The following is a 60948-nucleotide window of genomic DNA, read 5'->3' on the forward strand; positions in this document are numbered from 1 at the left end:
TTCTGTGGTTTGCTGTTATATGTCTGCGGTTTTTAGTTCTGTTTTAGTTCTGTTTTTTCTTGCTGCGATAAGCATTGTCAGCACAACCCCCTTGTCCCAAGGACCTTTGTCCCTGGGCTAGCCTTTGCTCTACTTAGGCCATCTGCAGTAACTCTGCTTGACTATGTCCTCTCTCAGCTAACCAAGTTTGAACAATACTCTCCACACGAGGTAAGGTGTCGTCTCCTGCTAACACAGAACACTCTGCTGCTAGGTTTTGCTAGTGCCAAAACACGCCTTGCGTGTGCACTTCTCAGTCAAACTCGCTGTACCATACGAGAATGCCCTGCTCCTTGTAAGCGTACCGTGCACTCTGTAAATTCTGCCATAGGGACGAGCTCTGCAGTGTACAGAACGCTAAGGAGAAAGCATGCACAGCACACAGTAGTTCTCACTTGGCACTACACTTAGAACTGAGTTCTCTGCATCACGGCTATGTACCACAGAAGACTGCTTGGCGAATGGCTATGTAGTAGCAAAGCAAGCTGACGTTGATCCTTCTTCATGCCTCTAGTCACTGACAAGCGATCTGCTGCCAAGTGCACTCTCCAGTGCTCTGCAGCCTCGTTCTTCGCGCTATGGATCCTGCGGCGATATCTCTCTAGGCGAGGTAAGGTGTCGTCTCCTGCTAACACAGAACACTCTGCTGCTAGGTTTTGCTAGTGCCAAAACACGCCTGGCGTGTGCACTTTTCTGTCAAAGTCTCTGTACCATAGGAGAATGCCCTGCTCCTTGTAAGCGTACCGTGCACTCTGTAAATTCTGCCATAGGGACGAGCACTGCAGTGTACAGAACGCTAAGGAGAAAGCATGCACAGCACACAGTAGTTCTCACTTGGCACTACACTTAGAACTGAGTTCTCTGCATCACGGTTATGTACCACAGAAGACTGCTTGGCGAATGGCTATGTAGCAGCAAAGCAAGCTGACGTTGATCCTACTTCATGCCTCTAGTCACTGACAAGCGATCTGCTGCCAAGTGCACTCTCCAGTGCTCTGCACCCTCATTCTTCGCGCCATGGATCCTACGGCGATATCTCTCTAGGCGAGGTAAGGTGTCGTCTCCTGCTAACACAGAACACTCTGCTGCTAGGTTTTGCTAGTGCCAAAACACGCCTGGCGTGTGCACTTTTCTGTCAAACTCGCTGTACCATAGGAGAATGCCCTGCTCCTTGTAAGCGTACCGTGCACTCTGTAAATTCTGCAATAGGGACGAGCACTGTAGTGTACAGAACGCTAAGGAGAAAGCATGCACAGCACATAGTAGTTCTCACTTGGCACTACACTTAGAACTGAGTTCTCTGCATCACGGCTATGTACCACAGAAGACTGCTTGGCGAATGGCTATGTAGTAGCAAAGCAAGGTGACGTTGATCCTGCTTCATGCCTCTAGTCACTGACAAGCGATCTGCTGCCAAGTGCACTCTCCAGTGCTCTGCAGATTTCTTCTTCGCGCTATGTGTCTTGCGGCGAGATCTCCCTAGGCGAGGTAAGGTGTCGTCTCCTGCTAACACAGAACACTCTGCTGCTAGGTTTTGCTAGTGCCAAAACACGCCTGGCGTGTGCACTTCTCAGTCAAATTCGCTGTACCATAGGAGAATGCCCTGCTCCTTGTAAGCGTACCGTACACTCTGTCAATTCTGCCATAGGGATGAGTACTGCAGTGTACAGAACTCTAAGGAGAAAGCATGCACAGCACACAGTAGTTCTCACTTGGCACTACACTTAGAACTGAGTTCTCTGCATCACGGCTATGTACCAGAGAAGACTGCTTGGCGAATGGCTATGTAGTACCAAAGCAAGCTGACGTTGATCCTGCTTCATGCCTCTAGTCACTGACAAGCGATCTGCTGCCAAGTGCACTCTCCAGTGCTCTGCAGCCTCGTTCTTCGCGCTATGGATCCTGCGGCGATATCTCTCTAGGCGAGGTAAGGTGTCGTCTCCTGCTAACACAGAACACTCTGCTGCTAGGTTTTGCTAGTGCCAAAACACGCCTGGCGTGTGCACTTTTCTGTCAAAGTCTCTGTACCATAGGAGAATGCCCTGCTCCTTGTAAGCGTACCGTGCACTCTGTAAATTCTGCCATAGGGACGAGCACTGCAGTGTACAGAACGCTAAGGAGAAAGCATGCACAGCACACAGTAGTTCTCACTTGGCACTACACTTAGAACTGAGTTCTCTGCATCACGGCTATGTACCACAGAAGACTGCTTGGCGAATGGCTATGTAGCAGCAAAGCAAGCTGACGTTGATCCTACTTCATGCCTCTAGTCACTGACAAGCGATCTGCTGCCAAGTGCACTCTCCAGTGCTCTGCAGCACCTCCTTCTTCGCGCCATGGATCCTACGGCGATATCTCTCTAGGCGAGGTAAGGTGTCGTCTCCTGCTAACACAGAACACTCTGCTGCTAGGTTTTGCTAGTGCCAAAACACGCCTGGCGTGTGCACTTCTCAGTCAAACTCGCTGTACCATAGGAGAATGCCCTGCTCCTTGGAAGCGTACCGTGCACTCTGTCAATTCTGCCATAGGGACGAGCACTGCAGTGTACAGAACGCTAAGGAGAAAGCATGCACAGCACACAGTAGTTCTCACTTGGCACTACACTTAGAACTGAGTTCTCTGCATCACGGTTATGTACCACAGAAGATTGCTTGGCGAATGCCTATGTAGCAGCAAAGCAAGGAGACCTTGATCCTGCTTCATGCCTCTAGTCACTGACAAGCGATCTGCTGCCAAGTGCACTCTCCAGTGCTCTGCAGATTTCTTCTTCGCGCTATGTGTCCGCCGGCGAGATCTCTCTAGGCGAGGTAAGGTGTCGTCTCCTGCTAACACAGAACACTCTGCTGCTAGGTTTTGCTAGTGCCAAAACACGCCTGGCGTGTGCACTTTTCTGTCAAAATCTCTGTACCATACGAGAATGCCCTGCTCCTTGGAAGCGTACCGTGCACTCTGTCAATTCTGCCATAGGGACGAGCACTGTAGTGTACAGAATGCTAAGGAGAAAGCATGCACAGCACACAGTAGTTCTCACTTTGAACCACACTTAGAACTGAGTTCTCTGCATCACGGCTATGTACCACAGAAGACTGCTTGGCGAATGGCTATGTAGTAGCAAAGCAAGGAGACCTTGATCCTGCTTCATGTCTCTAGTCACTGACAAGCGATCTGCTGCCAACTGCACTCTCCAGTGCTCTGCAGATTCCTTCTTCGCGCTATGTGTCCGGAGGCGATATCTCTCTAGGCGAGGTAAGGTGTCGTCTCCTGCTAACACAGAACACTCTGCTGCTAGGTTTTGCTAGTGCCAAAACACGCCTGGCGTGTGCACTTTTCTGTCAAACTCGCTGTACCATAGGAGAATGCCCTGCTCCTTGTAAGCGTACCGTGCACTCTGTAAATTCTGCCATAGGGATGAGTACTTCAGTGTACAGAACGCTGAGGAGAAAGCATGCACAGCACACAGTAGTTCTCACTTGGCACTACACTTAGAACTGAGTTCTCTGCATCACGTCTATGTACCACAGAAGACTGCTTGGCGAATGGCTATGTAGTAGCAAAGCAAGCTGACGTTGATCCTGCTTCATGCCTCTAGTCACTGACAAGCCATCTGCTGCCAAGTGCACTCTCCAGTACTCTGCAGATTCCTTCTTCGCGCAATGTGTCTTGCGGCGAGATCTCTCTAGGCGAGGTTGTCGGTGAAAGTGAGATAGCGGACACCAGGTGGTTATCAGCAAGACTCCAAGACTTCCTTTATTGATAAAACAGTTCTGCTTTTATACACTTCTTAATTAGCTTCATACATATTACAAAAGCCAAGCTCATTATTGGTTATCTTCATCTTGCATAAGTTAGTTTTTGCAATATTCTGTTTTTAACTACTTCTATATTTCTGTGGTTTGCTGTTATATGTCTGCGGTTTTTAGTTCTGTTTTAGTTCTGTTTTTTCTTGCTGCGATAAGCATTGTCAGCACAACCCCCTTGTCCCAAGGACCTTTGTCCCTGGGCTAGCCTTTGCTCTACTTAGGCCATCTGCAGTAACTCTGCTTGACTATGTCCTCTCTCAGCTAACCAAGTTTGAACAATACTCTCCACACGAGGTAAGGTGTCGTCTCCTGCTAACACAGAACACTCTGCTGCTAGGTTTTGCTAGTGCCAAAACACGCCTTGCGTGTGCACTTCTCAGTCAAACTCGCTGTACCATACGAGAATGCCCTGCTCCTTGTAAGCGTACCGTGCACTCTGTAAATTCTGCCATAGGGACGAGCTCTGCAGTGTACAGAACGCTAAGGAGAAAGCATGCACAGCACACAGTAGTTCTCACTTGGCACTACACTTAGAACTGAGTTCTCTGCATCACGGCTATGTACCACAGAAGACTGCTTGGCGAATGGCTATGTAGTAGCAAAGCAAGGAGACCTTGATCCTGCTTCATGTCTCTAGTCACTGACAAGCGATCTGCTGCCAAGTGCTCTCTCCAGTGCTCTGCACCCTCCTTCTTCGCGCTATGGATCCTGCGACGATATCTCTCTAGGCGAGGAAAAGTGTCGTCTCCTGCTAACACAGAACACTCTGCTGCTAGGTTTTGCTAGTGCCAAAACATGCCTTGCGTGTGCACTTTTCTGTCAAACTCGCTGTACCATAGGAGAATGCCCTGCTCCTTGGAAGCGTACAGTGCACTATGTAAATTCTGCCATAGGGACGAGCACTGCAGTGTACAGAACGCTAAGGAGAAAGCATGCACAGCACACAGTAGTTCTCACTTGGCACTACACTTAGAACTGAGTTCTCTGCATCACGGCTATGTACCACAGAAGACTGCTTGGCGAATGGCTATGTAGTAGCAAAGCAAGGTGACGTTGTTCCTGCTTCATGCCTCTAGTCACTGACAAGCCATCTGCTACCAAGTGCATTCTCCAGTGCTCTGCAGATTCCTTCTTCGCGCAATGTGTCTTGCGGCGAGATCTCTCTAGGCGAGGTAAGGTGTTGTCGCCTGCTAACACAGAACACTCTGCTGCTAGGTTTTGCTAGTGCCAAAACACGCCTTGCGTGTGCACTTCTCAGTCAAACTCGCTGTACCATAGGAGAATGCCCTGCTCCTTGGAAGCGTACCGTGCACTCTGTCAATTCTGCCATAGGGACGAGCCTGCAGTGTACAGAACTCTAAGGAGAAAGCATGCACAGCACACAGTAGTTCTCACTTTGCACTACACTTAGAACTGAGTTCTCTGCATCACGGTTATGTACCACAGAAGACTGCTTGGCGAATGGCTATGTAGCAAAGCAAGCTGACGTTGATCCTGCTTCATGCCTCTAGTCACTGACAAGCCATCTGCTGCCAAGTGCACTCTCCACTGCTCTGCAGCCTCGTTCTTCGCGCTATGGATCCTGCGGCGATATCTCTCTAGGCGAGGTAAGGTGTCGTCTCCTGCTAACACAGAACACTCTGCTGCTAGGTTTTGCTAGTGCCAAAACACGCCTTGCGTGTGCACTTTTCTGTCAAAGTCTCTGTACCATAGGAGAATGCCCTGCTCCTTGTAAGCGTACCGTGCACTCTGTAAATTCTGCCATAGGGACGAGCACTGCAGTGTACAGAACGGTAAGGAGAAAGCATGCACAGCACACAGTAGTTCTCACTTGGCACTACACTTAGAACTGAGTTCTCTGCATCACGGCTATGTACCACAGAACACTGCTTGGCGAATCGGTATGTAGTAGCAAAGCAAGCTGACGTTGATCCTTCTTCATGCCTCTAGTCACTGACAAGCGATCTGCTGCCAAGTGCACTCTCCAGTGCTCTGCACCCTCATTCTTCGCGCTATTGATCCTACGGCGATATCTCTCTAGGCGAGGTAAGGTGTCGTCTCCTGCTAACACAGAACACTCTGCTGCTAGGTTTTGCTAGTGCCAAAACACGCCTGGCGTGTGCACTTTTCTGTCAAAGTCTCTGTACCATAGGAGAATGCCCTGCTCCTTGTAAGCGTACCGTGCACTCTGTAAATTCTCCCATAGGGATGAGTACTTCAGTGTACAGAACGCTAAGGAGAAAGCATGCACAGCACACAGTAGTTCTCACTTTGCACTACACTTAGAACTGAGTTCTCTGCATCACGGCTATGTACCACAGAAGACTGCTTGGCGAATCGCTATGTAGTAGCAAAGCAAGCTGACGTTGATCCTGCTTCATGCCTCTAGTCACTGACAAGCGATCTGCTGCCAAGTGCACTCTCCAGTGCTCTGCAGATTTCTTCTTCGCGCTATGTGACCGGCGGCGAGATCTCTCTAGGCGAGGTAAGGTGTCGTCTCCTGCTAAAACAGAACACTCTGCTGCTAGGTTTTGCTAGTGCCAAAACACGCCTGGCGTGTGCACTTTTCTGTCAAACTCGCTGTACCATAGGAGAATGCCCTGCTCCTTGTAAGCGTACAGTGCACTCTGTCAATTCTGCCATAGGGACGAGCACTGCAGTGTACAGAACGCTAAGGAGAAAGCATGCACAGCACACAGTAGTTCTCACTTTGCACTACACTTAGAACTGAGTTCTCTGCATCACGGCTATGTACCACAGAAGACTGCTTGGCGAATGGCTATGTAGTAGGAAAGCAAGCTGACGTTGATCCTTCTTCATGCCTCTAGTCACTGACAAGCGATCTGCTGCCAAGTGCACTCTCCAGTGCTCTGCAGCCTCGTTCTTCGCGCTATGGATCCTGCGGCGATATCTTTCTAGGCGAGGTAAGGTGTCGTCTCCTGCTAACACAGAACACTCTGCTGCTAGGTTTTGCTAGTGCCAAAACACGCCTGGCGTGTGCACTTTTCTGTCAAAGTCTCTGTACCATAGGAGAATGCCCTGCTCCTTGTAAGCGTACAGTGCACTCTGTCAATTCTGCCATAGGGACGAGCACTGCAGTGTACAGAACGCTAAGGAGAAAGCATGCACAGCACACAGTAGTTCTCACTTTGCACTACACTTAGAACTGAGTTCTCTGCATCACGGCTATGTACCAGAGAAGACTGCTTGGCGAATGGCTATGTAGTAGCAAAGCAAGCTGACGTTGATCCTTCTTCATGCCTCTAGTCACTGACAAGCGATCTGCTGCCAAGTGCATTCTCCAGTGCTCTGCAGATTCCTTCGCGCTATGTGTCCGGAGGCGAGATCTCTCTAGGCGAGGTAAGGTGTCGTCTCCTGCTAACACAGAACACTCTGCTGCTAGGTTTTGCTAGTGCCAAACACGCCTGGCGTGTGCACTTTTCTGTCAAACTCGCTGTACCATACGAGAATGCCCTGCTCTTTGGAAGCGTACCGTGCACTCCGTACATTCTGCCATAGGGATGAGTACTTCAGTGTACAGAACGCTAAGGAGAAAGCATGCACAGCACACAGTAGTTCTCACTTGGCACTACACTTAGAACTGAGTTCTCTGCATCAGGGCTATGTACCGCAGAAGGCTGCTTGGCGAATGCCTATGTAGTAGCAAAGCAAGGAGACCTTGATCCTGCTTCATGTCTCTAGTCACTGACAAGCCATCTGCTGCCAAGTGCACTCTCCAGTGCTCTGCAGATTCCTTCTTCGCGCTATGTGTCTTGCGGCGAGATCTCTCTAGGCGAGGTAAGGTGTCGTCTCCTGCTAACACAGAACACTCTGCTGCTAGGTTTTGCTAGTGCCAAAACACGCCTGGCGTGTGCACTTTTCTGTCAAACTCGCTGTACCATAGGAGAATGCCCTGCTCCTTGTAAGCGTACCGTGCATTCTGTAAATTCTGCAATAGGGACGAGCACTGCAGTGTACAGAACGCTAAGGAGAAAGCATGCACAGCACACAGTAGTTCTCACTTGGCACTACACTTAGAACTGAGTTCTCTGCATCACGGCTATGTACCACAGAAGACTGCTTGGCGAATGGCTATGTAGTAGCAAAGCAAGCTGACGTTGATCCTGCTTCATGCCTCTAGTCACTGACAAGCGATCTGCTGCCAAGTGCACTCTCCAGTGCTCTGCACCCTCCTTCTTCGCGCCATGGATCCTACGGCGAGATCTCTCTAGGCGAGATAAGGTGTCGTCTCCTGCTAACACAGAACACTCTGCTGCTAGGTTTTGCTAGTGCCAAAACACGCCTGGCGTGTGCACTTTTCTGTCAAAATCTCTGTACCATAGGAGAATGCCCTGCTCCTTGGAAGCGTACCGTGCACTCTGTCAATTCTGCCATAGGGACGAGCACTGTAGTGTACAGAACGCTAAGGAGAAAGCATGCACAGCACACAGTAGTTCTCACTTTGAACCACACTTAGAACTGAGTTCTCTGCATCACGGCTATGTACCGCAGAAGACTGCTTGACGAATGGCTATGTAGTAGCAAAGCAAGCTGACGTTGATCCTGCTTCATGCCTCTAGTCACTGACAAGCCATCTGCTGCCAAGTGCACTCTCCAGTGCTCTGCAGATTCCTTCTTCGCGCTATGTGTCCGGAGGCGAGATCTCTCTAGGCGAGGTAAGGTGTCGTCTCCTGCTAACACAGAACACTCTGCTGCTAGGTTTTGCTAGTGCCAAAACACGCCTGGCGTGTGCACTTTTCTGTCAAACTCGCTGTACCATAGGAGAATGCCCTGCTCCTTGGAAGCGTACCGTGCACTCTGTAAATTCTGCCATAGGGATGAGTACTTCAGTGTACAGAACGCTGAGGAGAAAGCATGCACAGCACACAGTAGTTCTCACTTGGCACTACACTTAGAACTGAGTTCTCTGCATCACGGCTATGTACCACAGAAGACTGCTTGGCGAATGGCTATGTAGTAGCAAAGCAAGCTGACGTTGATCCTGCTTCATGCCTCTAGTCACTGACAAGCCATCTGCTGCCAAGTGCACTCTCCAGTACTCTGCAGATTCCTTCTTCGCGCAATGTGTCTTGCGGCGAGATCTGTCTAGGCGAGGTAAGGTGTCGTCTCCTGCTAACACAGAACACTCTGCTGCTAGGTTTTGCTAGTGCCAAAACACGCCTTGCGTGTGCACTTCTCAGTCAAACTCGCTGTACCATACGAGAATGCCCTGCTCCTTGTAAGCGTACCGTGCACTCTGTAAATTCTGCCATAGGGACGAGCTCTGCAGTGTACAGAACGCTAAGGAGAAAGCATGCACAGCACACAGTAGTTCTCACTTGGCACTACACTTAGAACTGAGTTCTCTGCATCACGGCTATGTACCGCAGAAGACTGCTTGGCGAATGGCTATGTAGTAGCAAAGCAAGGGACCTTGATCCTGCTTCATGTCTCTAGTCACTGACAAGCGATCTGCTGCCAAGTGCACCCTCCAGTGCTCTGCAGATTCCCTCTTCGCGCTATGGATCCTGCGGCGATATCTCTCTAGGCGAGGTAAGGTGTCGTCTCCTGCTAACACAGAACACTCTGCTGCTAGGTTTTGCTAGTCCCAAAACATGCCTTGCGTGTGCACTTTTCTGTCAAAGTCTCTGTACCATAGGAGAATGCCCTGCTCCTTGTAAGCGTACCGTGCACTCAGTACATTCTGCCATAGGGACGAGCACTGCAGTGTACAGAACGCTAAGGAGAAAGCATGCACAGCACACAGTAGTTCTCACTTGGCACTACACTAAGAACTGAGTTCTCTGCATCACGGCTATGTACCACAGAAGACTGCTTGGCGAATGGCTATGTAGTAGCAAAGCCACCTGACTTTGATCCTGCTTCATGCCTCTAGTCACTGACAAGCGATCTGCTGCCAAGTGCACTCTCCAGTGCTCTGCAGATTTCTTCTCGCGCTATGTGTCTTGCGGCGAGATCTCTCTAGGCGAGGTAAGGTGTCGTCTCCTGCTAACACAGAACACTCTGCTGCTAGGTTTTGCTAGTGCCAAAACACGCCTGGCGTGTGCACTTTTCTGTCAAACTCGCTGTACCATAGGAGAATGCCCTGCTCCTTGGAAGCGTACAGTGCACTATGTAAATTCTGCCATAGGGACGAGCACTGCAGTGTACAGAACGCTAAGGAGAAAGCATGCACAGCACACAGTAGTTCTCACTTGGCACTACACTTAGAACTGAGTTCTCTGCATCACGGCTATGTACCACAGAAGACTGCTTGGCGAATGGCTATGTAGTAGCAAAGCAAGGTGACGTTGATCCTGCTTCATGCCTCTAGTCACTGACAAGCCATCTGCTGCCAAGTGCATTCTCCAGTGCTCTGCAGATTCCTTCTTCGCGCAATGTGTCTTGCGGCGAGATCTCTCTAGGCGAGGTAAGGTGTTGTCGCCTGCTAACACAGAACACTCTGCTGCTAGGTTTTGCTAGTGCCAAAACACGCCTGGCGTGTGCACTTCTCAGTCAAACTCGCTGTACCATAGGAGAATGCCCTGCTCCTTGGAAGCGTACCGTGCACTCTGTAAATTCTGCCATAGGGACGAGCACTGCAGTGTACAGAACGCTAAGGAGAAAGCATGCACAGCACACAGTAGTTCTCACTTTGCACTACACTTAGAACTGAGTTCTCTGCATCACGGCTATGTACCAGAGAAGACTGCTTGGCGAATGGCTATGTAGTACCAAAGCAAGCTGACGTTGATCCTACTTCATGCCTCTAGTCACTGACAAGCCATCTGCTGCCAAGTGCACTCTCCAGTGCTCTGCAGATTCCTTCTTCGCGCTATGTGTCTTGCGGCGAGATCTCTCTAGGCGAGGTAAGGTGTCGTCTCCTGCTAACACAGAACACTCTGCTGCTAGGTTTTGCTAGTGCCAAAACACGCCTGGCGTGTGCACTTCTCAGTCAAACTCGCTGTACCATAGGAGAATGCCCTGCTCCTTGTAAGCGTACCGTGCACTCTGTAAATTCTGCCATAGGGACGAGCACTGCAGTGTACAGAACGCTAAGGAGAAAGCATGCACAGCACACAGTAGTTCTCACTTTGCACTACACTTAGAACTGAGTTCTCTGCATCACGGCTATGTACCGCAGAAGACTGCTTGGCGAATGGCTATGTAGTAGCAAAGCAAGGAGACCTTGATCCTGCTTCATGCCTCTAGTCACTGACAAGCGATCTGCTGCCAAGTGCACTCTCCAGTGCTCTGCACCCTCATTCTTCGCGCTATGGATCCTACGGCGATATCTCTCTAGGCGAGGTAAGGTGTCGTCTCCTGCTAACACAGAACACTCTGCTGCTAGGTTTTGCTAGTGCCAAAACATGCCTTGCGTGTGCACTTTTCTGTCAAAGTCTCTGTACCGTAGGAGAATGCCCTGCTCCTTGTAAGCGTACCGTGCACTCAGTACATTCTGCCATAGGGACGAGCACTGCAGTGTACAGAACGCTAAGGAGAAAGCATGCACAGCACACAGTAGTTCTCACTTGGCACTACACTTAGAACTGAGTTCTCTGCATCACGGCTATGTACCACAGAAGACTGCTTGGCGAATGGCTATGTAGTAGCAAAGCAAGCTGACGTTGATCCTGCTTCATGCCTCTAGTCACTGACAAGCGATCTGCTGCCAAGTGCACTCTCCAGTGCTCTGCAGATTTCTTCTTCGCGCTATGTGACCGGCGGCGAGATCTCTCTAGGCGAGGTAAGGTGTCGTCTCCTGCTAACACAGAACACTCTGCTGCTAGGTTTTGCTAGTGCCAAAACACGCCTGGCGTGTGCACTTTTCTGTCAAACTCGCTGTACCATAGGAGAATGCCCTGCTCCTTGGAAGCGTACAGTGCACTCTGTAAATTCTGCCATAGGGACGAGCACTGCAGTGTACAGAACGCTAAGGAGAAAGCATGCACAGCACACAGTAGTTCTCACTTGGCACTACACTTAGAACTGAGTTCTCTGCATCACGGTTATGTACCACAGAAGACTGCTTGGCGAATGGCTATGTAGTAGCAAAGCAAGGAGACCTTGATCCTGCTTCATGCCTCTAGTCACTGACGAGCCGTCTGCTAACAAGTGCACTCTCCAGTGCTCTGCACCCTCATTCTTCGCGCCATGGATCCTACGGCGATATCTCTCTAGGCGAGGTAAGGTGTCGTCTCCTGCTAACACAGAACACTCTGCTGCTAGGTTTTGCTAGTGCCAAAACACGCCTGGCGTGTGCACTTTTCTGTCAAAGTCTCTGTACCATAGGAGAATGCCCTGCTCCTTGTAAGCGTACCGTGCACTCTGTAAATTCTGCATAGGGACGAGCACTGCAGTGTACAGAACGCTAAGGAGAAACATGCACAGCACACAGTAGTTCTCACTTTGCACTACACTTAGAACTGAGTTCTCTGCATCACGGCTATGTACCGCAGAAGACTGCTTGGCGAATGGCTATGTAGTAGCAAAGCAAGCTGACGTTGATCCTGCTTCATGCCTCTAGTCACTGACAAGCGATCTGCTGCCAAGTGCACTCTCCAGTGCTCTGCAGATTCCTTCTTCGCGCTATGGATCCTGCGGCGAGATCTCTCTAGGCGAGGTAAGGTGTCGTCTCCTGCTAACACAGAACACTCTGCTGCTAGGTTTTGCTAGTGCCAAAACACGCCTGGCGTGTGCACTTCTCAGTCAAACTCGCTGTACCATAGGAGAATGCCTTGCTCCTTGGAAGCGTACCATCCACTCAGTACATTCTGCCATAGGGACGAGCACTGCAGTGTACAGAACGCTAAGGAGAAAGCATGCACAGCACACAGTAGTTCTCACTTGGCACTACACTTAGAACTGAGTTCTCTGCATCACGGCTATGTACCACAGAAGACTGCTTGGCGAATGGCTATGTAGTAGCTATGCAAGCTGACGTTGATCTTGCTTCATGCCTCTAGTCACTGACAAGCCATCTGCTGCCAAGTGCACTCTCCAGTGCTCTGCAGATTCCTTCTTCGCGCTATGGATCCTGCGGCGAGATCTCTCTAGGCGAGGTAAGGTGTCGTCTCCTGCTAACACAGAACACTCTGCTGCTAGGTTTTGCTACTGCCAAAACATGCCTGGTGTGTGCACTTTTCTGTGAAACTCTGTCCTGGGTTGGTGTTTTGAGTGACTCCTCACCTTGCCCCCCTTGGCCATGAAGCTGTCTGCTCCTGGAGGAGGGGCCGCCTGGGCTCGGCTCTGTGGACTGGCCTTGGTTTTTTTCTCTTCTTGAGGTGGCTCGCTTGGCTCTGGCTGCTGCTGCTTGTGGCTCTTGCTGCTGTGGTAGTAGTTCGTTGCCTGGTTTGTTAGTTAGCTGTTTTTTTCCTGATTTTTTGGCTTTATATTGCTTGAATTATTTGTTTTAGCTCGCTGTTGTTTAAGGCTTGCTGGCTGTTTTTCTTTCCTTTCTCTCCCTCTCCCTCTCCCTTCCCCCCCGCCCTCACCTCCCGAGGATCAGCACCAGCTCGCTCCGGAGGAACCCTGCGGCCTGCCTCTGGACACCGGCCAGAGAAGCATCTCGTCCTTCTAGTGAAGATCGAATCGTCCACGTCTCTCTTTCTCTCTCGGTGAAAATTTTTTTTGTCATCTGGATCTGTGCTGGGAAGTGTTTCCCTTGTATGTGTCAATAAATAGGTTTTTTCCACTTTTCCCCCTGAGTGAAATATTTTTTCTTAAGTCCAGTGGGATAAAGAATGGGGGGTTTATTCCCTGGGGAGCTCTTCTGGGGGTTTTGTCCCCTAAGTTTGTCCAAACTAGGACAAACTCTCTGTACCATAGGAGAATGCCCTGCTCCTTGGAAGCGTACCGTGCACTCTGTCAATTCTGCATAGGGACGAGCACTGCAGTGTACAGAACGCTAAGGAGAAAGCATGCACAGCACACAGTAGTTCTCACTTTGTACTACACTTAGAACTGAGTTCTCTGCATCACGGTTATGTACCACAGAAGACTGCTTGACGGATAGGCATGTAGTAGCAAAGCAAGGTCATGCAGGTACTGCTTCATGCCTCTAGTCACTGACAAGCCATCTGCTGCCAAATGCACTCTCCAGTGCTCTGCAGATTCCTTCTTCGCGCTATGGATCCTGCGGCGAGATCTCTCTAGGCGAGGTAAGGTGTGGTCTCCTGCTAACACAGAACACTCTGCTGCTAGGTTTTGCTAGTGCCAAAACATGCCTGGCGTGTGCACTTTTCTGTCAAAGTCTCTGTACCAGACGAGAATGCCCTGCTCCTTGTAAGCGTACCATGCACTCTGTCAATTCTGCAATAGGGACGAGCACTGTAGTGTACAGAACGCTAAGGAGAAAGCATGCACAGCACACAGTAGTTCTCACTTGGCACTACACTTAGAACTGAGTTCTCTGCATCACGGCTATGTACCACAGAAGGCTGCTTGACGAATGGGTATGTAGTAGCAAAGCAAGCTGACGTTGATCCTTCTTCATGCCTCTAGTCACTGACAAGCGATCTGCTGCCAAGTGCACTCTCCAGTGCTCTGCAGCCTCCTTCTTCGCGCAATGTGTCCTGCGGCGAGATCTCTCTAGGCGAGGTAAGGTGTGGTCTCCTGCTAACACAGAACACTCTGCTGCTAGGTTTTGCTAGTGCCAAAACATGCCTGGCGTGTGCACTTTTCTGTCAAAGTCTCTGTACCATAGGAGAATGCCCTGCTCCTTGGAAGCGTACCGTGCACTCTGTCAATTCTGCATAGGGACGAGCACTGTAGTGTACAGAACGCTGAGGAGAAAGCATGCACAGCACACTTTTCAGTAAAAGTAACTGTTGAGAGGGTCCTGCTCTAAGCCTTGGAAGATAATTGTGATTTCCAAATATTTATTTCTGTAAAACAAAGTCTATAAAGAAATGCTCCTGCATCTTCCACTGGCATGCAGAACTGCTGGACTTGACCAGATAATTGATACCAGCACCAGGCTGCTGCTGAGAGATAATAGGAACTAGGAGGAAAGGAAAATAGAAAAGAAGTAGGCAGTACTAGTGGCGTTCGGGGGAGTTGTGTGGCCACGTCACATCACACACTGTGAGTAATAAATAAAAATGTCCTGTGGGAAAGTAGCACATTGCAACTGCTACAGTCACCTGCATAATAGCAACTTCCTTCTTTACTTCTAGTTTTCTTTCTGTGTTACAGATTTACTGTTGGTGTTGGCATCTTCACCTTCAAACTCTTCTTGAGTTGAAGAAATTATAGTTCTTAAAATCCTTAAATTTAATCTTCAGTTGCAATTCCTGTAAGGCACCATCAGGATCAGATTAGTAATGTGCTCCATTTGTCCATTCAAATAACCTAGGAAAAACCAGCTGGTCTCTGACTTTCTCTTGCACCTATCTAGACTTAAACTCCAGCCACCTAGGGAATCCTGAGTATAAATATTTCTAAACACAAATGGATATGCTAATTACTTAATATTACATTCAGCAGGAAGGCAGCATGAGAGCTGCAGCACTGGCTGTACACTGGAGTTATGAACTACATCACCCTGTCTTGGGATTGAGTTCTGAACCTATGGGACAAGACAATAAATCTAAATCCATTTCCTTGTCACCTGAATGTAACCTGTTTTTTCATGGAAGCAGCAGACTATTGCCAGGCCAGCCATCTATACAATGCAGCTCATTGTCACAGGCAGCCTCAAACATCCTTTCACATAACGAATTAAATCAGAAGCTCAAGCTGATCTCCTGGGCAAGGCACCCACCAGGACAGCAGCAAAAGTCCACCTCTATGGGCAAAGGCCGTCATGCACCATGGGGAACTGATCTACCAGGGGGAGTAAAGTGAGACACTCACAGGACAAGCAGTCTGCAGTCACATCACAGGAAACCCACCAGCCAAAAAAACAGTTTTCTCTGTAGTTCTGTCACCTACACAAAGCATCAGAGCAAAGCTAAACCACTAATGACTTGTCTTGCCAAGTAATCTGAAGTTGGTGTATTTCACATAAGTCAATGTCCTATCTCATTCAATTTGCAAACTGATCTAATGACAGAAACACTTATTTTTACCTTTTTTTTCTTCCATATTCATTACAAACACGTATTTTCCTACTATGGATATATCCTTCTCCCAGTTGTTCAGGATCATATGCTGCTTATCAGCCATGTGGTGGATTCTCATGTCCAGAATTCAGCAGCAAACCAAAAATCACCCACTACGCTGCAACCCTAGGAGAAAGACTCCCTAGGAATCTACAGCCCTAGAAGGAAGTAAAGCCACAGAGAGGCAGCAGGCACAGCTGCTCTCTGAACAGGAAACATCAGTGTTATTCCAGAGGAAATGCTTACTAAGGGTGAAACAATAAATTTATGCTCATATACTGTACAGGAGACCTTGCAGCTACTTTTAGAGGAGTTCTTCTCTGCTCCTTTGGCTGGCAGACAAAAACCACAACTCAAAGAGGAAAGTTTCAAATGAGAAACAAGTGTTCTTCACAACTGTGCCCTGGCCAGAGGGAGACAAAAGAGTGGACACTAGATAGAATGCTCTTATCCCTAGCAACTGGAGTCTTGCACTTCCTTTTGCAATAAGAACATAATTAATTCAAGGATGGAATCCATTGTTGAATCAGCTGAAAAAAAAAAATCCCCAGGTACCACCAAAGAAAACCCCAAATCCAGAAGGAAAGTGGCATCTACAGCACCAGACCCTAAGGATCTCCTGTCTTAAAGATATCTTTTGCTTCCCAGCTCAAAAAGCCCCAGTATACTTAAATACACCATATGCTGGAAACCTGACACAGGCTCTTTTGTTAATGCTCTAATTGTGGGCAAACCTGGCATTCACAAAGAATCTTACATATATACATTATGGGTGTGTTCTGGAAATGATTGATATTTACTAAAGACAATTGAGCACCATGGAGAAGAATATGCCCCCACATATCTGAGTCTATATGAATCACTCATTTTGATATGTTTTTTTTTTTAAATGTCAAGATTTCCAAAGCAGGTGGCAGTTCTGAGGGAGATGGGGGTGTTCCAGGAAGGATATTGAAATCTCCAACTGTTTCCACAGGTGTTGCCAAACCGAAGTAAATAAAAGACAGTCACCAATCATTTTAACACTTTAGCTGATCACGTTTATCCCACTGCACCAGGTGCTCCACAAAAGGGCATTTTTAAGTGTAGTTTTCTGTGCAAGGCCAGCCCAGATCCAATTAACACCTCTGTCTTACAGGAAGTGTGGTTTATCATCACCCTCAGCTTCATGCACTGGGCTGGAGCCTGTACAGCTCCTCACTGTGTTGCCCGATGCCCCAAAAAGAACACAAACTAACAGAGTTAGTTTATGTGGTGCTTTATTCAGGGCCCGGGGAACCTGCGGACTAGCGTCCAAAGTCAGGATCCCACAGTTCCCTTTTTTGTCAGGTTTTTATACCTTTTTACAAAGTAGTCTACGTGCAGAGGTACACATTCTTCAAGACAATACAGACACATAAATCTTGTAGATATCATTCCTAAAAGTTATAAATTCTGCATGTTTGTCTATTCAAAACTATAGGCTACCCCCCTTTAACCCCCCTTGCATGTTTTCCCATCACCAGAACCCTTTATTTATTATTGTACTTTAGCCTTATCTTTAAAGTTTCTAAATGTTCTTATATGCTCTGCTAAATCCTTTAATTGTTGTTTTCACAGTCCCCAGCTCTTTCCCAGGGCTGGTTCCCAGGGCCTGTCCGAGAACTACAGTTTTCTAAGCCTTAGCATGACTACTACTATATCTACATTAGTCCTTTTTCTCATTATTTCGGTATCAACTCCCCCCTTTTGAGCATTCTTCAGATTTTCTGCAAGGATGCTCAATTCTTCAAGTTATGGTTTCTAAGTAGGATGGTGAGTCTTCTTTTCGAGTTGGCAGGATTACTTCTTTCCGGGTCAGTGCTCTCATAACACGTCGAGTATGAGTTCCTTCTCTGGCAATCATTCCTAAAAGACATCTATACATAATCATGCATACTACAATAATCAATACAATCATTATTACATATTGTACAATTGATGATATCCAACCAGAGACTTGGATTCCTAGGGAGCTAAACAGTGCTCCTACCCAGTTGTGTTCAGCTTCCTCCTGGACTTCATGCACTTTTGTTTCAATTTGTTCTAATTGACTTATGTCTTTTTCTACTTCTTCTGTGACATTTGGGATATGTACGCAGCAATGGTCAACCTTTCCTTGGAGGTACCCACAGACTCCATGTTCTTTTAATAAAAGCAAATCTAATGCCATTCTATTTTGGATTGTCATTCTTGTCGTTGCCTGCAACTGTAAGTTTAGATCCCTAAATCCTTTCTTTGTAACTGCGGCTAGCCTCTCAGTTTGCCTAATAATTTGTACAGCATCTCCCGGTTTCTATATGTAGAAATTGGTGCAAACAAGGATTCCAGTACCCATCCAAATTTAACTCCTGGTGAGGGTTCATGCCATTCATCTTCATCTCCCAGTCCTAGTTCTTCTGCTACTTCATTTGTTTCTCTCTTTGTTCGTGACTGCATCTCTTTCTGTGTTAATTTAGACTGTTTCCAAAAAGGACATAATGTGGGAACCCCTAAGGTAATTTGCATTACAGGCCCGTCTAACGGTAAATGTGTTGTCCATTGTCCATGTCCCATAATCCATACTAAATTTCCTGGACTCCTGATAGTGGTATCCTTACAGCTCAAAGTTTTACCCTTCTGGTCCTGCGTGAAAGCTTTTTCTGGAATTGTATGGTTAAGTTTTCTACACTCACAACCCCATTTTATAAGCATTCTGACCGGTGCCAAACTAATTTGATTCTCTGGAGTGTCACAGGTGAGAATTTGGGTGCAGTTCCAATTTCCTTTTGTGGCGCTCAAAGTTTTTGTAGAAGTGCTGGTTTGAGATACTTCTGTGTAAGTGGCATTTCTGCTTCCTGTCCATTGGACACACCAATTAACTTGTCCAATGTAACTATAATGTTCTAATATGCTGGGGCCCCATACCGTTTGTCCCACAAGGATTTCTGCCGGGACGAGTTCTGGCATATCATTTCATAATAGCTTCATTTTTAGGTATTCTTTTCTTTTGCCAATGTGGTATAAAACATTCCCACTTAGCAGCATCTTCAGGTTTTACTTTTCCCCCTGCCACTAATTGAATTCCCCAATCCCTAATTTGTCCTAACCTCCCATGGCTAATTAGACAGTCCTTATAGGTTAATAATCTTAAAGTTTCAACCTTTTCCCATATTTCTTCAATTTCGATTTTATTTCGTAATTTTAATTCACAACTTCCATTCTCACCTCTTTTTATTAGGGGTAGATTTCCTACCGGAATCACTCCCCAAGGGATTGGTTCCCCTGCAGCTTGTGGCAGAGGTAAACATGCCGTTATTTTTGATACGTTTTGTATTTGTCCAAAATCTCGAATTAACCCTACTACTAAGTTTTGTTGTTCCTGGTTTCTCTGTAATGCCAAGCTTGTATCCCTCAATCCATCCCACATATTTACCCGTGCACTGACTGGTATTACCTGCACCGAGTACCCCCTTCGGGTTTTATTCTCTTTTAGAATACCTACATTTATGTCCCCATAATCAAAGCTTTCTCTAATCCACACAATGCATGAGAATTGTCCTACCTGATCAGCTTGCATATGAGATATTGTCAATGTGGTGTTACCTCTCTGCTGTTCCATATCCCAAAGTGTCACGATTCCTTCTGTAAATACCTCGTCTGTGGTGATTTGTCTCCAGGCTGCATGTACTTCTTTTAATCCAGTTCTCTGGTTGTCAGAAAACAAACAGGTTAAATTTACTCCCGCACCTTCAGGCACCATTACATCTGGCTCCGGAACTGTAATTTTAACAAATGCTTCTCCCACCTGCATTATACAGACTAATGTTAAAAGAACTAAGGCCTTGCCCTGAACACCAGCTTTGTTGCTGACAGAGGCTGTACTTCCCATCTTGACGGGACCTTCTTGATTCGAGTGTAGTGAATCCAGTTTTCGGTCCCTTGGACTTTCACTGCCGTGTAGGTAGTCATGATCACCTGGTGAGGACCGTCCCATACTTCTTTCAAGGGTTCCGTATTCCAGTTTTTCACATATACTTGATCTCCTGGCTGTATGTCATGGACAGGATTCTCCAAGGGCAGAGGCCGGTTCCACTGCAATGCTCCTCGCAGCGCTGTAAGGACTTTATTTAAAGACAAAATGTAACTCAACAATACTTGATCTCCTACTAAGTGAGGGTCCCCTTTGTAGGTTGTAGCATGATATGGTTTGCCATACAAAATTTCGTATGGACTTACTCCTATCCTTTCTCTGGGTTTAATCCTGATTCTTAGCAAGGCTAGAGGTAGTGCCTGAGGCCACTGTATCTTCACTTCCTGACAAATTTTCTTAATCTGCCCTTTTAATGTCTGATTCATCCGTTCCACTTGGCCACTAGATTGTTGTCTCCAGGGCGTATGGAGATTCCAAACTATCCCTAGCACTCTGGCTACCTCTTGGACTACTCTAGCTACAAAGTGAGGTCCTCTATCTGAGGACATTCCTAATGGGATTCCAAATCTAGGGATGATTTCCCGTAGTAAAGTTTTAATTACTTCCTTTGCTTGGTTAGTCCTGCATGGGAAGGCTTCTGGCCACCCTGAAAAGGTACACACATACACCAGTAAATAACGGTACCCTTGTGCATTTGGTAGCTCTGAGAAATCTATTTGCTAATAGTCTCCTGGTTGCGGCCCCACTTGTAACTTTCCTAGTTGTATTTGCCTTCGTGTCACTGGGTTATTTTTAATACAGACTGGACACATGGCGTTAATCCGTTTTGCCATTGTTAACATCTGATTGGAAATCACCTTATGTTTTAAAAATTGTACTAATGCATCTGCTCCCCAATGGCACTTGTTATGTTCGATTTCTAAAATTGTTTTCATTACTTTTGTTGGCAGTACAACCTGACCTTCAGCTGTGACATACCATCCTTTTTCGTTCTTCTGGGCCTGAACAAATTGAGCAAGCTTCTCATCTTCATGTGTATACCATGGTTTCTGCTCAAGAAAAGAAGTGGCAGGGTTAATTCGCACTGGCAATAAAGCTAATTGTGTCCATACCTCTCGAGCAACCTGTTTGGCAACTCTGTCAGCCAGCTGGTTTCCTTGGAACGCTTTTCCCTCTTCATTTTGATGTCCTTTTACATGCATCACTGCTACTGCCTGAGGTTTATGCACTGCTTCCAATAGTGCTAATATTTGTTCTTTGTGCTTAATTTCTGATCCTTGAGAATTTAACAGTCCTCTTTCTTTCTACAGTGCTCCATGCACATATATTACTCCAAAGGCATATTTTGAATCAGTCCAAATGTTTACTCTTTTCCCCTGACTCAATTCTAAGGCTCTTACCAGAGCTTGTATCTCGGCTTTCTGGGCTGAAGTTCCCGGGGTTAAAGCTCGAGCTTCTATTATTTGTGTCAAAGTCACTACTGCATATCCCGCATACCTGGTTCCGTTTTCCACAAAGCTGGATCCATCTGTAAACAGTTCCCATTCCGGATTTTCCAAAGGCTCATCTTTCAGGTCTTTCCGGTTGGCATACACCTGTTCAATGATTTCTACGCAATCATGTGTCAATTCGCCTCCTTCTTCCTGGCTGCTGCTCCTAAGAAATTCTGCTGGATTGAGATGATTGGTTATTTTTAATTCAATGTCATCCTGTTCTCGGAGGAGTGCCTGGTATTGTAACATGCGACTCGACGAGAGCCAATGCCCCCCTTTTTGTTCCAAAACTGCAATGACCATATGGGGAACAAATACTTCCATCCTTTTTCCCAAAGTCAATTTTCTGGCTTCTCGAATTAGGAGCACTGTTGCTGCCACAGCCCTAAGACAACTGGGCCATCCGGCACTTACAGAGTCTAGCTGCTTTGAGAAGTACCCCACCGGGCGCTTCCATGAGCCCAATTTTTGGGTGAGAACCCCTATTGCCAGTCTCTGTCTCTCATTTACATATAGTTGAAAAGGTTTTGTGAGATCTGGCAATCCTAGTGCTGGGGTTTCCTTTAAAGCTTGTTTCAAACTCTGAAATGCCTTTTCTTGCATTTGTCCCCACTGAAACACAGGGCTTTTGGCTGCTTCATACAGGGGTTTTGCTTTCAGTCCAAATTCCGGAATCCACAAGCGGCACCACCCTATCATGCCCAAAAAGGATCTTAACTCTTGCGGATTTCGTGGTGTGGGTATGGTGCAAATTGCTTGTACTCGATTGATTCCTAATTTTCGCACCCCTTGTGAAATTTCGCAGCCTAGGTAAATCACTTGGGTTCTTACCAGCTGAGCTTTTTCTTTTGATACTCGGTATCCAGCTTGTCCCAGCATATTAAGTAATTCAATGGTGAGTCTAAGGCAAACATCCTTTTCTGCGGAGGCTATAAAGATATCATCAACATATTGTAGGAGAACATATAAAAAAGGTGATTCTTTTACCTGAGTCATCTTCCATTCTTCTAACTCTCGAGCCAATTGATTTCCAAAAATAGTTGGTGAATTTTTGAATCCTTGTGGTAGACGCGTCCAGGTGAGCTGCTTCTTGCGTCCCATGTCTGGGTTCTCCCACTCAAAGGCAAAGTATTTCCTACTTTCAAGTGCCAAGGGGATACAGAAAAATGCATCTTTCAAATCAATCACTGTGAACCACTTAAACTTTTCCGACACAGCTGTCAGCAATGTATACGGATTAGCTACTACTGGGTGTATATCTTTAGTGATATTATTAATTGCTCTTAAATCTTGAACTAATCTATACTTACCATTTGGCTTTCTAACTGGGAATATCGGAGTATTGAATTCTGACTCACATTCCTGTAAAATTCCTAAGCTAAGAAATTGTTCAATCATGGATGCTATTCCTATTCGTGCTTCCAATTTCAAAGGATATTGTTTTACCCTTACTGGGGAGGCTCCTTCTTTTCTATTACAACTGGTTGTGCCGCTTTTGATTTTCCAGGTACTCCTGTTTCCCATACCCATGGTACCACAGCTTGCTCTATTTCTTGTGGTATTTCTACTGCTTCTACTTCTTTCACTACGAACAGCTTAGCAATATTCTCCTCGGGAAATTCTAATCTTACTCTACCTTTTTCAAATATTATCTTTGCTTCTAACATTGACAATAGATCCCTCCCAAATAGTGATTCTGGGGTATTTGGCATATATAAAAATCGATGGTCAAATTCCTTCCCCCCAAATTTTATATCTAATGGCCGCAAAAATGTTCGTTCCTCAACTTGTCCCATAACTCCCACTACTTGAATAGTAGAATCACTCAAAGGTCCTATCTTAGTGTTGACAGCTGAGAATGATGCCCCCGTATCTACTCTAAATTCTAACGGTTTCCCATCTACTTCCATTATTACCTTTAAATCCTGGTCTAGTCAGCTCTGATTCTCGTAATTCCCCATCATAAAGGCCTGGGCGACACCTTGTGGATTTCCCGGGAGAGCACCTGTATTCATTAATCCCTGATTTCCATCCCCACTGGCTATAATTCCTCCCCCAAAACCCATTCCTTGGTTGAGAGGACACTCATTTTTCCAGTGTCCTCTATTTTTGCATGGAGCACATTGGTCTATCCCCAGCTGCATTTTTCCTCTTCCCATATTCAATTGACCCATGAGTCCTCCCACCCCCATTGGCATTTCCCCCTTTGCTATTCCTCTTCCCCTTCCTCGTCCACGTCCACGGCTCCCTCCTCTCATATTATTTCCAGCCACTTGCTGTAACATTGCTAACATAGTAGCCTGTTGTCTCCTGGCCGTTTCTTTTTCCCTGTTATTACATACCTTCCACGCAACTTCCAATAGTTTATCTAAATTCCGAGTATCTTCTCCCTCCAATTTTTGTAATTTCTTTCTAATATTTTCCTGGGACTGACCCATAAAAATTAATGCTAGCTGTAATTTTCCCGATTCTCCCTCAACTTCTAAATTAGTGTATCTACGAGCTGTCTCCTTAAGCCGCTCTAAAAAGGTTGATGGAGACTCATTCTTTTCCTGTCTGACCGAATATAACTTAGACCAATTCAAAGTTTTTGGTATTCCATTCCGTATTCCTTCTGTTAACAAATCCTGATAAGCTTTAAGTCTCCGAGACCCGCCCGTCGAGTTGGGATCCCACTCCGGATCTTCCCTAGGCACTAAGTCATTTACTGTACCATCCTCAACCCGCAACCTAATCATTTCCCGTGCTTTCTCTGTCATGGCTTTAAACACCATTTCCTTCTCAGTAGAATCCATTATTGTGTCTAATAAAACTTGTAAATCATTCCAATCTGGGTTCTGAGTCTTAATTACCATTTTTACCACCCGCGCAGTCCGTTCAGGATCTTCCCGATACGCCCCTGCTGATTGTTTCCAAATTAGCAAATCATTCGGAGAAAAGGGAACTTTCACTATGACTCGTTCCCCATGCGGCCCGACTGCTTCACGCAGTGGCACCATTAAATGAGCACCTCCCTCCTTTTTCTTCCTTTCTACCTTCCACCGACCTCTCCGAGTTCTTTCGCATAAGGGGGTTCGTGGTATATCTGTGGTTTCTATTTTTGCTCCTTGATCCTCCCTTTCTACCTCTAGCATACTTTCTCCACGTTCTTCCATCGGAGGGGCACTAGGGGCTATCAGCAAAGAAACATCCTCTTCAGGTTCCAAAAACTTAACCAAACATTCCTTCTCTTTCTGCCACCCCTTACATCCTTCACAATTCAGTTTTAATGTTTTCAAAACCATAATCCCACACTCCTTTTGCCACTCCGGTTTATATTTCAAATAATAAAAGAGGTCTAGATACGGTATTTCATCCCATTTTTCATTACTTTGGAGGAAATGCATCAAAGGTGTAATAATGTCAGGATTCAGTGTACCGTTCCTAGGCCATTGCATACCATCGGGTTCATATAAAGGCCATACATGATTACAAAAATCAATCAACTTCTTTTTACTTAATTCTTGGCCAAAATTCCCCACATTCCAATGTTGTAATAAACAGCCCAAAGGTGAATCGTCCGGGATTTCCATCCCCGAACTTGCTAGAGTTTTAAACGTTTTTAAAGACATCATTACATTTTTTTTTTTTTTTTTTTTTATACAATACACACCACACACAACACTCACACCCTTTCCACAAACCTTGCCTTTCTCGTCTCTGCGAGTGGCAAGTGCTGAACCTGCGCAGTCACTACCGCGTCTGACGGTCAGCGCCTAGGCTTTTCCACAACCTTAAAGACGTCTGTGACCCCCGTGCGGAAACGCCGTTCCGACTTAATCGGCAGGCCCCCCTTTCCCTCGATAAAAGGAATAAAGCACCTTCGGGCTTACCTCCTGGTCGTCCGTCAGGCGCGGGGTCGGGCACGGGTTGATGTCCTCCCCAGAAATCACCTGGTGCCGGCGTGGAGTGGATCAGCCCACGAACCGCCCCTGCCACCTCCGGAGTCCCATCTGGGTCGCCAGAAAACTGTTGCCCGATGCCCCAAAAAGAACACAAACTAACAGAGTTAGTTTATGCGGTGCTTTATTCAGGGCCCGGGGAACCTGCGGACTAGCGTCCAAAGTCAGGATCCCACAGTTCCCTTTTTCGTCAGGTTTTTATACCTTTTTACAAAGTAGTCTACGTGCAGAAGTACACATTCTTCAAGACAATACAGACACATAAATCTTGTAGATATCATTCCTAAAAGTTATAAATTCTGCATGTTTGTCTATTCAAAACTATAGGCTACCCCCCTTTAACCCCCCTTGCATGTTTTCCCATCACCAGAACCCTTTATTTATTATTGTACTTTAGCCTTATCTTTAAAGTTTCTAAATGTTCTTATATGTTCTGCTAAATCCTTTAATTGTTGTTTTCACAGTCCCCAGCTCTTTCCCAGGGCTGGTTCCCAGGGCCTGTCCGAGAACTACAGTTTTCTAAGCCTTAGCATGACTACTACTATATCTACATTAGTCCTTTTTCTCATTATTTCGGTATCAACTGCATCCACCTGGGCCAGCCAAGCAGAAATCTTGTGCTAAAATGCTGGGAGCTTGGCTCTGTACATGCCAGGACCTCACTTCAACTTTCACTCCTTGTGTGAAATACTTCTCCCCAGTACTGTCAAAAACCTAGCTGTGCCTGCAGGGAAAGAAAATACAACCTTTAATTATAATGCCTTCAGCCAACAAAAATAAAAGTGGGTTCTGTAAAGGATGCCAAGAAGGATGAAGAGCCTATGTGGGAACTGGCTACACTCAGGATTAAGAATTAGCTGTTTAATAAACACTGAACACAAAGCAAGCTGAAAGAAAATAGGCTTGATGTAAAACCTGACTTCTTGTCTTGGCAGATTTGGCTCCCTCATTGCACAAAGGCTTAATATAATTCTTTTCAAAAGAGCTTTGCACTTACAATCACATTCTTCAAAGGTGTAGGTGATGCAGATGTGCAAAATGCCTGGACAAGGCAGTAAATGACTTGTTCATTCACTTATCTGGCACATGCTGATGGATATTCCCTGTTCTTGGGGAATATGCTTGAAATGTAACAATGCCTGCTCTTCATAGCCAATGTTTAAGCTTAGTTAAAATCCTTTGGAGGTCTTAGTCTCCATGACATCTTGTAGCAAAGTTGGCATGTTGGAAATGACAATTCTTTTATATTTCAATGATTTTGATGCATAGCTTGGTTTCCTCTCTGCACATCTGTGGAGTAGGCTGGTTAACTTCTCTGGTTTGGGAGAAGTGCAATGAAGCAGAGTTGGGATGTCCAGACTGGTAAGAAATTGAGTCATTTACCCTCTGTAGGATGGAACTTTTTAGAATGCACAGTTGGGGTGCCAAAACCAGGCATTAGTTTTGAATTATCAGGAAGCCAAAGAGAAGCAGTAGGAATGATTATTGTTTAAGTTTTCCTGCTGTGCAGCATCAGTTTAAGGGGAAAGAAAAGGTAGGTCCCACAAGGGCAGGGGATGAGGGAGAGCAGTCACTTGGGAACACTTTCATGGAGTTTGGCCATATTAGCCCTTACAAGTATTTTATTATCCTTTCTTCTTACATCTTGCTTTGGGAAGGCTGTCTATGTCATTGCATTGACCTTAGCACTTAACTAAAGCCCAACAAAAGAGAGACCTAAATGAAGCTCACTGGAGAGCAAGTCCCAAGTGCAAATTTCAGGGTAAAAACACACCTTGTTCTCAAAATGAAGATACTCTGAGGAGGCTTTAAGAACTGACCAAAGAAGACTGAATAAAAGCTAAGACCTGAAGCCAAACCTTATAAATTTCCTGTAAGTACCTTTTTACACGTCCTTTCTAAAGCAATCTCATCTATTATTGTTCTCTCTCCCTCTCTCATCCTCATCATCAAAACATTTGTATTTCTGTTACATGCTGCTTGAGACCAGGTAATTGGATCATAGAAGATAATAAATACTTCAGGTAATTGAAGTGCCCTTGCCTTACAGGACTCAGTTCTCAGTATTGTCTCTTACCTATTCTTTACAATCTCTCTCATTTTCAGTGTTTCTTACCAGCGTAAAGAGAAAGGATACCTTGTGTTTTCTGCTGAAAGGCCATTCATTACATTACAATGCAAAAATGAATCCAAGCTGTTCAAAACTCATCACCTTGTATGGATCAAGAGAATACCTTTCCTGTGGCCCACTTCCCAAAGTCTTTGTGCAAATGAGCTCAGATTTCTTTTTCTGGGCTCTACTGGCTGAAGCAATTTTGGATCAGATATCCATGCTGTGCCTGTGCTCAGACCATGGCTTACTATGACAGTCTGCTGTTAATCTTTTTCTATATTGGTGTCCTGCTTCATCTGACCCCATTGCTCTCCCTCTCTTAGGACAACTACTTATTTCTTTCTTTTAGCTGTCTCAGCTCCTTGAGTGAAATAATAAGATGACAATATGAGAAGCAGCTCAGCAAACCTGTGTAACACACATGCAGTTTAGTTTTAGTATGAATAAAGGAAAAAAGATGATAAAAAAACCAGCAGAGATTAAACATTTTGGAAATCAGCAGAGTCAAGGTCTTGCAGAGGCAAAGGTTGAGAAGGTTAGTTGCAAATTACTCAACAATTGTTTGTTATCTTACACTGGAGATAATAAATTTATATCAACAAAGAAAACATTTATTTACATACATTATTATCAGGATAATTCAGTATCTAGATGAAGATAACTTGCATTCCTGATAAGACAAGGAAAAGTATTACCCTCAGAGAGTGCTATCTAGTTAATGATCTTCAAAGTGATATTTTACTCCACATTTTAAATATCCATAATTTCCTTTTATTTTCTTTGCTGTAAATCATCCACACAATCACAAACCACCCACTCTCCCACTGAACATATGACTTCCCTGTGTCATATCTGCACTGCATGTTCTTTGCACTGTATCACATTCATAATTACAGAAATTCTTTTCATCAAGTTTCTTGGAGTTTATCCCTTGAATGCTCTTGATTCCCAGCACACATCTGTGGGTCATACTTTAACTTTGGAAAAGACCAGTACACATTATGTCAACTGGTCCTTTATTTCCTGCTACTTTCCTGACATCTCCAGGTAAAGACTGAACTGCAAAATTGGTTATGCCTTACCATTCCCCCCACTTTTCCTTCTGTTAGAATCCCAGTAGTTTACATGCCCTTTGGTTTATTTCTTCCAGGGCAGGCTGCCATGGAGACAATGCCTCCCTACTGCCCTATGTCTGCTTTTAACATATGAAAGAAAAGCACAAGCCTGCCTTGCCCCCAAAAGCTGGCCCAGCCTTTGGCTGTGACAGAAAGGTGATGGAAATCAGGTAAGAGAAGTATGAGGAATCCCTGAGCATAAAGATGCCACAGGGAGTAGTACAATAAACTGAAAATCTGCTGGTTCTGATAGTTCTGAGCACTTCTACAGATTAATGTGTCAGTCACCAGAGCTGTTGATCAGATAGTGCTCAAATGGGACTGAGTTTAATGCACTGCCTGGACCATGGTCAATCATAACTTCCCATGTGGAGACTCCTGAGCTTCATCACAAAAGGTTTGAGCTGAAGTAGTTTTGCTCACACTTGTGATGGACTCAGATGCTCACTGGGGCTCAGCTAACATGGGGTCGTTTGCTGAGCAAATGTTATTTGATAATATGCTCAACCCCCAAAATTTTGCATTTATTAACTCCTTGATGTCTTGTCAGTGCCTTTTCATCATCAGAGAGTAGCTAAAGCAGAGGCAAAGAAGGGATGAGAGCTGAGGAAAAGCTTCTCAGTAGTCAAGGAGGACACAGGTTTGGCAGCTGGGAGAGGGAAGCTCATATAGTGGCTTTTCACACTGCTTTTACCTTTCCCACTGCATGATTTAGAACCCAACAGAAACAATCTACATCTGAAAGCAGATAGAAACAGCCAACCCTGAACTGTGCCAGGAAAGCTGATGAGTTTTGGGATCAGGGTAACACTGGGACATGAGTAACACATGTATGAGGATGTCCCTTCTCGCAGGGAGTGATACACCCAGAGAATGACAGCACTGATGGGAGTAAGTGTGACTCTACCATGGTCCTAATGGTACTCAGAAAAAGAGTTCTGCCAGTCACTGCTTCCTTAGATTCTTGATAAGCTGCTGTGTCACACAGATAAGAGACACCCTGAAATGCAGGGCAAGGTCTTGTTCTCTGGCCCGCCCCACAGCAGACCACTCCCTTACTGCAACCTAAAACCACACCAGTCTGTGTCCTGCTCAGCCTGAGCCTTACAGCCAAGGCTCCCTCCCTTGGGTCAAGAAAGATGGATGAGATCATGCTTATTAGGCAGATTAAGCTTGTATTGCCTGTGGTTTGCCAAAGATCATTTTTCAGTCTGCTGCCAATGCCCTATTGCCTACAAACCAAAACATTCCTCCCTTCCAAGCACCGTTAAGCATTGCTTATGTACAAAGAAGTGTAAAGCTATTCCTTGCTGAGTTAATTAAAGCCAGGAGAGCTTCTTTTCTTAATCATGGATCACACAGCATCCCTGCCAGCCTGGCATCCTTTGGAAGGATGGTTCTAAGAAGTTCTCATTTAGCAAATCTCTTCTTTATTAATCCCAAAACATATTTCCCTTGGCCCACAATCTGACAGGACAGCTGGTCTGTTCATCCAGCCACATCAGGCAGCACAGCCACCTACCCAAAGAGACTGAGGGAGAGATCTTGCTGTGTGCTTCCAGCTCTCCTTATCCCTTCTTTGCCTACCTTCCAGAGCCCATCAGATTGACAGGGTGGTCTGTCAGGTATCTGAATTTGCTCAAGTGATTAGGATAATGCCAAAGCTGATTTTGCTTTTGCAGGCAGCTCTGCAGACAGGGCACACGTGTCTGTCACTATTGACCAAGAAACGTGTCAGGGAATGGGAGAGGTCAGGGTGGCTGTCTAAATAAGCTCTGTGTGTTCTTTCTTGAGGCTAAAGAAACCAGTGCAGACAAAACAGCCTCAGCAAGGGATTGACACTAGCACAGGGCATTTCTGAGCATGTTTGCAGGGACTGGAAGGTGGCACTTCAAATCTGAGTCAAATGGTGTGGTCAGCAAAGTGATGCAATATAGGCTAAATTTATCTTAGGAGGTCAGCAAACTTTTTGCCCAGGGAACAAGCACATGACCTAGAGAAGATTGTTCTACACAGAAAAAGACAGGAGATGGAAATACTCCCCCAAAACCTCCTGGGGCTCAGGTGGTTTGTAGGGACTGTAAGTACCCTGGGCTGTGGAGAGAAACACTGGCGCAGGTCAGGCTTTGGAAACCTCCTCTGGAACAAAACTACTCTCCAGGGACAAAGAAAAGGCCTGATGTGGTCAAACACTCTGGAGGTATCCCACAGCTTGGGAATTTCTGGAGAATAACACATCAGAACCACTTCAACAGCATTGACTCTAATGGTGAAACTGATGATAAAATACAGGACTGAGAAAATCTGTGAAAAAATTCCTGGTCCCTTATCACAAAGCAGGATCTAAACCAGGGGCAGGTAATCCCATGTTTATTTGCAGTTAGATCTTTGGTGAAGCCTAGGACAAGTTATCTGCTACCTGCAGGAGATAAAGCTCCAGGTGCTTGGGTACAAATGGATGCTCTAAATCAACTTCAGTCTGTGTGTCTGTAAAGCCATTTTCCTTCTGGTGGACTGCTAGCAGTCAGCATCCTGCAGAGTTGGGAGTGTCCCAGAACACCAGCAATTGCATAAATAAAGGCAAAATGTAATGCAGGGAAAGATCCTGTTATTAAAGGGAAGCTGGAAGGATGGAGAGCCAGATGTAGAACCTCACAGCCTCCAGCCCTGACCTACTTGACAAGCCCTCCCCAGATGGCTCCTCTCAGCTTCCTGCCATTGGTTTTGGTCCAGGAACAGGTCTGTTTCCAGAGCTATTGTCTCCCTGTGCTACTGTCCCACATCTCAAGGATATCCCTTCCCTTCTCAGCAATGCAATGGCTGATACCAAGTTTAGAAAACCCCAACCTCCCTTCTCACCTGGCATTTTACCTTGGACAGTTCATGTTCCTGGTTTCCAGGACCTCAAGAAGGGCTTGTGTAAAAGTGTGTCTCCACAAACCCAGCCAAGATATCTATCATCTCATAATCCTGGGTCTGATAATGGCATGAATGTCTCCATCTGTCTCCCCACCCTGTCCTTGGAAAGTAAGGAGACACTTGCAGCCCCACCCAGGACACAGCTGTGGGCACAGGCAGCTCTAGGCTTCCCTTCTTCCTCCTTCCTTCACAGGGCTCTTCCCAACATCTCCCCACAGCAGCCACTTTTCCCAGGAGAGAAACCCCACATATCTTATTCTGCTCCCACTCCCATCCTCTGTGCCCTCTTACAACTCCCCCCAAACCAGGAGCCTCAGAGGAAAAACAGGCCAAGGCAATTTCTTTTCCTCTCCTAATAGCAAAATATATTTTAACTGCTGTCATACAGTAGATTATAAACAGCTCTTGTATGTGACAGAACATGTACAGGTTGCATTGTGGAATGGCTGGTGCCAGTGCCAGGCCCAACACTGGGGTGTCCCCTGCCCCAGCCAGGGAAGAGACACCAGGACAAGGAATGAGCCGCTGGCTCCAAGGTCTGTGGGGAGCTGGTTCTGATGCTGCAGAGCACAGGAACTCTTGGAATCTGCTGTCCCTCTGGCACATCTGCATTTGGAAGCAGGAGCTCAAGCAGTTGAGTTTGCCTTCAGCAGGGAGGCTGGGTGCAATCCATGTAACACCACACTGAACCAATCCAGCAGGAATTGCCCCAGTCCCCCCCACAGCACAGGCTGTACTTAGATGGCTGGCACAGGAGAGCACAGAGCTCACAGATCAGACCCAGGACTGCTTCACCCCCAAGGCTGGCAGCCACACACCCCAACAGAAAGGATGAACTAGGCATGAGGACTCCACAGAGCTTTGGTCTTCAGAGGAACAAATTATTTTCTGCATGAAAACCAGGATGTATTTTGCTGTAGTAACACTGATTTTTGTGAGGTTATTGAGCAAGGAGCTGCAGCTGCACTGGCTGCCTTTCCAAAGCTGGAGGCTTCCCACCTCACAACAGAGGGAGTTACCATGGAAGTGTGTGTTGGAAAGAACCACAGAAAACAGATTATAATATATTACATTATATTAAGAGCTTGTAATGGGCAGGTTGGGAATCTTCACATCCTCACCACTGACCAGAACATTTCACTGCTCTGGTCAAGTGCTCTGGCACTTGCAGTTTAAGAAACCCAAATGTGGTATAACTGACTTTTAATTAAATAAGCAACGTGCAAAAGACTTAGTATTTCCCCTCCAGCACTCTTGAGAAAAATGAAAATAAGCCCACATTAAAAAGCAATTGTAAAACCCACAAAACTGAAAGTAATCCAAATTGTTAATGCCCTGACAGCACGGTTGCCAGATGCCTTGATCTACAAGGCTGAAAACCTCAACTTGTCAAAAACAAAGACTAGTTCCAACAGCTGAGCATCCCTTTCTGGTTGCCTTTTGCTTGCCAGGTGCTCAAGCCCTCAGGCCTCAAACAGTGATGATGCTGACATTCCTTCTAGGCATAGACAGTGCCAGGTGTGAGGGAAACCCCAAAACAGGGCACAAAGTGCCATCCTTTGGCTTCTTTTTGTAAACACTGAAACTGTATCAAGACCTGCCACTGTATCAAGATGGCAAACCAAGTCCTCAATCCATCCCACCCTCTTTGAGTGCAGTTACCTCTGTAAGTGTTTCAAGCACCAAACAAAAAAGAATTTCCCTGAATCTCATCCTATACCAAGGTGACAAAGCTCCAAAGCCAAAGGGTGCTTTTTTCTATATTTAATGTTTTTCTCAATAAGGAAGCTTAGTTGTTCCAGAACTTCTGTTCTTTCCTCCCACAAAAGGCATGGTGAAATATTTCAGATTACTCAATTTGACTGATGATAAAGTAATCCATTTAATTCTCAGGAATTTATACATGAATACTGCCAAATTTGAGCATATAGTTACTTTGAAATTACTGCAACGGTATCAAACAATTTTTAGCAGGAGGTGTTTTCAGAGAACCTGACACAGAAACACTGTTTGGCAAATTTGACCTGTTACAATGTCCCTTCTCAGGAGCATGACTCCTTCTTACTGAAGACTTGGAAGAGTTGAAGTATTCCTTAGCTTTCATGAAATTATTTCTGAGATTAGTGAAAGCAGAAGCCCAGAAGAGAGTCTGAAGTGGCTTGGGAGATGAGTCCATCAATGGTCCCAATATTGCTGGTATGAAATACCCAGAGCTGTAGGTAAGAAGGAAATGCTGTTCTCCATTAGCAGTTTCTGATAACATTTGAGCAATTCTAAAATATTTGTCACCAAAGTTCTGGTATCTCTATCAGGCGGCCCTTTTCACCAAAGTTAAGGTATGTCCATCAGGTGACCCTGGCTCCAATAAAGGGAGCTGCAGTTCCAGAAAACTGGAATGATCTGTACCCAGACACTCTGGAAGTTCCCTGTTCCATTAAGCACCTGACAGAACAAGGGAGCTGAAGGAACTCTGACTGATTAATTACTATGGAAACACCAAAATCACCAAACACCTTTATTGGTGTGTGTGTGGGAGGGTGTCCTACCTCTTCACCAAGAGGGCAGTACCCAGGAAGCTGATCTCCACCTGAAGCCCCCTCTGATGTCAGGGCAGACACAGGCAGGAAACAAAGCAGCTCTGGGCCAATCCTCATTCCCCAGCAGCACTAGAAACTTCTCCAATACACATGGGCAATTCTGGCACATTGAACTGCACGTGGCCATTTCAAACAAGATCATGCTCTGTACCTGTAAAGTTGATCCCATTTTCTTACAGTTGGGTCATAGTATTTCAAGTTTTTCTTAGTAAAGAAACTTTTAACAACCTGTATGCCTTAAAGCACCTGCCAAATTAAAGCAAAAGCTCCTTAACAAATTAATCATGTTAAAAGAACTGATTACCTAGAGCAGGAGAAAGAAAGAGCAAGAAGAAAAGTTATTCCTCAAGTCACAAGGGCCTTCAGAGAACAAAAATGCTGTAAGGCAATTTGGAACCAAATGAATACAAAGAAACAAATTTTTGGTGTAAAAAGTCATATAAAGACTGCACACACCATGCTCTGCTTCTGAACCTGACTCAGTACAGTGACAGTCCCTCTTCCTCTGCCCATTTTATATGTGTTGGCAGCCAACATACACAGGATGCAGTCTGAAGCCAGCCAAGAAAACTTTGGCCATCTTCAGAGCAAGGAGGCAAATACCCTGTTGTTCTGCCATTTGTCTGTGTCACAGTGGCAGGCAGGATCATGAAGAACAGAAGTTTTGTAGACATCCCATTACCAAAAAGGAGAAAATAATTGCAAAGGAATGGCTAAGAAAGATGGACGGATACCAACAATGAGCTACCAGCAAATCTGACTAGCTTGCCTCTTGTCCAGAAAAGCAGCATTTGGGGAGACCCCTGGATGTGTAGGATTCCAGTAGACTCCACCTTCAATGTTTTACTGGCATGGAAAATGGCTCAAAGTGGGACAGCATATAATAGATGCTGCCTTTGAAGTCTGTGGCAATCCAGGTCAACTGGTTTGCTCCAGCAATGTTTAAAAAAATTACAGTTTCTCCCCAATAATCAGGAGGCACAACTTCCCTTAGAAAAAGTCTGTAGTGAATTAGATCATTGGTCCAAATACTTGGAGGACACCTCTGTTTTTCTGTGATGACATGGCCAGAGCATCCCATTTTCACATCTTCGTATGACACGACCACGAGTGTGGCTTTAAATAGTCCAGGAATGTGGGCTGCAAAACATGGAGAGGAGTAAATTAGTCACAGGCCAAAAGCACCAGCTGTGGTACAAGCTGCTGAAGTCAAACTTCTCTAAGAGTAAAGATCAAACCATATTTCTGCACTCTACAACCCTGTTCTTGCCCTCACTAAGCAGTGCCTGGAATTTTAAGTACAGCCACAAGTTCTGTTATATCAGGTAAATACTGTGTCTAGTAGCCTGTTGTATCAAGAAGCCAAATAACTTATCATGGCAAACGCTTCATTGAGAAGAATCAAACTTAAAATAGAGGCTGCCAAAGGATACCTTTGGTTAAAACTGAAATCAACTGGGACAGTAGGAGGTTTTATCTAGAACAGAATCTGGTACCAAGAAAATGAGTTAGAGAAAACACCACCAAAACCCCAAACCACCTACAGGTAACCACTTTTCATCACCACCCACTTTAGCCTGAGAGAGGCACAACAGGCACAGTTTTTGTGGGCCTCCTACAAAAGTTTCTTCTGACTTCATTGGCTGAGTGCTGTGGTCCCATTGCCACAGCCTAAATGAGGTCTAGCATATTCTCAGAAATGGGGTAACACCACCCTCAGTTTCAAGCAGTGAAATACTACCAGCACAGAAGTGAGCATTTCTGTTAGGCAGCCTCTAAGCTAAATAACTCCTAAGGAATGGATGCAGCACACTGCCAGAAATGCTCATGCCATTTAACTTCCATTCTTCCTGCACAGCAAGACAGGACAGTCAGTTATCCCCCTGGGAAGGTCCAGGCACTCACATTTTCTGTGGGGCAGTACTGGCGGGCATACCACTCCTGGCTGTAGAGACAGATGATGACACCTTGGCCCAGGAAGAGGGAAGTCCACATGATCACATTCCAGAAGGGCCCTTTCCGACGGTCATTCAGGGTGAAGTTGAAGACCACTGAAAAGGTGAGAAATGAGAAGCATTATTCAGAAACAAACCTAAGATTCAAGAATCAGAGATGAACTGATTTTACTGGGTCTTCTGCTCCTTTCACTTCATCTCTGGAACAACAAGGCTACAGCAGGAAAATCTGATGATGCTTGACAATAGAGCAAATACTCTGATCTGATTCTGACATTTACTTCCAGTGAGTTTGCCAAAACAAGCTGTGTGCCTCTGGGGATCAACATTATTTTTGCTACACTGGTCACCAAGGCATGGCAGGGGTAGTCTAGAGTTTATCAGATCCCTCTAACTCAAATCACAAAAAGAAATGCAAGAGCTTTGACTATAAATGGGCTCTTCCTCACTGCAGTAGTGAAGCAATAATTGCCTTATACTTTATAGAGGAAGACTGACAAGCTGCTGACACACAGCAATTCAACTACAGCTTAGCAAAGAGGAAGCACTGCTGTTAAACTCTGTGCAGTGTCACAGGAACAGCAGTATATCACATAGATCTCTCTTCCTCACCACCAAGACCTTGATCATCTAAGCCCCAAGCTTCCAAATCCTCTGTGTATATAGGTGTGTACCTACTGAGCCGCAAAAATCCATTCTTAAGCTTGGACTCACAATTGCAACCTTTGGGCAGCAGTACTGTGTTAGTGCTGAAGGAACAGCTGGCATCATCAAATGCAAAAAGCATGCTTCTCAAAAAAAAGCCACAAACCCCACAGCCATTCCCACACTCTTCCTTGGAACTTACCTCCAAAGCATGAAAACAGGCAGAAGAGAACAGGATAGAAGAAGCCAAAGCAGATGCTGAGGACATACTCGTGCACAGCAGCTGACACGGTGAAGACAGACAGCATGGCTGCTGCTCTGAACTTCTTACCAAAAAACTGGGAGAGAGAAGAATGCCAAGTATTAGGACTTACTCTGCTGTGTTTTTTGTTTGGTTGTTGCAACACACTGCATTTTCTTCCCTGAGCTAAGAATGCTCTCCATCAGCCAAGAGGCACATGTGAAATGCTAAGTGCCTTACAGAGCACCTTGGGGTTCAGGTGTTTCTCTCCAGGTATATTTCTGGTTTCCTGCATTAGTACTTGTGCTGAGCCCACTCATTAAATACCTACCACAGCTCATGGAAACAGTGCAACATGAGTTCTGACTGCTGAGCCAGTCCCTGCATTCCTACATCTCAGCCCTATGTTTTTGCACACATTAAGGACTTGGAAACGAGCAGTGGATCTCTCTAAGACACACAGTGGCTCCCCACAACCACTGACATCAAACATTTTTGTGCTTTTAAACAGACAGGGATGCTGCATCTTGAGAAATGTACCATTTTGCCCAGTAGTTGAATGTTTAATTAACAAAAGAATACATCTGCTTGTTACTCACCCAAAGAAAGTCCCTGTAGGCATAGTAATAGAGCCAGTCATGTACTACCACATTCCAGGTTCTGTAGTAGTTTGCATAGGATGTGGAATTCCACCAGTCCTGAAAGCACAATTGAAAGACTATAAATCTAATTAACTATAAAACGTTCAAGAGGGGTTTTCTAGGATACCAAATTGAAAAATATTGAACAAAATAATACCAAGCTAACATAACAATTTGACCAAGCTTTCCATCGCACTTTCAACATTCTTCTTGGAGTGTCAAGGTCTGATTTTATCCCAAACTGGGGTGGCTGATGTGATAAAAGAACAAAAAGAGGGCTAATGGAGCTATTGGGTAGGTCTGGTGATGATTCTGTTTGTTCACAGGGGTGTTTCACCTTAAAGCAACTCAGACTGCCAAGCAGAAATCAAATCTGTTCTACAGCACAGCAACAAACTTACCTTCAGTTTCCTCCTCTTTTTTTTTTTTTTTTTCATTATGACAATGACTTTCAGAAGCTTTATAAACTACAGATCCTGCTTCTCACCTTGTAGAACATCCTGTCTGCAAAGCGCAGCATCTCAGCAAACGCGTTGAGCCAACAGTGAAGGAAGGCAAAGAACACCAGGAAGAGAATCAGTACACCTGGAAAAAAGGGACATCCACACCAGTTTTGTAGTGCCCTCTCTCAGCCACAAGCAAGAGCATCTAACACAGCAAAAAACTGCTCTTATAGGTGCTGGCACCGATGAGCTCTGTTTTGTACAGGTAGCACAACAGTATTTCAGTTTCTCACCACACCAGGCCCTGCTTGCCCCAGAGGGCAACAGTAAGGCTGCCCCAGAGCTTGCAACTTGAAGACAGTTAAATTCAAACCCAGCTTTTATTTTGTATGCTGATTTTGAAGTTTTACCCCTTAAGGCCCCAGTCTGCCCACAAGATCTCCTTTGTTGATCTCTGCCTGTCATGAATGTATCTCAAATTAAGCACTTCACCCTTCCACCTCTTTCACAAAGATAAAAGTCACCCATGGATCTGGGCCTTACCTGGCAGGATGGAGTTGAAGATGCAGAGGACCAGCCCTCGAAGGTTGAAGGTTTCCTGACTACTGTTGCGAAACTGAGGAATGCAGAGTCTCACAAAGATGTAGTAGGCATAGAAAAGTGAACCAAGCACCTGGAACAAAAATACCCCAAAACCTGACTTCATAACAGGAACACACAATTAACACATCACCACTTGCCCACTTGCCAGCTCTAGCAGAGAAAAGCATCTGCCAACAAAAGCCAAAAGAATTTATTTTACATTGCTGCCAATAAACCTCCCTAAAGATCCAGGCAGAAAGAAAGCCCTGGAGCATGCTGACAGCCAGCAGCAAAATCAACTTCTCTTTTCTACTACAACAGCTGTCAGTTTTTCCCAGTCCTATCAACTCAGAGGTTTTGACACAAAAAAATCCATGCCTCTGCCAAAGTGAGGAAAGTATCCTTGATCTACATCCAAGATAAGGGCAGAAATAATTGCAAAAATACTTACTGTAGTTAAATCTAATATTAAACCTTATATTTATTTTTTTTAATTGTTTTGCTCTTTAAACCATAAATGCATTTTGTGTGACAGCAAAGGTTTCAGTCACACAAATCCATTACTTGGAAAAACATCCACAAAAAGCTACTGAAGTTCATGGCTACAAATGTGAATAAGGAGTCAACCTTGAACTCAAAATAAGCACTGAGGATTTGGACTCCAGGCCTCATTATTTCAAAATTGCTCTGAATATCTGCAGAGCAGAAGCTGTGTCAGTGCACTAGAATCAGGGTGAAGAAAGCATGGGTGTTGCTCTATACACACAGAGAGAGTTTTAACTTTATCTAGAAGCTTGTTTAAGCAAAGCTTTTAATTTTTTTTTTCTTTGGCACAACCATTAGTGCAGCAAGATCAGTTTATCTGTTAGTCATTGAGAAGTATTCTTTATTGGTAAGTGATTTAATGCCAAAGAGAGAGCTGCTGAGCAACACATCTTAGATGATCTCCAGGAGTGTATTCTGCAGAAAGCTGCAGTACTCACCTGTGCAAACTTGGTAGCTACATAGCCCCATCTTATTGTGGGATTCCTAGGAAAAAAGAACAGGATATAGCTAAATTGGACCCCAAAGCAGCAAACCCCTCCCTTCAATTACTTGAAGGATTTTAAAACTTCACTGACATATTCTCTGGGGAAAAAAAAACAAAAAGGCTTTTGAATTCCAGAATTCTTAATCTGCAGACATCCAAGGATGTCTGCCTAAATTGCTGGTTCCTCACTTTCAACTACAGCAGAACTCCAGCAATTCCATAAATGGAAAGGTATCTGGAGGGCAGCACTGTAGGTTCCATAGGAGGTGGGACAGTTGTGTGAAGGACAGCTGACTTCACACCACCAAAGTGCAACCCAGCAATGCACAGAAGAGTTTGGGAGCTGCCACTTCTAAAGGCTTTAGCCTCAAACTCAGAGACAGGGGTGCTTATTAGCAGCTCATAAAACACACAGGTTCCTATGGCAGTAACTGTCTATCACTACAAACCCTGTAGCAAGTTCTTAATTTGTGAAACTTCAAGTGAGTTTCCTAAAGAAATAAAAACAGAACTCCGTGAGCAAGTCTTGCCCTTGTCAGCTAAACCATATCTTTATGAAAGCTCTAACTCATAAATTGATCACACCCAGGGGTGCTTCATGTTGTTCAGCTTTCAGACTATTTTAGTGTTCTGTTGTTGCTCACATTACCTGGGGTAGTTGTCTCTGTAGATGAGGGTGGGAGCAAAGAGGAAGTACAGGTACTGAGAAATTCTGGGAATATGTAATGTCCCTGGGAAGAGGGAGAAATAAAAAACAAAAGAACACGCTGCAATCTTTTTACTGGCAGTTCAGTTTCTCCAGTACCCTTTCAGAAAACAGAACCCTTCTCACCTCAGAAACCTCAGCCTGGAACTAAAGGCGTGGGATTTGCAGAGAATAAAACAAACTTAACTTTTCAGATAGTGTGCATGAAAGACAGTTAACAAGTGAGGGTAACCAACCATCTGCTAACACCTTAGTATCACATTTCCTCTCCTATCAACACATGGGCTCACTCATGAGCATGCCAGCTCTAGCATGCCTTGCTTAAAAGACCTTTTGTTCTATGATTGCTGTCACTTCAACTAGAGCACTGAGCTGGAGGTCTGCAGGCAACATCTAGACACCTTTTACTCCTAAAAGCAGAAAGAGGGAATTGTGGAGACTTAAGACACAGAGAGGACCTAGACTTGAACAACAGTCTAGCTTGTTGTCTAATACAACTGAACACAAATGAATAGGTTCAGGCTGAAATTATGATGCAAAACCTTCAACCTCCCCATCCAAGGTCACCTATTCAAATCCCACCTCTCAGCTCATGAGGGCAGCTCAAAGCAATGGAAGGAAAGCTAGAGCTGTGTAAAATGAAGAGGGCAAGTGACTCACCAGACTTGTCCTTCACTGAGGACAGGACTCTGGGTACGTTCTCCCGGATGAAGGAATGAGCCTTCATAACAAGACGAACCTGTAAGGCCAAGAGAAGGGCAGCTCTCATTTTCACAACTTTCCAGTGAAGACTGGACCAAGCATTTTACAACACTTTCAGCATCTTTGTTTCTTTTCCATTTAGCCCTTTTACAAGGAAAGGGCTGCTTCTTCTGCCCACAAGCCTGTTTGACTGACATGAATTCCAAACTCTGCAAGGGGAAACACGCAGCAGCAACCATGGCTCAGGAGAGTCAAAACACATCTCATCTACACTTGCAGGACCACCACATACACAAGGACTCTGAATAACACCAGCAGGTCACTAATCAGCTAACTTAAAACTGAAGGGAAACCCCTCTCCATTCAGGCCAGGCTGTTTCAAAGTCTAGATGACTCCTTGAAGTCACATGTGTTATACAGCAATTAGCACTGCCTGAATATAAGGTGGTGCCCCACATAAATAGTCTGCAGCTTTGAGCAGGTTTTTCTTTTAATTTTAATACTGAAGAACCAAAAGTAGGGCCAGTCCAAAGTTAATTCTTAAAACTCATCCCTGACCATCCTTATTTTAATCTGATGGTCTGATCAGACCTCCACTCTTGCACTCTTCCTCTGCTCCCTGCCACAAAAAAAATTATACTTCCAAACAAGTTCTGATTACAGAGCCAAGACACTTGTTTATTGAGAGCAGAAATGCCAACAGGAACCACTTCTTGACCATGCACTTGCTTTTTTTGGGTTTTGTTTCTTAAAGAGGAACATTACAGCTTCCTTGTGCACTCTGGCACAGCATGTTCTTAAAATTGGTTTTAAGCACTTAGCATCCATAAGAAAACCAGAAATAAATGGAATTTCAGTCAAACCCACAGTAAAATCTTAAACACTGGGTAAAAAGCCACAAGTGGTTTCCAGGTCAAAATGAAGTTTCTTCTTTACTTTCCTTATTAGATTTACTGCATGTAACTGCCCTGAAGTCTCAGAGATACTGCATCCATGGCCTTGGCTTAATTTAATGAACAAAAGCAACATTTGACTCCTTTAGGAAAAAGGACCCTTTTCACTTTGAAAATAAAATACACTGTATCCTAGGCTACAGAGATGCAGGGGAGGGACTTACCTGTTCCAGTATCACAATGAAGCGGGAAGCTGGAGGCAGGGCATAGGACACAGCAACATAGGTTGGTCCAAAGCCAAGCCCAGCTATTTGGAAGAGTGTGAACAGCATGCCATAGAAGAAAGAATGGATTGCACGGTGGGAGGAGCTGGAATAGCTTTGGGCCCACCAGACAAAAAGGTTGTATGGAACAACTACTGTGGCACTGAACATGCACAGCCAAGTACAGAAGACAACTGGGAACTTTCCAAAAACGAAGACCAGGAGATCAAACCCAAGGACCAGCCTAGAAAACACAAGAGTCAATTTTTGAGCATCCATTCTTTGATTAGAAATACTTCTACTCCACTCAGTGGCTACAAAACACAAAGCTTCCAGATCACAACTGTTTGACAGTCTGGATAAAGTGACCGTGGCAATTTCAGCTCAGGGCTGTCTGTGGCAGCTTCAAGTGGCCACCCTCAAGCATCTCAGATCATAAGAGAAGGACAGATGCCATCAGTGCTGTCAGGCACAGCTTACTTTCAAATCCCACATCTCTAAGATCAGCATGTGCTTTAGGAGCAGGCTCAAGCTCATCCCTCCTAAGAACAAGCACATGACTGAATGATCCACTGCTGAAACAGGGTCCATGACAGCTTTTGGGGAACACTCCCAAGACATCATCACTCCACTGAAACTCAGTTCTTCCCAGGGGCTTAAACATAAAGAAGCTCTTTCCCTGCCTCTACAGGCATGGGGTATTTCAACATCCAGCACTCAAACCTAGTTTAATCCTTTTTTGTGGGGATTCCACATGGATTCAGTTTAGAAGTTACCCATATGGCTCAGGTTCATTAGAAGGTCAGTCCAAACATGACCAACTGCTGTGCACCTGGTGTTTTAGTCCACTAATCAAGCTTAAAACATAAGGACATAAACAAAAGACTGATCAACTTTACTGCTTCTCACACTCAGAGCTTACTCCTACAATAAGTAGCTCTTCAAAACTAAGACCAGAGAAGATGACAGTACAGAATACAGTAGCAAAAGTTATTCCTTCTCAGGTGGAGGCTTAATTGCAAACTGGATCCAAATTATCAGATCCAGATAGATCTAACAACTGATTATTTTTAAAGCAATCAGGGTATCCAGCCCTAGTTGATTTTAAGGTAAATACCCATTCTCCCCAAAGGTCCATACACTAGTAAGTTAGGATCAGCTAAACAACATTCAATAACACATGAGCCTGCTCTTATACCCAGACTAAAGGAACAGTGGTTATAATCAAGATACAGCTCTGGTTTTGTAAACTCAAGAGCAAGATAATCAGCAAAATAAACATGTAATCCTACTTGTGTACATGAGATCCAGCTTGCCAAAATACTATTTAAGCAACAAGTAAGAGTGAGGAAAGCAGTCTTTCACAATCTTGTTCACAACTGGCTACCTGAAAAGTACTATCTTAGCAGAGGCTCTGCCAACATCCTTGAGATATTTCCCTAGGAAAAACAAAGTACTATTTTAAGTTAAGTACAAGTACAATGTTCCAGAACGGACATTTTTAAACAGAGGAAGGACTGCTGAAGTATTTAAAGTTTTTCTAAGCACAGTCCTTCTTCAAGCAACACAAGCAGCTGAAAACTGCTGTCTCATTAAATATACTCAAATTAAAGTATTCCACATTCCCTTTTGCCAGCCTCGTGATGAGCTAAGGATGTTAGGCTGAATTGTGTGGCCACAACTCTCATGTAACATGTCAGTTAGCAGTGTTTTACTAATATCCAGCTTTCCAGTTTGAAATGGTCATACCCTCTTAACAGGAATTCCAGCATGTATTCTAAGTATGCTAAGTTGAAACTCAGACTTCCAGCAGCACCCCAAGAAGGATTCTGCCTTCTTTCTGAACCATTCTGCAGTTTCATGTGCATCTGGCACTCTGGAAGAGCTATTCCCAGCCCTTATTCCTGTCTTTCCATGGCATTCTTACCTTCCTTCATCAATGAAGTCTACTAGAAGTGTACTGAGGATGAAGACAATGAGAAGAGCGATGAACATGTGGTAGATTGTCCTGATGTGACTCACTTCAAACAGCTCACTGAGGGAGAGACCAGAGTTAAGGTACAACTGGGGAGCTACAGACACAGACACTTCCTCAGCTTATCCATGACAATTAGCCATGACCTCAGTACTGAGAGGGCTGTAATTAATGTATTTGCAAGAGGTAGTACAGATATTTTAGAAAGAGAGAAGTTTGAACAGATTAATCCCCATGGATTTGAACCTAAGACTGTGGGTGGTGGCAGGTAAAGTACTTAAAAGCAAAGGCTTATTAGTTTGCTATCAAGGGTATCTTCAGTGAATTTGATGAAGTTACTCACTCCAAGAGGGACCTCCTGGCAGTAAAGATTTTCCCATGTTCTGGAGGGGCCCTTGAAGTCCTGCAAACAAGAAAACAACATTTGAGACAAAAAAGGAAATAAAGCTTCCAGGAAATACAACCTTGTTATAGCCACAGCTTAAAAGGGACTTACTTGGCTTTGTGCAGTTCCTTCTCGGCACAGGAAGCTGGGAAAAGGGAGGCTGGAGATGAGGAATCCAGGAGTGCTGATTTTGCCACCAAACTGTTCACAAACTCTGTGAAGTGACTGTCCACCTCCTTCATGAAAGCTGGCTTCAGTTGCTGAGAGAGTAAAAACACAGCAGCAAACTGTATAACTTGCTGGATATATTTTCATAAAATATTTATATTCCTTTTTATCCTGGAGCAGGACATAGCAGGGCATCAAGAAAACATTTCTGCACCATGTGCCAATATGGATAATGGGCTTATCCTGGCTTGTTCACACACCTCAGGCCACAGGACTTTGAATAACATTTATCTTCTCCATCAGATTCAACACAGAATTGCTCTGGCCTTTTAGAAGACTTATCAGAGTTCTGAGAATTTAGTTCCTTAACGTTTAATCCTCAAACACTAAATGTGATGAGCCTAGTGATGAGAGCTGAGAGCCAGCCCCTGAGCTCCTGAACACTGCCAGGCAGCCATCACCTTCAGCACAGGAAAAAGGCAAGTTTCAAGAAATTATTTAAAGTCTAATTGCACATTATATTTTGTTTTCTTAATGCAAGTGTTTACTAGCCATGTTTGTCTGACGATCCTTTGCCTGAGATTTTTCCAGTTTGCCTCCAGACTCAAGGTGCAAGTCTTCCAACATGATAATTACATGTCATCATTTCATCTGCTCTTCCTACTGACCAGCTGCTCAAGAAACATGTTTCCCAGAGGAGAATTCCCAACTCCTATCTACTTTCTCATCTTGAAGGTTGAAAAGGAAAAAAACTGTTTTCAAGGAGGTTTCTGGAAAAGAGAGGGTTGTGTGGAGACCTCACAGCTCCTGCCAGGGTGGTCAGGGAAGTCAGAGAGGGACTCTTCATGTAGAACTCTAGTGACAGGATAAGGGGCAATGGCCTCAAACTGGCAAAGGGTAGATTTAAATCAGATGTGAGGAAAAAAATTCTTCCCTGTTAGGGTGGTGACACCCTGGTACAGGTTACCCAGAGAAGCTGTGGCTGCTCCATCCCTGGAAGTGTCCAAGGCCAGGTTGGACAGGTCTTGGAGCAACCTGGGATAGTGGAAGGGGTCCCTGCCCATGGCAGGAGTGGAACAAGATGATCTTTACCTATTTTAACTATCTTTAACAAGATGATCTCAAACTATGCCATGATCCTGATGATGTATTCTTACAAAATACTTCTATTTCTACATTCCTTCCCTTCTACAGTGGTCAGATCCAGAGAGATCTCTTGAAACAAAAGCTGCAGTAGGAGAAAGAACAGATTAGTATTTAACTTTAAAAAACATCTTTCTCCAATTTGGCAGCTTCCAGAACAGACTAAACAAGCTTCACCAGTGCTTAACAAAATTCTTAGGATCTGGCTACTTTTAGATATTGCTTTCCTGGGAGGCAGAGGATTGTTTTTGCAAAAGATGTGAACTTGTTCCTTTAAAAACAGGAGGAAAAAAAACCCAACCAAACCAAAAAAAAAAAAAACAAAAAAAAAAAAACAACAAACAAAAAAACCCCAACAACAAATACTGAGTACTTGTGAATAAAACCTGTAACAGAAGACACTGGTGCTCTCTGGTACGCTGCCTAGTTTTACAGCATACATACACATATCCCTACAAAAAAGTCAAAAAGAAATTCCTACTTCTGTTGGAGTACTCAAACTTCCATGCTAAACAAAGCATTATTCATTTCCATAAAAAAAGCTTTTTTTTTTTTTTTTTCAATAGTGTCCCCCCTTTTTTAGCTTACTCTCTCCTCAAGTGAGGGTTTAGCAGGTGGTATTTCCTTAAAGTACCTCTTCCCTTTGGCTGGCACTCTGCTGAGATTACAGACTAACACAGCCCTCTGGGGCTGATACCATGTTTGGATTGGGAGAGCAGGGCATGAGTTCTTAATAGATTAAATAAAATACAAAACAGAGTACAGACCCTACAGTAGCTGTAACTAACTGTAATTATAAACCAAAAACCCTTAAAAGAATCCTATGCCATCAAAAGCAGAAGCTGGCCAAAAATAAAAACTCGATGCCAAGTCAGAGAAAGTTGAGGGAAGTAACCTTTACTTATAAAGTTGCAACAGTTCCCCAGAACTTCACTCATTTTCACAGATTTGGTAATTTTTGTCACTGACACATGACAACACCCAGCCCTGACCTAGTGACAGAGCACACAATTCTCAACTGTGTTTAGAATGAATAAGAGACTGGACTTTCAGACTGCAGATGCTTGAAGACCTCCTATGCATGAGTAACACCTAGCTCCTACAAATCCCACTTACACCTTGACCAGGCTTTTCACAATTCAAGCATCTGCCTAGAGTTTAGATATCTAGCACAGAAAAGGTAAATTGCAATCCAAGCCTCTGTTCAGTGCTTCCCACAACAAAAGGGCCCAGCACTCCAGGAATTCTCAGGTATTTTGCAGTAGGGTGGTTTTTGAACCTCAGCCTTGAGGCACCTGAAACAAATCCACAAGCTTCATAATTCAAAGCTTAAAATCAGAACTCCCTGGGAGTTTGGGAGAAACTTCAGCAATTAAAACACTACTGGTTTTCTAGGAGTCTCTTTGTGGGTAAGAAATCACTTTTTCTATGAACTGTCTCTCAAAGCTGGTGACTGACCATAAAAAAAAAATAAGGAACAAGAGACACTCCTGAAGAAAGAAGTCCAAGGTCAAGTTGTCCCCTTGCAACCAGCTAATGCTCCCTGGAACTTTCAAAGCTACTTGTGCTTGACAGAGAAAGCCTTTTCCTGCAAACACCCACTGCCAACAGTGATTAACAACGACTGTTTTGTCTGCAGAGAAGTTACCAGGCTTGATCTCCTGTTCTCAGTAAGGATAAACAGGATAAGGCAACACTCAAAATAAAATTCTGAGCTGACTACCCTTCTAAAGGGCTGAATTTTAGGCATTTCAGCAAAAAAAAAAAAAAAAGCAGCACACCCTTTGCAGAAGACCATTTAAATACACTTTAGTTATACCTGTTATAAATGACACACCACCTATAGAGGCAGTGAGAAAAAGGAAGAAAAAAAAGTGAAACAGGAAAATATCCCAAAGGTACAAGGTATTTTTCTCTAAGTATCCACTCCCTGCTATTCATGTCAAGCTGGCACATTCAGATTACTTCAGATTTACTACGGAATTTTCTGCAATAAAATTATGCAAGAGTGCAGGGCAATTCGCCCTGAAGGACATGGGTGCCACAAAACAATGGTTAACAAGGAGGGTGCAGTTCATCCTCAGCCAATTTAATTTAATTTGGGAATAAATCACCTTAAACAATCTAAGACAAAGGCAGCCCACACAGATGCAGATAGTGCCAGAAACACCCAGTGCTACTTTCTTTGAGGATATTGTTCAGTGAAAAGAATGAGACCAAAAGCTCAGGAAGGTCATCTCCCCAACCAGGGCAGCAGAAGCTGTGGGATGCAGGCTCCATGCTGCCCTTTATTCAATGGATAGCAGGACACAGGAGGCTGGCTAATCATCACACTGCCAAAAGTTAGTGGTAAGGTAATTTTCATTTTATTTACAGGTCTCAAAGTTCATTCTTATCTTTGGACTTCAACCTATTGGGGTCAAGTAAGACAGAACCTCATTACATAACACTGCCCCTCTTGTGCAAAGTGGGAGAGAAAAAGAGGGCTGTGGAAAAGTCACTGCACTCAAGCTGGGACTGAATAGGGCTATTTGTGTTCCAGGGCTAGTGACTCTCCAAAAGACTTCCAGGGTCAGTTGTCCTGCTCCCCACCACAAGCAAGTATTGTGTTTACCTCAGCTTCTGCTATGAGCTGCATTTTCCTTGTTACCACGTGGTCGACATCAACCCAGCCTAAGGAAGGAAAGCAAATATTGAATATTTTTAGTTGCATGTCTGAAAACACAAAAAGCACAGCATACAGTAGTTCAGACACCAATTTTTAAATAGCATTTCTGACTGCTAAGAGGGTCCCACTAAACTCAAATCAAAGCTGCAGGAAGTTCATGACCTATGACCATGTATTTTAGGATCACAGCACTGTAAAGCAGTCAACAGTGAGAACATGCTGGATTTTATTTTTCATCAGCAACTCTGCAAATCTTTCCAAGGTCCCTAAACATATTAAGCCTTGAAGCAGCAATCAGAACGACCCTTAGAAGGTCATTTCCAAATGTGCTGATTTTTTATCAGGGTTTTATCTTTACCAGACATAAGGTTGGTTTGTCTGGAGGCCTTACATTGCCAACAGACAACGCAGTCAGTCACAGCTCTTAGTAAAATACCATGATCAGTGCTAGAACAGGCTGAATGGCAAGTTGGGCAGTTATCCTGTGTTCAAGCCCAGCTATTCCCACTCCTTTTATTCCCCAGGAGAAGTGCTAGATATTAGTGTGACTGTATTCCTTAATATGTGTCACTGTTTAAGTGAATAGTCAGGTGTAACACGCCATCCATATAATCTGACTTTTGTCATTACCAACACCATTGGCCAATAGGTAAAGCCTCAAAAAGCCTTCATATTAAAAACCACACATCTGAGATGCCTCTGTGACATCAAGAGGAACAACACCCACGGGTCAGACATTTCAGACTAGCTGTGTTTTAAGACAAGCACCAGCTGGTGTTTCACTTCTCCAACAACAACAACACAGAAGGTAAAGTTACTTAAAACATGAAGGAAAATCAAGATTGAAGCAGCAGCATCCATCCCCCTAAAACAGGAGTCAGAGTGAAAAGCTAGCAGCAAACCTTGCCTTGTTCATCTCCTTTGGCATTTACAGCTACAGCACCACCTTACACACCAACACATAGTCAGCATTACAACTTGCATGTTTGGTTTCTAAGACAACATTACTACTTTTAGAAAAAGAAGGTACTGAAATGATTCCCTAATAAGATTCCAGGGAAGGATGAGCTAACAGATTTGCTGTAGAGGTGCCAAAGTTGTGCTGCTGTGAGACAAGAAAACAGACTGACAGCACTATCATGGTGCATAGCATGGCCTCCTTGCATGAGCATAGCCTCTACACAAAATGCAATTCCATTTTCAGAGCAGGAAGTGCTTCTGTGATACTCAGGAGTCTCAGTCAATCCTTTTGAGCAACTGCTTTAAAGTATTTTAGGTAGATCTGCTTTAGAAGTGACTAATTCCACTACTGGAAAAGAGTACAGCACAAGAAACTTTATCTTCAGTGCAGCTATGCTCAGTTGTTAACATTAATTCCCCTTCCCATTGATCAAGCAGGAATTTTATTGTGTTTTTTTTTCTAACTGTTACACAAGCTATAGACAAGCCTATTACTTAGCAGACTCCTAATGTAACAGAAAACAAGGAAACTGCTTAACACTATTGATTTTGGCTTCATCCAAGACCCATTTTTACAAAAATAGAACTCCTGGTTGCTAAGCATCTCACCTCCAAGACAAAAAAAGCCCAAACACCTTAGCATTTAAGCTCATTGTGCTGTTACATTTGCAGAACAACAGCAGTTTGGAAAGCAAGCAGCTTGAGAAGAATGTAAGATACCCTTGACCCACTCAGCTCATGCACTTTGCTGGTCTCTAAAAGATTCTCCCCCAACACACAAAAATAAATCAAGTTGTTCCACAAGCAGCACAACTGTATCCCCTTCAGATGTTCTCAGTGGCTCTACTCCCTCACTGTGCCACTCCACAACTGTATTCCTGGCCCACTCCTTCTCCTACTACTATGGGAAGAACCATCTTGTGCTGACCTGCTAGAAAGAAGAACAGAGCTGCTGAGCTCAAAGAACAACTACCCTTTCCCTTCAAAAAACTAAGAATGTGTGTCCCTTACCCAACTGCCAATCTTCCAAGATTATATCAAGTTTGCTTGAAGCTACCCAACTACAGCCAAAGAGGACAGGACACACAGCACTTAAGGAATTGCATTATCTCCTTTTTAAGATAAGTTAAAAATAAAATAACCAGTTCTTTGACCGCATATTTCCTTTCCAATCTTGCCTGTGAAGCTTCAGTCATTAAAAACTCATATTAAAAACTACCCAGGCATGGCTCACTTTGGAAATAAAATATCCTTGCAGACTACAAGGCCATAAAATTTGGTATAGCTTTGCATATACCAACTGCCCAGCTTTAACAGCTCTACAAGAAATGACAACAGTAGCCGACCTGCTGATGCTGTAATTGCTAAATTGGAATTTAAAGTGTCCTCCTGTCACTTTATTTGCCCTCATACTAGTGTGCATGCACAGAAAAGATTAGAAACAGCATCTTTTAATAGGTTTTAAAATCAAGATCTCCATGACTTCAGTCTAAGCAACTCATATGACAAAGTAAACTCACCTGTGAGCTTGTCTTTCTCAACACAAAATCTTCTGTTGAGGAAAACTACCCCCAAACCAACTCATTCTGCTATATTGCATCAGCCCATAAATCCAGCTGTGTCACAAGGCAGATACCAGAGAAAAAGCACATCATCTTTAATCACTCATCTTCCCTTGCACAAGACACCACTTATGTTCTGTCAGGTCACTAGAGAAGAGATTCATCACATGATTTTGAGTCTAAAAGGAAATGTGCACTGCTGAGAAATCCAAATCTTCACTTTCCTTTGACCCTGCAAATGAAGCCTGGATCCCTCTGTATCAATTTGGGATTGCAACAGCACAACAGAGAAACGGACTCAAGGCTGCACTATACAAGGAGGCACATCTTTGCATTTAAAAGTAGCTGAGGTATGCCTTAAGAAGACAGAAAAAATATTTGAAGTCATGAGAAAGTTGTCTTGAAGACTAGTATGAAATAGTGGCAAATTTCAGAGAAGGCTTAAGCAGGGCTTGCTTTGGAAGAGCTTTTTTCACAGGGAAAAGTTTTTATTTAATGGCATTGGGTTCCCTTCCCATCAGCAAGGACCACTGGTCTTGGGCTTGATCCTTTTAGAATGTAACTCCTCTGTATAGACCGAATTCCAAGCAGGTTCAAAAGTAAGAAGAAAAAATTAATGAATTTGTGAATTAATGAATTTAATTGTAAGCTTTGTTTCCTTCTGAAAGCCAAGCCAATAAAAAAAAAATCACCTGAAGATTGAGAAAGCTTCTTAATTGTTGAGAAGTTGAGCAACTAAAGTTTCACAAGACAGACAAAGTACCTCTTCTAAAGGATCGTGATGTCCCTTTTTCAACCCACTCTTCCACGTGTTACAGATAAGTGGCATTTGAAATGGGTAGAGCAGAGAATCACTCCCATGCTGTTGGGGCTGCAGCTTGGGATCCAAAAAAACCCAGCTTTGTTATTTCTTGATAAGACAAGTTCCCATTCAAGAGGTTAAAGCAACATAGGCAGAAGGACTTCATTACTGTCAGTCACCTGGATTTAAAGACTCCCTCTCCAAAAACACTGGAGATGTTATCAGAAGCAAAGCAATATTAAAGCCAATCTAGTGCAGGGCTACTGTAAAGAGGGGAGGAGTTCCATATTGCTACAATACAATACACAATAATTTGATGCTAATGAGCCCTTATTCTTATTTATGGTAATTTATTTGGCCAATCAGCAAGTACAGGTAAATTATGACTGGACTCAGCTGATCTGTTTAAAGAATTCACAGGCCATAGATCACTGCACTGCAGCTGGGCATGTATTTAGCTTTAGTTCTGCAGGGACATGAAACCCAAACAGCTTCTTCACTACCAGGAAGGAACACCAGCATTCTGTACATTATGCTACCATGTCCACAGGCTCTTCACAAGAAACTTCTGAACCTTCACCCAACCCACAGGCTCCAAAACATTGACAGCTGCTAGAATTACCAGAAACCTAGAGAAAACAGCTTTTTGATCTCTCTCTCAGAAACACATCCCAGATACTCAATTCAAGCAGCTAAATCCACAAGAAGCAAGCAGCCTGTTGAAATAGTGAACATCATTGCTGTGAGTCATACAGCAAAGGCTAAATCTTTCCAAATTGCTCCCTGTTGGAGAGCTCTCTCCTCCTCCATCTCTCTGTAGGCACACACAGCTTGTGCATCACCATGAACTTTTGCACCAGGGATGATCGATAGTAACCTCTCCACTGGAAGATAACAGCCCCTTTCTAAGATTACCAGTCAGGCTTACTCACACCAAACAGCTTGTTTGCAGATCAGCCTCCAGAGACACTTCCAGTCCTTCCCTGATTTCTCAGCAAACAAGAACAGACCCCAAACCCACCATTTTACTGCTCTGGATGGACTATCTGAGCATTTTAGAGGCATTCATGTGCACACTTATGATCCACGTCCTCTCCAGCCTTTTGAGATCTGTCCATGCAGTTTCTGTTATGCTCATTCCAGGTGACTGGTACAGTCCAGTACCTATATCCCATTAGACAGAACAGTTTTATATTTCTCTATGTATCTCCTGCTCAAAACTAATGTAAGACTAAATGCAAAACTAATCTTATTAAGGAAGCCTGGCTTTTGACAGGGGATTATTGCCACCTAGATCATCTGCTGACTCTAAGCCAGGACCAAATTAGTTGTTTGATTACAACACTGGAGCTAATTCAAGGAAGAGTAATGATGTACAAGATGAAGTTCAGCTACTCTTTCAAAATGAAATTGCAGGCTGAAAAATTACAAGATAGAAACAAATCAAGGCACAGAAGAAATCTTCAGGCAATCTTCAAGTTATGAGTACATCTACACTTCTATAAAATTAGTTTAACTGAGAAAAAACTATTTGATCTTGGAACCCAAACAATGAGACAGCCTTCAGAAGCACTGAAGAGCCAAGAAAAAAAGAATAACTTCAACTGTACAAATGAAAGAGTAAGACCTACTGTAGCTCAAAAGCCAATACATGTATTAAAATCATTCCTCTAAAAGTAATTTCAGATCAGCCAATGGATTTGAGTTTTAATGAAGAAATGATTAAGGACCCAAAAGTTTCTGTAGAAAGTTCATACACTTCTGGAAACAAGTCAGTTGGCCCTCAACACCTCAACTCTTAGTGTAGAAAGCAGCCTGTGTTTGCTATAATCAGAGAGGATCAAGGATGGGTAACCACGTTAATGGTTTAGTTTTTCTATGGCAATAACTACCACAAACATACTACAATATTTACTTCTGTGCATTCTTGGCCTGGCTAGAATCCCTTGACTGCAACAAACATGCATTTTGTCTAAAGTCTTTACAACACCCAGCATTAAGTTGTTACAATACCAAAAAAAAGCTGCTGCCAGACAGCAGATCATTAGCCTCACACTGCCTTTGTGCACATCAGCACTAATGCCTTAGAAACAGCTATTCAGGAGAGAATGGCCAGGACAAAAAAAAGAAAAAAAACATCTATGCCTGCTTCTTCTGAGAAATTCTCCCACCTCAGCCATGAAAGTCCCACCTAGTTACACAGGCACCCTGGACTACATGAAGAGGCCACTGTCTGCAACCCATGAACACTTCAGCTTCATAAATCATCAACCTTTGGGTCACAAAGCTGCTGATTTAACTCCCCTGTACAGAGGAATTCCTGACCAGAGGGATGCATCTTTCTCCCATGCCTCAAGGCATCAGATTCGTGCCTCCTACCGCCCTGTGTTATTCTCCTTGTCACCAACACTGAGCTAAGTAACACTTTGTGACACCTCTACTTAATTGGCAGCAACCTTGGCAGGCTGCACTCAAGTCTTGGCTAACCAGGATTCCTCCCTGCTGTCCTTCACTGCAGTTTGCATGGGATTAAAACCACACTGCACTGTTCCAAGCCAACACATCTGGCACATGGACACTTCCAAGAGATCTACTCCAAGATGTTTGTTTGCTACACACTCACAATATCGCACCTGCAGTGAGGTTTTGCCACATCTCAGAGGTGTTAAAATGAACGGCCTGTAAAGAGAGAGACACACCCACCCATCAAGTCCTAATTATCACTGCTCTACTCATTACTTACCCGTCATTCATTACAGTTAAGAAGTTTCCACACACAAAAAGGTTAAAGTGGTAGAACTCTGCTCCCAAGCCCAGCATCACTGGATTCCAGTAGAACCAACTCCCTGCAATTTTCTAATACAGTCACATTTGATCCAATTAAAATGATTATGCCACCAGCATCTTAAAATCCCAGTTCTCTATGCAGTTTGTGGGATGGCTTTCTCTCCAATGCATTTTATTTTCAATAAGAAATCTGACTTGTCTTAAACTTAAACTTGCTCCAACTTCAATTTTAGTTGAAAGAAGTACTACTGAAAGAGTGATGATATCCAGAAGCATATCAGTGAGAATTATCTCCTTGAGTCACTGGAACTAGGGTTTTGGATCTCCTACTCACATGGCACAATGTGATAACCTACTTTACCTTTTTACTTAATCTAGCTCACAAAGAGAAAGGAAACAAGCTGCAGTTTCATCTCTAACCTCCCTATCACTGGGCTGGAATGTGGTACAGCATAAACCAGGAATTACAGAGGGTCACAGAGTCCACAGGCAAAACCACTCAGTGCCACACAACTGTCCCTGCAACCCAAGGGACAGGGTATGGCAGCAGTGAACCTTCCACAAAGCCAACTTTAAGCCACATAACTTTTAAGGTGACCACAAGCCAAATGAACAGACCCAACTGGTTATTGTTCTGGTAGCCAAGATCGAGTCTGAATAAAATGGAGCTGTCTTGACATGAGCAGAATCCCAGAGCAGCAGAGAATCACTCTCTGTGGCATCCTACCTCCACCTGTCAGATGGACACACCACCTTAATCTGGTGTGTTAAAGACCATTTACTTACATCTTGAGAAGTCACACTTCAAAGGTTGTAAAGGAAGTGAGATGAAGTCCTAGAAAAAGCATTTACCAGGATTACTCAAAAGTGTTGCCAGAAGGCATTTGCATTGTTTACAGCATTAATGAATCTCTTCCTCCTGTGACAATTAATCACTGTTTTAGATCCCTTCAAGCACTGCAGTGCACAGCTCCTGAGGGAAAGCTCTCCAGGACAGCACCCCAAACAATCAATACCTGAATTGGAGGGAGTGCAGCTGGGACACAGGGAGCTCCACCTTCAGCCCTCACAAGGACAGAAAAACAGAAATGAAGGAGCAAAGAGGCAGAGCCATGAGTAGAAAGGGCACCTTAAAGGAGATCACATGCCAGAGATGCAGCCAATGCTGAGCCACTTAGTCTCACCATTGCTTGAGTTTTGGAAGGACCTCTCACTCTCAGGTCTCCTCTGTGTTTCTTCATTCTCAGGGGTCTTGCAGGTTGCAGTGGAGCCAGACTGGCGTTTCCTTACACAGTCATCACCTGCCATGGTTACCTAGCTAGATCAGAAAAGGAGGGAAATAATTAATGACAAAAACGTCATATATTTTTCAATAATATATTTATATAGCTTTTTTTATATTGTAGTTAGACTTTTTTCCCTTTATTATGAATTCTGAGCAAGGTTAGAGGAAATTCAGCACACACTTGAACTAATCATTTACTGTTGATCATACTTCCCTCCCCTTACTACAAGCAGTACAAGAACAAAGTAACCAAGTAAGTTCCCCTACCACAACCAAAACATCTCCCCACATCACCCTCTTTTCCCGACAGACTTTATAACTACTTAAAATCGCTTAAGCTTTTGCAAAATCCTTAAAATTACAAAAAGCCCTTGCAATTCTTTCTGACAGCCAGGTGGACATCAAGACTTGTCTTCCATGAGAAGTGGCAGGTCTATTTTGTGGAATCAGCAGCAATATTTGACCTGACCCAAGTCCCTTCCTTATCAAGTTCTCAGCTGTTGCTGCAGGAGCAGCTTCCTCAATGGATCCTTGCATTCTGCTCAGACAGGCAATGGTTGCGTTGCAAACCATAGAAAAACAGGAAGAGAATCAAGTTTGAATGACCCCATTTTCAATGACAAAGGTCACTGCTGGGGACAGAGCTGCAAGCAGGGAACACCTGAAGCACCACATGCAGGATAAAAACAAAATTCTCAGCTAATGAGAAGTAAACAAGGATAGTCTGATTTGGTCACAAAGTGCTAGTCCCAGAACACTCTCCATAAAACTCAACTCAAGAATCTATTGGAGATGTAGCTACAACCAGGGACAGTTTGCAGATTTTTTCCAGAAAACCTCACAGGCATGTATGTAACCACATTTTCAGGCTTGATATATTTTTTCATCTTGGCACAAACTCTGCAGCAGATGTGTTTAGCTGCTAGTGAACAGCATACGTGCACCAGCACAGATGAGCTGTTACAGACAGGCCAGGAAAACTCAGGAACTGGTGAAAGAAACTAATTAAGGATGGATTCCCTCAGAATAAGGAGGCTGGCACATCTGCAAAAGGGAAATAGGACTAAGACCAGAGGTTTTCAGAACTCAACTTCCTGTGTTTGTCCCTCTAGTAAGAGTCTCCTTTTCTCCTTTCAGGCTACACAGCATACAGGGTTAGAAACACCAGCCACCACCAAACAACAAGTCAGTAACTAGGTGAGTTTTCCAGCTCAAGCAGAGGACCAGACGTTTAATTTTTGTCTCAGGACACTTTTCACCTTCTTCAAGAGGTTAGGAAGGCATTCTTTCCTCACCGGTGCAGAGTGGTTACAGTACCTTACTGAAAGGTTAACAGAAATGAGTTAAAAATAACCTATCTTGGGGTGGGGGCAGAAAAAGTAATGTGTGGCGTGAAATAAAACTTAAAACAATTAACTTAAAGAGGTAATAGTTCAGATAGGCTAAGTTATCACAGGGCAACCTTTTTCACACCAAAACACGAAGTCAGCTAGGGGAAATTATGAAAACAAACATTTTCCTAGTCTATTTTCCATATGAACAGAGGCGCATATTTCAGTACCTAAGCCATTACCAGCTTATTATCAGAGCCTAAAGAGAGCATCAGCCCTTCCCTCCCATCTCTGCTTGAACCATTAATGACACAACGCCAGGATAACTCCAAGATGTTCACCACCCCCCCCACACAAGAGGAAATCGCTCCTCACAATTAGTAAACTCCTTCCTTTCACCCCACTCTGAGGACGTCCACAATTGTAGATGATGTTCGTAAAGCTACAAACCCATTAAAAAGATTACCTAGCAGAAACTCCCTGATTTCACTGGTACCTGATTTACGGTACTCGTAAAGGGCTCAGAGACCTCGAGCTTCCTCGTCTTCCCTTAGGACCAACTAGTAATTAATTAGAAGATGCCTTGGGAGAAAAGCAACACTTTACAGGAAGTTCATCTCTGCATTTCAAAAGGCTCGGCGAGGAACAGCTAGGAATCATGGAATGGTTTAGGCTGGAAGAGACCTTAAAGATCACCTAATTCCAATCCCCTGCCTCCAATACTAATCATACTAGATAATGCCTTTACTCCAAAAGCTTTCAGCTAAAGTTTTCCACCGACTCTTGGCCCTCGGGCATAGCACCGACCCGCAGAGCCGGACCCTCGGTACTGCAGAGCGAACCAGACAGGGACCAGAACAAAGTTAAGGTCACTCCACAAACCAAAGTTAAGGTCATTCCACAGCTCATCCGCAACGCGCACAACACCCGGCAGGAAATCGCTATTTATCGGAAGCCTGAGGATATGCCCAAAGCGCTGCCGGGGCTCCGAGCCAGCCCCTGCCCCGCTACCTCCCCGCACACCCCCGCGCCTCCGCCGAGCCCCAGCCCCGAGCGGCTGCGGAGCCGCTTCCCCCGCGGGCGGGGCGGGACGGCGCGGACACGTTCCCGTTCCCGTGGCCGTGTCCGGTGCCGCGGTCGGGGCGGCCGTCAGCCCGCGGAGCGTCACCTCAGGGGCGGCCGAGCCGCTGCCTCCTCCGCGCGCCGCCGCTCCGCTCTTCTCCGCTCCAGCCCGCTCCTCCCGCCGCGCGCGCGCGCCGCCGCCGCCACCTCTTCCCGGGGCTCGCGCACGTCACGGCGCAGGGGGCGGGGCTCGCGGCGGCGCCGCCCATTGGCCGCGGGGGCGGCTCCGCGGGGGCGGGGCGGGAGGCGCGAGCCGGTGGGGGGGCTTGGGGCGGCGGCACGTGAGGCACACGTGGGCCCCCCCCCCTTTCCCCTCAGTTTCCCGCCTTCCCCCTCCACACCCCCTCAGGCATCGCGGCGCTCCTGAGGCGGGAAGTCAAATGAGGGAAGAGAGGCGCCAAAAATGCGGTGACCCTCCGTTAAGTGTGAGGGAACACCCAAGGTTGTTAAATGCTCGGAAGACTGAGGGGCCGCGAGCAATCAAGTTTTATCAGTAAGCCACACGCTTGGCATGGAAATTGGTATGCTGGTCCCTGACCTACTATAAGAACAGTGGATACTGGATAAAGCAGTAGGCAATGCGTTTTGGATAAAGGGGTAGGGGAAAAGGGAAGAGAAAGAGATTAATTAAAAAGGGAGAGAGAGAGAATGAGACTAAAAAAAAAAAAAAAAAAAAAAAAAAAGAAAAGAAAGAAAAAGACATCACTGTTTCTGGCTCTGGCCAAAATCCATCTGAGGGAATGTCATGTCAGTCCCGGTTCCAGGGTGTCGATTCCAGCTGTGAGCACCCAGTCCAGGTGGGCTCTGCCACCCCCACGGGCAAGGACTGTCCTCGCCCTGAGGGCACACAGGGAACTCCCCACACCCCAGGCACAAGGAAAACTTATTTAAAGGCACCGGGAGGACACGGAAGTCAAGGCTGGGAGGGCCCAGGGGTGTTATCTGTCCCCGTCCTTCAGTGGGAACACACGGATTGCTCAACAAGTGCTTCCCCCAGCACCCAGGCTCAGCACAAATGTGTGTCCTACCCACTGAGGTTCTTCCAAACATAAACCAGGGAAGGTATTTTTACAGGGAAGTAAACATGGCGTGTTCTCCAATTTGAGTCGTCCCCCAAGAAGTGGTGTTTTGTGGCAAAGGGGGTGTTCTCCCTCACAAATGTTACCCTGGGGAGTGGGAGCTCAGCTCATCAGTTTGGGGGAGCTGAGAATAGGCCTGGCTTGGGAGCACTCCTTTAAATCCCAGATGTGCTCCACAGGGACAAAAACCAGGACAAAGGCTGCTCCAGAGGGCCAAAAATGGGACAAAGGCTGGGGTTTGTACCTTGCTTTCTCTCTCTCCCCAGACAGACACAGGCTCGTGATGGAGAGTGAGTCACAGAACACGTCACCAGCAAACAAACTCTAGTAACCTCCTGTGAGCTGCATTTCACACTGCAAATGGGAAAGTTTTCCCCAAGCCAGGAGAACTTATCCACTAATCTCTTACTGGCAAGTACACTCTTTCCTCCTCCTCCTCACGACATCAAGGCTGTGCTATGCACGATATGTCCCCAGGTGCACCTTGAAAGGTCACCTCAAAACAAGGTACAAAGTTACAATGGGGTAATAAAACATTTCTGCCACTTTTCACCTATCAGACCTGTTACTAAAATTTATTTTGACCAACACACACCCCAGACACACATTTAAATTGTAGCTGCTGAAACTATCAGAAATTGTTTTAAATATCTGTGGGGACTTTTGAGCAGAGCCACAGAGTGGAAAAAGTCCAAAAATTATTTATTTTGCAATGTGTGATCATCCTATTATCCCATCACTCACATTTCATGCTGTTTAATAAGAAAACTTGTAAAAACGTAAAATAAAAACTAAAAGCCTTATCAGTGCTGAAATGCAATGGGTGAGTGCAGCAGGAATTTTCACATAAACTCATCCCTGTTCTTAAGAAGTCAACTTTAACACAGTGTGGTTAGAGATACTCTCAGGTCAGGCTGTATGTGATCTGTAGTGCCCTCATGCCAAAAATGCTGTGCCAGCTATTTACAATGAAGTTGTGGGGCCAGCATTGGCTGGGCAAGCAAGTGTAAACAATATAAAAATCAAAACCCAACAAAATAGTCAATGCACAATGTACAAAAATATAAGTTTCAACAACTTCTTGTTGAAACGGTTTTATCCAATTAGTAAAAGCCTGACTCCGGGTGGTAGGAATATGAGATTCCTTTAATAGAAAGAAAAGTAAAGCTAACCTCCAGAACAAGTTTGCTTAGCTTATTTCGCCCTGAAGAGGCTATACAGAGGTGCCACCTCTTTATTGGCAGCACTTGACAAATCTCTCGGGCCAAAGCAGTGCAGTGTGACAAGCACGGAGCTCTCTCCCTGGGCTCTGGGTTTTTCCCTGCCGGAGCTTTTTCACACCTTCTTTCCCTTCTCTTTAGAGGCTGTTTACCGGCAGCTCACCGAAAAACAAAGTGGCTGCTCTCCTTATGGTCCTCCCCATTATTTACAAGCTACTGGGAGAAGGCACTGCTGCCTCTGCTTCCTGCCACTCACGCCCATCATCTGCTATTGTCTTTCCCACTCTAAATTGCTGCCTTGTTTCATC

General features: G+C 44.7%; 1 protein-coding gene across 4 annotated transcripts; it reads right to left on the minus strand.

The window, feature by feature from the left end:
* Positions 1-32512: 32512 nt before the first annotated feature.
* SOAT1 (sterol O-acyltransferase 1) lies at positions 32513-59062 on the minus strand. Of its 4 annotated transcripts, none has more exons than XM_056497743.1 (16): positions 59048-59062; positions 55788-55917; positions 48439-48497; positions 44625-44773; positions 44472-44531; positions 44081-44188; positions 42115-42397; positions 40956-41034; positions 40239-40320; positions 39543-39588; positions 38521-38650; positions 38022-38119; positions 37493-37591; positions 36855-36990; positions 35958-36103; positions 32513-35192 (listed from the first exon to the last, which is right to left on the minus strand). In XM_056497743.1, exons 2-16 carry the CDS (start codon positions 55909-55911, stop codon positions 35136-35138), a joined length of 1656 nt encoding a protein of 551 aa, XP_056353718.1. In that variant the 5' UTR covers positions 55912-55917; positions 59048-59062; the 3' UTR covers positions 32513-35135. The 4 variants fall into 4 exon arrangements, with proteins under 4 accessions (XP_056353718.1, XP_056353716.1, XP_056353717.1 ...); XM_056497741.1 differs by lacking the exon at positions 59048-59062 and adding an exon at positions 58388-58507 and having other exon boundaries at positions 55788-55921; XM_056497742.1 differs by lacking the exon at positions 59048-59062 and adding an exon at positions 58388-58480.
* Between the last annotated feature and the right edge of the window lie 1886 nt (positions 59063-60948).

This window comes from Oenanthe melanoleuca, chromosome 8 (genome assembly GCF_029582105.1).
Source record: "Oenanthe melanoleuca isolate GR-GAL-2019-014 chromosome 8, OMel1.0, whole genome shotgun sequence".
Taxonomy (NCBI): Eukaryota; Metazoa; Chordata; class Aves; order Passeriformes; family Muscicapidae; genus Oenanthe; species Oenanthe melanoleuca.

What these genes read in the sequence shown, in the direction of transcription:
- SOAT1 (XM_056497743.1), bottom strand. Translation starts at nt 55,911, where the DNA reads ATGGCAGGTGATGACTGTGTAAGGAAACGCCAGTCTGGCTCCACTGCA. An exon ending in TAGCTACCAAGTTTGCACAG is followed by an intron (nt 38,651 to 39,542) that starts GTGAGTACTGCA and finishes TTTTTGTTCCAG; the next exon opens with GTGCTTGGTTCACTTTTCTA. An exon ending in CCTGTTTTCATGCTTTGGAG is followed by an intron (nt 36,104 to 36,854) that starts GTAAGTTCCAAG and finishes TCACCTTTTCAG; the next exon opens with TGGTCTTCAACTTCACCCTG.